The sequence below is a fragment of the Botrytis sinoallii genome (assembly GCF_014898435.1).
Source record: "Botrytis sinoallii strain Bc 23 chromosome Unknown BSIN_040, whole genome shotgun sequence".
Taxonomy (NCBI): Eukaryota; Fungi; Ascomycota; class Leotiomycetes; order Helotiales; family Sclerotiniaceae; genus Botrytis; species Botrytis sinoallii.
The window spans coordinates 28129-100217 of record NW_024066067.1 but is presented as its reverse complement, the minus strand read 5'-3'; the positions used below and the strand labels follow the sequence as shown (position 1 = coordinate 100217).

At 37.4% G+C, this 72089-nt stretch overlaps 9 protein-coding genes across 9 annotated transcripts; 5 read left to right on the top strand and 4 right to left on the bottom strand.

Annotated features, from left to right (window-relative positions):
* Window positions 1-4150: 4150 nt before the first annotated feature.
* On the top strand, window positions 4151-6863 carry EAF02_012099 (uncharacterized protein). The gene is made up of 2 exons (XM_038908147.1): window positions 4151-4561; window positions 4655-6863. The coding sequence occupies exons 1-2, from the start codon at window positions 4414-4416 to the stop codon at window positions 5071-5073; spliced, it is 567 nt and encodes a 188-aa protein (XP_038752048.1). The 5' UTR covers window positions 4151-4413; the 3' UTR covers window positions 5074-6863.
* Window positions 6864-12365: 5502 nt separating this feature from the next.
* EAF02_012098 (uncharacterized protein) lies at window positions 12366-13508 on the top strand (the record flags this gene model as incomplete). The annotated part of the gene is made up of 1 exon (XM_038908146.1): window positions 12366-13508. The coding sequence occupies one exon, from the start codon at window positions 12366-12368 to the stop codon at window positions 13506-13508; it is 1143 nt and encodes a 380-aa protein (XP_038752047.1).
* Window positions 13509-14561: 1053 nt separating this feature from the next.
* On the top strand, window positions 14562-17547 carry EAF02_012097 (uncharacterized protein; the record flags this gene model as incomplete). The annotated part of the gene is made up of 8 exons (XM_038908145.1): window positions 14562-14579; window positions 14627-14837; window positions 14892-14923; window positions 14972-15147; window positions 15255-15823; window positions 15870-16285; window positions 16332-16495; window positions 16542-17547. 8 exons carry the CDS (start codon window positions 14562-14564, stop codon window positions 17545-17547), a joined length of 2592 nt encoding a protein of 863 aa, XP_038752046.1.
* A 1441-nt stretch (window positions 17548-18988) lies between these two features.
* On the bottom strand, window positions 18989-21061 carry EAF02_012096 (uncharacterized protein; the record flags this gene model as incomplete). The annotated part of the gene is made up of 7 exons (XM_038908144.1): window positions 18989-19293; window positions 19356-19726; window positions 19790-20164; window positions 20217-20423; window positions 20486-20609; window positions 20667-20800; window positions 20862-21061. The coding sequence occupies 7 exons, from the start codon at window positions 21059-21061 to the stop codon at window positions 18989-18991; spliced, it is 1716 nt and encodes a 571-aa protein (XP_038752045.1).
* Window positions 21062-22259: 1198 nt separating this feature from the next.
* EAF02_012095 (uncharacterized protein) lies at window positions 22260-23324 on the bottom strand (the record flags this gene model as incomplete). The annotated part of the gene is made up of 2 exons (XM_038908143.1): window positions 22260-22846; window positions 22904-23324. 2 exons carry the CDS (start codon window positions 23322-23324, stop codon window positions 22260-22262), a joined length of 1008 nt encoding a protein of 335 aa, XP_038752044.1.
* Window positions 23325-30046: 6722 nt separating this feature from the next.
* EAF02_012094 (uncharacterized protein) lies at window positions 30047-30910 on the top strand. The gene is made up of 2 exons (XM_038908142.1): window positions 30047-30429; window positions 30544-30910. Exons 1-2 carry the CDS (start codon window positions 30231-30233, stop codon window positions 30720-30722), a joined length of 378 nt encoding a protein of 125 aa, XP_038752043.1. The 5' UTR covers window positions 30047-30230; the 3' UTR covers window positions 30723-30910.
* Window positions 30911-39803: 8893 nt separating this feature from the next.
* Window positions 39804-41857, top strand: EAF02_012093 (uncharacterized protein). The gene is made up of 4 exons (XM_038908141.1): window positions 39804-40020; window positions 40075-41258; window positions 41309-41404; window positions 41452-41857. The coding sequence occupies exons 2-4, from the start codon at window positions 40397-40399 to the stop codon at window positions 41565-41567; spliced, it is 1074 nt and encodes a 357-aa protein (XP_038752042.1). The 5' UTR covers window positions 39804-40020; window positions 40075-40396; the 3' UTR covers window positions 41568-41857.
* Window positions 41858-42071: 214 nt separating this feature from the next.
* EAF02_012092 (uncharacterized protein) lies at window positions 42072-44749 on the bottom strand. The gene is made up of 6 exons (XM_038908140.1): window positions 44366-44749; window positions 44087-44318; window positions 43820-44036; window positions 43502-43769; window positions 42931-43400; window positions 42072-42879 (listed from the first exon to the last, which is right to left on the bottom strand). The coding sequence occupies exons 1-6, from the start codon at window positions 44568-44570 to the stop codon at window positions 42649-42651; spliced, it is 1623 nt and encodes a 540-aa protein (XP_038752041.1). The 5' UTR covers window positions 44571-44749; the 3' UTR covers window positions 42072-42648.
* Window positions 44750-46105: 1356 nt separating this feature from the next.
* EAF02_012091 (uncharacterized protein) lies at window positions 46106-46990 on the bottom strand (the record flags this gene model as incomplete). The annotated part of the gene is made up of 2 exons (XM_038908139.1): window positions 46106-46764; window positions 46822-46990. 2 exons carry the CDS (start codon window positions 46988-46990, stop codon window positions 46106-46108), a joined length of 828 nt encoding a protein of 275 aa, XP_038752040.1.
* Window positions 46991-72089: the final 25099 nt, after the last annotated feature.

Sequence of the window (72089 nt, the reverse complement as noted above, 5' to 3'; positions counted from 1 at the left end):
CAAACCAAAACCTTACTGTTTAATAGCAAGTCATAAAGTATAGTTGTAAAGAGTTTATTACATATATTTAAGGCCTTTTATACTTATATAGAATTATATAATCTGCAAATCTCTATCATAGCTTTAGAGATTGCGGCAGTATATTATTGAATAATAGATATTGGAGGGCTAATATCAACCATACAGGGAAAAGTATCAAAAACAAGTAAAGTAGGTATTAAACCATTAGGTCCGGTAATATCATTAATTGCCTTTATAGCCATCTGAAATATAACTGCCTTACAAATATTGAGTTTATAAATCTCTTTATAAATAATTTTGTAAGATTTTTATAATAATATATAAAATCTCTTAACAATATCAATTGAATAATACACCTCTACAGGGACTATCTTTGTCTGAATAGATATTGATATAGTATATTATTGAAACTCTTTTTTAATAAAGTTGGTATTAGCATTATGAGTAATATACTCCAATGGACTAATATATATATCGATCTAGTACTCACGGAGTTTATTCTATATATACTTTACAGATATATTACTTAGCTATTAAGCAGTTTGAAAATATATAGCTTTATTGATAATATATAGAATTAGATTATTATTGATATAAAGCATATCAATAAGTATAATATGATTAAATTCAAAAATCCTTATTAAATAAAGAGAATTTAAATCTGCTAAATGATTTACTATAGATTTAATAATAATAATAAAAACTTGATAAGCTATTTAATCACTTTAAAGTCTTTATCATGCCCAAAACGTTTAAACACTTATAGAATTTGTATATAGATGAATAACCGAACCAACAATAAATTTGTTATAATTTCGATTTTGATAAGATAATAATTATTACTATTAATGAAATAGTTAATTAGTCCCTTGATATTGATATTTATAATAAAAATATATAGCTGAATTGTTGATATACAAAATAGATACCTTTAGATATAATAGCAATATTATCAAGATTGTTATACTTAAACCTAAGTCTATTTATATCGACTAAAGAAAGCAAGAATGGAAAATCGACTTCCATCACATTCCATTCTATTTTTCCAAATAGAAGCTTGATATAAAACAAATTAATGAAAGTCGTTGCTTTAATATTATATTAAACTATCACTTATTCAGCAATAGTTTTATTATACTTAATATCCTCAATCTTTTTCCATGCTAAATACTAATTGTATCCAACAAATAATCTTTTAGCTGTATCTGTATTAATTATAATATCAAAGAACATATCAGCATTATATCGCTTGCCACTTATAATGAATACTTTAGCTGTTAATTTATAAGTGTTTGCAGTGTTATTGAAATTAATTGTTATTAAAAAACTATTACAAGTATCTATTGAAATAAAGAATATTCTAGAGACCCCTCCAAAACCACTTGTATTAATAAAATATTAATTAATGAGATAATCATTATTATTATTATTATCATTATTTCGATTATTTTTTTATCCAATATCAATAACAAATTGATTATATCATTTCATAAAGCTTTTATTATCGAGATTACTATATTTAATACAGTAATTCGTTTTAAGTCAGTTTTTCTCTTTTTATGTATACTTGTAGTATCTATAGCCCTTCTTTTTGCAATTAGGGAAGTAATAATTGTCCTTGCCCTTATCAACTGGTGTAGAGAAGGATTGTCAACCGGTATATTTATTATAAGGTTTTCAAAAGAAAAAGCCCGAAAATATATTATTATAGAAACATCGATTTATAAGAAATATCTTAGATAAAGAATATAATTTCGGAAATGCTTTTTGATAAGAGTCGATAGTTTATTTAATCTAATTAATAAGTTCTATAACAATTGGATAAGGATTGTATATCACAAAATAACACTTTGGAATACTATTATATACAAACAAAATCTTAATATAATATAATTGAGGATCGTGTATTGTTCTGGGAATAGTATACTAAAAAAAGCGTAAATCTATAATCATTATATTAAATATTTCCTGAGGTTCTGTAGATAGATTTTTCTTAATATAATCCTTAAAAGTAATATTATTCCACTTGAAAAGCATATTCTATTAATATTCAGATCCTTCGAAATTATTGATCATTATATTGTACAAATCTTGATACAAATCAGGAAGACTGCTAAGATTTGCTTGATAATAGTTTCTAATTATGCCTACAAGCATAATCAGAAAGGCTATCATAATTATCTTCACTAATACAAATACTCTGTAACAATGCTTTCTGAATATAAAGATCTTTAAATCAAAAAAGTTATTAATACTCTTATATCTATTATTATCCCTATAGATTTTCAAAAGATTAACAAGATAATGGCTCTGATTACATTGATTATTATCCTTGCGATTAGAACAATCAAAATGATCCCTATCCCTATCACCTCTATTACCACCTTTATTGTTATTACTATTGTTTTTATTATTATTATTACTTTGATCATCACCTTAATTGTTATTATTATTCGGATTATCACCATCACTAGGTGATTCTGCAAAAGCATCAGCCGGTGGAATTCTAAAGCCTAGTTCTGGTACTAATAAAGATGTATATGGGATTTGTATATCCCTAGATTAAATGGAACTAGTCCTCTATATATATTAAAAGGAATAATCGAATTACTTGTAATTTTGTCAGGTTTTGGCAAAGTTAAATAATCAGCTAAAACATTATTCTGAAATTCAATAAAAGGTTTGGCTTGTGGTCTCGAATCGAGTCTGATAGGAAAGTAGGCTTATTTTGTAGATACAGATGGTTATACCTTATTAATCTGGTATTCCAAAAGCTGATTTGTAATTCAATTATGATATTCTTTATAAAGAAATGCTTCTATTAAAGTATTATCGAGATTTGTATTTATATTGATATAAACTCTATAATGTTGTAAGACCTTGCAAAAGTCATATAATATCAACTTATCAATACTTTTGAGTAGGGCTTGTCGAATAAGCTCGAAATCGAATATAACTATATTCTGAAGAAATGCGTTGGTAATTCTTGTATTCAAGTATACAGCCATTCGAAAAAGAAAGTATTTGTTAATCTAGTGCTCTATCCCCATCTTGAATATATATCTTTTATAGAATTATCTAGCTTTATTGAGATCTTTTAAAAAAAAATAGTTCTAAGATTCTTCTTTAAACTTCAAATTCTTAGTAGTTTCCTGAGTTTTTTTTTTTTAGTTATTGTTTTGTTAGGAATATAGAGATTGAAAGAAACAAAAGGATGAGGAGAAGTATTGATTATATCTTTATAAAGAGAAGTCTTGAACTTCTATTACAGAGAATCGATATTGTCAATTGTTGTATCGATAAATCCTTCTATACTGGTGGATTGATTAAATAGAATAGATTTCTTGTTAGTATTAGATTTCTTGCCAGCTTGCTTAAAGCTAGTGCTAGTGCTTCCCCGGATGTTATAGTATTGATAATAGAAAATAAAAGAAGTAAAAATGAAAAGGTATTACAAATAAGTAAATTAAATAATTTGTAATATTACTAATTAGTATTGATTTAATAATAAGATTAGGAATACAGGAGATATGATTCCCATTATTATTAATAGGCCTCTAAATGTCTGTATTGTATTCTGTTTAAAGAGCTAGTTAATAAGAGGAAGTAGTAGGCCTTATATAGGCACTATTGAAAGAGCTAGTCTCCTTCGCATTCGCCTAAATACCTTTGATATAGTAGTCATTATATTGAAGTCATTCTTTTGAAGTGAATTCCCTTGTTCACACACTTGATAACAAGAAAGATTCGGACTTCTTAATTAATTGATTTTATAATTATTGATTAATAAATTGTGTATAGAAGTTGAAGGTGTGAATCGAGGGAAAAGTGGCCTACTCGATAATATAGCCCACTCGATGATAAACCACGTTAATCGTAATCAAGAAATAAATGATAAAGCTACGCCTATCCCTTCGTATAAGCTTTGAAGTTCTCCAGTGTAGTAGTTGTTAACGTGTTTGGCAATCATTGATAGGTAATGGGAACAGGTCTTAGTATTACAGTGCCAAAGGGTACCCCAAACCTTTATATCGAAAATACATTTATTCACAATATTTTGACTGTTTTGAGAATGAAATGATTGCCACGTGAATTATGTGAACAACAAGATGTATAATGCAAAACGAAATATAATCAGATCAATTTATATCCCAATTTGATGTAATGCGTTCAATTCTGGCAGCACATTCTTTATCTACAACACCGCCAAACTGCGTTCTCTTAACTTCACCCTTACCCCTCATTTCCATTGACAATTAATTATTTAACCACCAGATCAACCAACACCCAAGTTCTATTTGACTTCATACCCAACTGCTTTGATTCAAACTCATAATCGTACCCCTACCTTTATTCCACCAATCTCGCAGACAATATTCAGGGTAATCTCCTATGCGCAGAATGTCTACTATCACAATTGGAAACCTACCCCGTTTGTCCTCAAAAGCTCTCTCTGATATCCTTCTTTCTCACGCCCCGTCGAACCTGGATACCCCTTCCAAGCCACAGGACTTAGCTATTATTGATGTCCGCGATGATGGTATGTCTGTTTTGGGCACTGTTGTCTGTCTATGAAGATTACTGCTATTCTTTTCAGTCATTTCAAATCACTGACTTCAATCCACTTTCACAGATCACATAGGCGGCCATATCAAACATTCTACCCACGTCCCATCCTCCACTCTCGACTACAAGATCCCCGAATTGGTTCGGAAACTTAAGGATAAAGATACAGTTGTATTTCACTGTGCTTTGAGTCAGCAGAGAGGTCCCAGTGCCGCATTGAGATATATACGCGAAAGGGAGAGGATTATGGGCGTGGGTGCCGGCATGAGCGCTGGATCTGTTGGAGAAGCTATGAAGAAGAATAAGGAGGCAGTTGAGAAGAAAGCTGATGACGGGGAATGGGAGGATGTTGAAGAGGAATCCGAGAAGAAAGAGCAAAAGGTCTACGTTCTGGATCAAGGGTTCGTAGGATGGCAGGAGATATATGGCGAAGATTCGCGCTTGACAGAAGGATATCGGAAAGAGATCTGGGAAAATGGTTATTGAGATGAAACTGGGAATTTCACCAACCAATTCCCTGCAATAAAACAATTTTAAGCACACATACACGAGTCTTCATGGTATAATACGCCTACTCTTTATACATAGGAACGGAAATTCTTTTTTTTTTGAGGGGAGGGGGCTTGTCCGCTGTGTGTAGCTCGCGGCATTCATCAAAATTATATTCCACTCGAATTCGACAACAGAGGTTGCAAGATAGAAGCCCAACCTCTACCTCATTTACTGCTTTGTTCCCTCTACATCTCTCACCAAGTCTATCACCTTCCGAATTGTTTCCTGTTCTAGGACGGAAAGCTCCCGCCTCAGAAATTTCAGTCCGTACCGGCTAGAGATCATTTACTACGTCAACATCTGGCTCATATAGTTGGCGGAGGTACATGGCTTGTAGTTGAGCGATCGAGATTGTTGACAATCCTTTGGCAACACTTTGATTCGTACAGAAAATTGGTCATCCGATTATCTTGTGGACTGCGCATGCCTATGGCCTTAAGCAAGTCACCAAAAGAGACAATGAGATGGGTGCACTTTATGTCATCCGCAAGCTATGTAGCTGATCCCATTGGTTGGTGCCATGACGCTTGAAGACTTGGTTTGTAAGTTGTGACAACCAACTCTTTCCTCGAGTTCTTGACTACTTTTCTTCTAAAAAGATCCAAGAGCATAACGAATCCATTGGACGTCTTACCAGCTTCAAAAGTCTTCCCAAGGTGATACTGTAGGTCCTCGGAAGGTTTCACATAATGTAGTCCAGGCTGTGCAACAAGCACCCATAAAACTTGTTAGGTAAATGCTCTCTTGAAAAATATCTCCCCAGTATAGTATGAGAATGCAATATCATTGATCAAAGACGCTACCTTCGGATGACCAAGATCTGGCCATAATGAAAAGGCGGTATTGCCATTCGTCAATTTGTGAAACATATCAACTGCAGACTTTACAATTGGGGCGAGGGTGTTGACGGCAAGCAGATGAGGAAACGGACTGGGTGAAACTAGGATTGAATGGATTTCTCCATAGAATGTATCAAAGTTATCTTGGGTTTCTCATCGCTTGCAAAATATGAAGGTGTGTACGTGTTTCCTGGAGCATCTTCATTTAGCTTTACCACCATATCATTTCTCGAAATGATAGATTCCTCTTTGAAGACGGGGGTATCGTCAAGTTGCGTTGCCGCCTTGATCAATGTTAAATTCTACCTGGCTGAATTGTGTACCTTCCTCCAATCTCCTTCAGAAATCGGTCGAGGGAGCCTATATCTACATTTGATGCCTTGCAACGAGCGACGGACGCGATGTGTCAAAAAATCTTCTGGGATACTGAATCAAACTCAAACCAGAGCCGTATTACATTTTGCCATCACGATTTTGTTCAACTTCCATACTCAGCCTAGTCATTTCGTAGTTCTCTCTTGAGAACATCCGTCACAATTCTCGTGTGCGAATCAGGTCTTATTATAGCCAGGCATCGATGTTTTTTTTTCGTGGTCTTGCAGTGGCTAAGAGGGAGCAATAGCAGAGTTGATCTCAAGGAAGTGGATAATTCGCGTTGCCCAGATCTCGGAACTCGTGTAAAGAGGCCCAAAAGATTCAAAGCCAGGATGAGACAAACGTGATGGAGATTCTCGTCATGAATTTTTAGAGAGGTATTGAATATGGTTTCGCTTGTAGTTCTGCGATATTGAGAACGAGACAACGAGGTAGTGTTCCAGTCATGACAAGATAGACATAATATTCTGTAGTTAAGAACTCTCAAAGAGATTAGATGCAAAATTGTTTTTGAACATTTTTAGGTACAGCCACATAAAATAAGATCCGTGGAAATGTTGCAACTGTCATGTCGACCTTTGCCAGTATGAATTGAACGAACGTGTTGACTTTGACAGAAGATAGGCCTCGAGAATCCAGGGCTACCCTATTCAATCAGGTGAAGATGAGATTTTCAATTATATCAACGGTTGAGTGCTTGAGAATTCAAGAACCCCCAGCAAATAAATATGAAGGAATATAAATCGTGGGACGGTGTCTTCAATGTTCCAGTAACATTAACATATGGTCAAAATCTAATTTACATCTATGTTAAATTTATTCTAAGCCTTCCACTTGCAACCGTGTCAGGGCCTTGGAATCCTGCGAGTCAAAATTTACGAGTCTTGTTTTGTAAGTCATAGCCACTAGCTTTACTCTCTTCATGCCATCGGTGCTTGTTGTTGAATGCCCCCAGCTAATTCAGATGTTATCCCTCACTAATTCGAATTTTGGTGGCGATGATGAGATTAACAGTGCTGTTGTTACTCTGAGATGTACTCTACGTCGGCTTGAAGAAGAAACTGAAAGTCACTGTGCAAATCAAGACTACTTTACCTGTACCAAGTCTGAGTGGTGGATATGAGGGTTCATTGAAGACCGTATTTGATGCAGTGAGTTCTAGAGCTTGCGGGATTCTTCAATCTGATATGTAAATAGTCATGCCGCGTTAAAATGTGAGTCTTTCCTTCCATCCAACAATGTGGGTTCTTTCGGCGTGTCTTTAATTCTATGGCAGAAGGACATTTTCTGTCATAGTCTATAGAATTCCTTGGAAAACCAAAGCATTTCGATCTCCCCCCTTCATTTAGCGAGTTCCGTCACCAAGATACACGACTACAAATTGAATTGGGTCAAACGCCATGTAGAACAGAAGAACGGGAGTCCAAGAAAGTTTCCATGTCAAAGGTAGAAAAGGTTTGAGACGTTCATGAAACCAGTGTAGTGATATTCCGTTGAAGTTGATGATCGAGGATCAAGGGAGACGACCAAAGACATTCTTTGTAAAATAAGAACATTCACAAATTTGATACTCAACATAATCGATTGTTAAAGCACACAGAAAATGAAATTCTTGTATGAATATCAAAAGAGAAAATGTTTTTTTAACGTTCAAACTTATGTAAATAACACCCAAAATAATTTCAAATGCATTGGGACAATGACTTGTTCGGTTTTTGATATGCTTTGTGTTTACTATCTAGAACAGTAAAATAAGAGAAGGAAGGATCGCCCAGGTTTCTCAGCTTTGGTGTTGATTACAGATATATAAAAGCATGTGGCATGTGTGACATGTGATTGAAGTTTGGGGTCTGGAAACGAACGGGTCTGTCAATTGTTGACTGCACTTATGTAATTTCAACAATCGAAACACTGTATTAACACTGGATGTTGTGTTTTTTTCCATCCGCATAGAATAGAAATTGAGAACTCTGAGCTAAGAGCTGATATCTAGTCTACTAGTCTGAAAGCTGGTATGTAGGTCGACACCCTTTACCTTAAATGATCTGGGTGTGAAATGAAGAATGAATGAACGGATTGATAAATAGTGGAATTAAATCAATTGCCCTAGAGGACATGTGTTATGAACTGAGATACATGATTCTCCTAGCAGAAACACTCCCGAGGTTTCGTTGTCAATCATGTGTTTGCAGGTGACAATCACAATGTATGATCCAGTCCTGTCATGTCGGTGGTCAAAAACCTTGTGGATCCACTATCGTGGGAATTCAAAATTTCCGCATTGGACCATAAATTAGGAAGGAGAGAGATTGACACGTGTTAGACATCACAATACCGAGTACGATGTAGATTGGGATCCATCGGAGAAACTCGGATTGCATGATCAAAGTAATCAATGACAATTCCAAGACGCAGACCTCTCCACATTGACTGTCAACCCCATGGGCAAGAATGGGGCGGTCCGCGTTATCTCTCTTGGTGTAAGAACTAAGTACGGAAGAGAGAATTAGGTATCGCGAGATTTCCCTCATGTACGCTGCCTCGTGAGTAATCTTGGGGAGAAATCTCACTTGAGAATTGTGATTCAATATTTCATGAGGCATATCTTGATACAACAGCGACGGGCCGTGAATTCCTAACCCATGCACACGTGCGAGATAAATGTTGAAGGGTATGAGAGAATTAGGATAGTTGCATTAGCTGTGAGGCAAAAAAAAAAGAGTTGAGGCAAGAACGGCAAAATGGAGATTTGGAAGACGCAACACCTCTAGGCTCTAGCACTCTAACACTATGTATCACGACCGAAGGAGGGATTAATGCTTTAGCGCGTGGTCACCACAAGCTGGTCGCTGGGAGATGGCGCGAGACGCTGAAGAGGGGAGGCTATGTTGAAAGGTCCGATGCAATGCGTGTACGAAGGAGAAATGATATACGGTAGGTATTTAGTAATTGCCATGTTACATTCAACGTTTCTTGTATTACACATGAGGATGAGTTCCTCATGTGTATGGGCATGAGCATGTGCATACATGTGAGCCAAGGCACAAAAATGCGACAATTGACACAATTGGCATATGAAGAAGGCGGCTATTGCGTTTACATGTATGTGAAAATGTTGAGGATATTTTAATGTTTGGGAGTTACTCAATGACAATGATGAAGTGATGATTGTGAATAGCATTGCCCAGTAGTATTCGGCAAATTGATTTGCAGGTTTCCATTCGGGTCCGGGAGAATGTGAAGATAGGATAGTGATTTCCTCAACATGAGTTGATTTTCGATTCTTCCCTTGCCGCCATCAACTACAATGTCTATCTTTTCCAACCGTTGACCATCCATGTACGACGTATTCTTTCGTCATTGTAAGTTCAACGTTGTGTATAAGTGGACCTAGGAGTATTTAACGAAAAAAGGACCGAAAAGGAGAGAACGGCTTCCTGGATAAGTCCATTCGGGTAAAGGGCCATGGTTGGAGAATGGTATGATTTTTCCGGATAACATCATACATCATACATGATACATGATTGGAATCGAGATGGTAATTATTGAGTGATTGATTACCTTAGCATGTGGGAAAATGAAGACATCGTGAGAATTTTGGTGGGGCTGGTTATCGTCACAATCGCATCGCCTGCAGAGTACGAAAAGGTGGATCCGATTACTGGGCAGGGAGGGTAGGGAGATGAGGATAGGATACTCTATCATGTACACCTGTACGAGGAGCGAGAGTCGAGAGATTCACAATCGATCAAGGACCACGGTCATTGCAACTGCAGTACTAGGTAGTTTGTCAGTCGCAAAGACCATGATGAAATCTTTTTACTCCGTGCTGTCCGATTCCGATGCCGTTTCATCCACCCATCAATCAATTGCCTCATGATAATTCATTATCACCACAAATCGACGAACATTACTCGGACGTTGGAAGGGAAACTCCACCATGAAATTGACCTCGTGATTTGTACTTTGTTGGTTTGAGTGATCATATACATACTACCTAGTACATCCAAGACACTCACACTCACACTCACACTCACACTCACTCACACCCTCACTCTGGAAACCTCGTGATTTCCGTGAGATGTGCTGGTGGGGTTTGTTTCTCATGTTGGAATAGGGAGTACATACTAGGTACTTGTACAGTGTGTACCGGTATCTGGTATCAAAGTATTAGAGTAAGTATTAGAGTTGAGAGATGCATCTACGGGCGGAGCAAGTACGAAGGATGCAATGAATACAAACAAAGAAAGTTTAAATAATGTAAATCCTTATTATTGCATGATACACGATATGCTCCGGACCATGTACAATCTCCATACGACATATTCATTTACCAGATTTCGATTCACCACCTACCAGGTACATACTGCTGACTGGCTATGCTTGATCATTCATTCCCTCCTGGACATCGCAGATGGAGGTTTCATGTGTTCTTTTGGAGAATCACCTCCCATATGGCCATCAGTCCGTCGGTGGCAGATACGGAGTACTTTGTACATTTATCCGATTTGCCCGGTCTGGACTCTGGACCATGGACCAGATAATGCAATCAATGCACGTTCCCAAACTTTGGCTTGATCACTGCCCATTGCACTTGGCTCTTTATCCCACATTGAGTAATTATATTTGTAACTCACCTTAGTCAATGCCATCTTTCATCCTCAGCCATCATCCATCATCCATAATCCACAATCCACAATCCATCATCCATCATCCATATTCCATATTCCACCTGCATCATTCATTGGTGCCAGCCCAATCCAAGTTATCCATCCCCTCCCCGCCCTCGATCCCCTCGATCCCACCCTGACCGTCCTCTCCATTTCTTCCCCACTGCTCAATGTACCCAATCAAAATATCCCCAGCTTTGATGTTGAAACCACCAAACTGCGTCATACTCTCTCTCGCCCTATCAACATTCTTCGTATCAGATCGAAAATACGTTGCTTCGTGCCGGTACGTCGTCGCAACTTGATTGAATCCACTTTCATCATTTTCCACACCTTACCGCATCCGTCTCAAAGCTGGAGTCAAGGCATCTGCATGTTGTCTGCAATGATTTAATGATTAATGGATCATCCACGGTATCTATGGCATCTATGGCATCTATGGCATCTCTAGCCTCTCTCTCTTCTCAATGATTGGTCGCAACCAGGTAACCTTGCCAGGAGGTCATTAGCAACGGCCCTCTCCCTCCTCTTGGTTCCATCCATGTTGTTGGTGTACCTACCTACCTACAGAGCCCTGCAAGCCTGCGCAGAGCACCGCTTTGGAAATCCCTCGTTTCTTTTTAATTCCTCCAAAGCACAGAAAGATCTGGATGTCTTATTGGTTGATCTTTTTCAGGTACATCGCAATACATCCAATAACATTACTTCCCCGCCATTAGTCTAGACATTCGTGCAGATATTCTTCCCTCCTCCAATCCGAGATACATCCTACGTAGTATAAGCCAAGATAGTGGTTACAAAACTGGTGACCTTGCTTTTTGGGTTGACTGTGCAATGCTATCGATCCCCCCCTGCGCCCATTTTGGCCAATATACACTGCGTATTTCAAATATATAAACACCAACTGCTTCCTCGATTTCTCCTTCCCTTGATCATAATCTTTCATCCATTCTAATAACCTTTCGTGTGTTACCACATTCTATCTTTACAACACCTTTCGACACAGTCATCAATTTGACTCACAATCCATCCTACACACCTCCATCATACCCCGCCATATACCTACTCAAACCCACGCTTCACCTTTGCAAACAACATCGCATCAATCTCACCTAAATTTCCTATAAAAGAACACACCTGGATATTTTTAGAACTCATCATTCATCATCTATCTTAGGGTTTAAAAGCAGTTTCATTTCGGTGCCGGCAACATCGGTAGAGGGTTCGTCGCTGAATTTGTGAGTCCATGTTCATTTTAATCTTCGAGTTCCAAATATTTGAGACCTATGTCTCACGCCAGTCTTTCGAAACTTTTCAACTGCACTGAATAATTTACCATGGCATGCATAATACGGAAATATTTACTAACATTACTCTTAGCTTCACAAATCTGGTTATGAAGTCGTCTTCTGCGATGTCATGGACAGCATCATCACAAAATTACAAACCACCCCTTCATATAAAGTTATTCAAGTTGCGCCGAGGTACAAGCGAAGATACCATCACCAATTACCGTGCGATAAATTCGAAAACACATGAAGCCGATGTTATTGAGGAGATTCGTACAGCCGATGTAGTAACATGCTCGGTTGGCCCGAATATTCTCAAGTTCATTGCACCAGTCATTGCCAAGGGTATTGATGGCCGAGCCAATGATGCAACCCCCATTGCAGTCATTGCTTGCGAAAATGCCATTGGTGCCACTGATACCCTCGCCAATCACATCAAGGGTGACCACACTCCAGAAGATCGTCTAGAGGACCACCACGAGCGCGCACGATATGCAAACTCTGCCATCGATCGTATTGTTCCCGCTCAAGACCCAAATGCAGGTCTTGATGTCAAGCTTGAGAAATTTTACGAGTGGGTGGTGGATCGCTCACCTTTCCATGATCACGAACCTCCGGCGATCAAGGGAATCAAATGGGTGGATGATTTAATACCATACATTGAGCGTAAACTCTTCACCGTCAACACTGGACACGCAGCTGCTGCATACCACGGATATTACCACCAGAAGACTACAGTCTACGATGCACTACAAGACCCTAAGATCCTCAAGGAAGTCCACATGGCATTGGAGGAGACAAGTAGACTGATCGTCGGCAAGCATGGTATCGAGGCACAAGAGCAAAAGGATTATGTCGACAAGATCATTACCAGAATAGGAAACCCACATCTGGAGGATGCAGTAGAACGAGTTGGTCGTGCACCCTTACGAAAACTGAGCAGGAAAGAAAGATTTATTGCCCCTGCAGCCGAACTTGCGGAGGAAGGAAAGGAATTTGGTGCATTGTTAGACGCTGCCGAGATGGCTTTCCGTTTCCAGAACGTTGAGGGTGATGATGAATCCAAGGAGTTGGCCAAGATCATGTCGGAAAACTCACCAGAACAAGTCGTGGAAAAGGTCTGCGGGTTGCAATCGGATCATCCATTGTTCCCTCATGTGGTAGCCGTCGTTGAGAAGGTTCAAGCCGATGAGTAGAGTGGTGATAGTAATACTTTTTCCTTTTTTTTTGAGGGATTTTAGGATGGCGAATGGATAGGCATGATAGGGATGGATTGGATAGTGAGCGATACTTCTGGCGTGTTATGGATACGCAGTACGCTTTTGATGACTTGGAACAATGTAGTTACCCACGGATGATAGTATGAATGAAATGAACGGAATACCAAGTTCGAGATATTTACCACTTGGTCGTTAATTTGAAGAATTGAAAATTGGTTGCAAATGAAATGCTAGAGAGGTGTAGAATATCCTCTCAAAAAAACAAAAGAGTGTAAAACATAGGAATTCGTAAAGACTTCTCGATACTCAACATGATTGAGAGAGGTATTGATGCATTAATTCGTGTTCTGATCTTGTTGAAAGAACCATATACTTTGTTGAGAAGTACGATCAGATGTAATGTCAAACATTTGAGAGCTCATCACCACGGTTTACTTTATAGCAAAATAGCAATTCACCTCTCTTTCGCAGTGATTGGTACCAGATGATGGTGTTGGAGATCGAGGGTACGAGATAACAAGACAGTAAGGACAAGACCTTTATATAGTGATAGGATCAATTCGATTTGGAGGACTAGCCAGAAAGAAAATTGTGATTGATGTGAATTTGAAGAGCGAAATTTCGGTACTCTGTTGAAATTTATATTGATATCAACTACTTTTTCTCAAATATCGAAGTCTTCACTACCATTGTATTTCTTTGTATTCTGGGGATGTGAAATAAGGTTATTACACTAAACCTAATCAGCGCTAGTCAGTATCATTCAAGCTGCCACATCTCGACTCCAAAGGAACATTGAAATATATCGAGGGACAACTTTGAATTCCTGTTATTTCTTCCCTCAACCAATTCTTCTTCTAATACAACTCCGAGAGGTTCAAAAGCAAGCTCATAAATCGCCTGACTTCTGCGATTGAATTCACACCAGAAAACCTCGCAGAGGAACCATTTGCGAACCCATTCAATACGTGCGCTGAAAGCCACAGTATTGCTTTTTCTACCCCCCTTACTTTTCAAACATAATTCAAAATGAGGTTGGACGTAAAGGTAAGAAGAATTCCCTCTTCTGCTAGTAATCTGCGATATATGTACAGCTGTCGAAAGCTATGATTGCTTTAGCTGTGCCCGCGAAGCTGGATAGCATCAACAATCTCAAATTGAGGGAGACGATTGTAGTTGGGAATATGGCAGCAGTTACTAATTCGATTTACAAAACTCAGAGGCAGTTATTTGCTCGATCGGAAAGAGTCAAGGGAATTGATTTCCATCCAGTCGAGCCATGGATTTTAACAACCCTTTACAGCGGTATGTTGGCTGGCGCATGAATTGATTTGAGGATGGAGTATTGATTGCTCGCAGGTCATGTTTACATTTGGTCTTACGAAACTCAGGTTAGTAACATCAATATATGAATGCCCTCTCATGCTGACAATCTTCAGGCTATTGTCAAGACATTTGAGTTGACAGATGTTCCTGTCCGAGCTGGTAGATTCATTGCTCGAAAGAATTGGATTGTTTGCGGTTCCGATGATTTTCAATTACGAGTTTACAATTATAATACTTCAGAAAAGATCACCACTTTCGAAGCCCATCCAGATTATATTCGCGAATCGTCGTTCATCCTACGCAACCTTTCGTTTTGACCGCCTCTGATGATATGACAATTAAGCTGTGGGATTGGGATAAGGGTTGGAAATGTGTGCAGGTATTTGAAGGACATAGTCATTATGTTATGGGACTAGCTATCAATCCAAAGGATACGAATACCTTTGCATCGGCATGTTTGGATAGGACCGTAAAGATCTGGAGTTTGGGATCATCCACAGCAAACTTCACACTAGAAGCCCACGAAACGAAAGGTGTCAACCATGTGGATTACTACCCTCAATCCGACAAACCGTATCTCCTCACTACTTCAGACGACAGGACAGTCAAGATTTGGGATTATACTACGAAGTCTTTGATCGCAACTTTAGAAGGACATACAAGCAATGTTTCGTTCGCATGCTACCACCCCGAATTACCTGTCATCATCTCTGGTTCCGAGGATGGCACAGTCAAAATATGGCATGCAAATACATACAGATTAGAGCAATCCCTGAACTACGGATTAGAGAGAGCTTGGTGTGTTAGTTACCAAAAGGGTAAACAGGGCGTTGCTGTCGGTTTCGATGAAGGTGCGGTGGTTGTAAAGATGGGTCGAGAAGAGCCTGCAGTATCTATGGATAATTCTGGAAAATTGATTTGGGCTCGACATAGTGAAGTTGTCTCGTCTATTATCAAGGGTGGAGGTTAGTATTCCCAAGTGATTATAGGGTCATTACTATTCATTCGTAGATGCTTCAGTAAAGGACAATGAACCAATCTCCTTACCCACGAAAGATCTCGGTACCTGCGAAGTATATCCACAAACTCTTCTCCACTCTCCAAACGGCCGCTTTGTATCCGTATGCGGTGATGGCGAATTCATCATTTATACAGCTCTTGCATGGAGAAATAAGGCTTTTGGCTCGGCTTTGGATTTTGTTTGGGGTTCGAAAGATAACAGTAATGATTACGCGATTCGGGAATCGGGAACCAGTGTAAAGATCTTCAAAAACTTTGTGGAGAAAAGTGGTGGTCTTGATGTTGGCTTCCAAGCTGAAGGTCTGACAGGCGGAGTCCTTCTCGGTGTTAAGGGCCAAGGTGGTATCGGTTTCTATGACTGGCAAAGCGGTGGATTTGTTAGGAGAATTGAGGTTGAGCCAACAGAAGTACGTATGTCTGATGTGAAAATGTAACAAAAGCTGATTGATGTAGGTATACTGGTCTGAAAATGGAGAATTGGTCGCTATTGCATGTGAAGATACCTTCTACGTCCTCAGATTCTCCCGAGATAATTACATTGCGGCTTTGAATGCCGGAGAAGTCGATGACGATGGAGTTGAGGCTGCGTTTGAAGTTGTGACGGATATCAATGAAACGTATGTCAAGGCAAGACCAACGCAATCGAATGCTAACATAAATTAGTGTACGAACTGGTGAATGGGTAGGTGATTGCTTCATCTATACCAACAGCACCAACAGACTCAATTACCTCGTTGGTGATCAAACCTATACCATCTCTCATTTTGATCAACCTATGTATTTGCTCGGATACATCCAGCGCGACTCTCGTATTTATCTCGCTGACAAAGATGTCAACGTCACTTCTTTCGCCCTTTCTCTTGCAGTCGTCGAATACCAAACTTTGGTCTTGAGAGATGATATGGATACAGCTGCAGAAGTACTCAGCACGATACCAGGAGACCAACTTAACAAAATTGCTCGTTTCCTCGAGGGCCAAGGTCACAAAGAATTGGCATTGGAGGTTGCAACTGACAGCGAACATAAATTTGAGCTGGCCCTCGCATTAGGCCATCTTCCAATAGCTCTTGAACTTGCCCGTGAAGCAGATGTCGAACATAAGTGGAAGATAGTAGGTGATGCAGCACTTGCTGGTTGGGATGTTGCACTTGCAGCTGAATGTTTCAAGAATGCAAGGGATCTTGGTTCGTTGTTGTTACTTCACTCAAGTACGGGTGATAGAGAGGGACTCAAAGCATTGAGTGCACAGGCAAGCGATGCTGGTGCACACAATGTTGCATTTACTTGTCTTTGGCAATTGGGAGATGTTGATGGATGTATTGAGCTGTTGGTCAAAACTGGCAGAGCAGCAGAAGCGGTGCTATTCTCACAAACATATAAGCCAAGCATTACCGTCAAGACTGTGCACGCATGGAAAGCTCAGTTAGAAAATGACAAAAAGGGCAGGGTCGCCAAGACCGTTGGTGTACCCGGTGAAGATGAGGAGCTTTTCCCTGAATGGGAAGAATATTTAAGGTTAGAGCAGGAAGGTAATGAGAACCTCATTGATGTTAATGGGGATGGACATGATAAGGTTAATGGCGATGGACCTGACCCTGATGCTGAAGCTGTGGAGGAGGGTTCACTGGAGACAAAAGAAGAAGACGATGAGGAAGAATCAGAGGAGTAGTTGAGTGGTCCACAAATAAATTGGGGACGAATTGATTTTTGGGAAATTTCTGGAAGGTGGCTATAAAAGCAGCTGTGGAGTAAATGTCGCATTTGATAGAGAATTAAAGATTTATTATTTCTAGGCCCAATAGTCATAGGGGAGGGGTGATTGATTTTGCTATCTGATAATGAATGATGAGTGGAGAGCTGGAATAAGAGGAACGGGATTGGGAAAGACGAGTAAAATGAAGGGGCATTCTAGTGAGAAAAAATCTCTTCAGCTCGTTCTTTCTGCAGTGTTGATTGATCCTTATGTGGTGAGTTTGGTACCCAGTGGTAAAAATCCTTCTTGAGGAAAACCCCAAAGATACTTCGTTCTTAGTGCATTGAAACTTTCACACTTGTCAAAACGCAAAACTGTTTTCCCAATGACCATCCTTAAACGTGATCATCCACTGTCTCGATTCTTCGCAGTACTCTTTGACTCCGTTGCAATCACATCTGTCCAAGGGCTCAACTCGTGTCTAGGGTGTACACGTGAAGGAAATATCCGTGTACCTTACAGCTCAAAATGGAAATGCTGGATGTGCTAAGATGAATGACTGTCTGGGAATTTTGAAATGATTAAGTGCAGAATTGCTGGATCCTATATCTGCTGTCAGGCACGTTGAAATGTAACCAAGTGGAAAGTTTGGAGCGAGCCGGAAGATCCATGGTCAAGTGAAAAGATTCCTCTAAGCATAGCTTATTGCTTGATGCTGAAAGCAAGGCAGAAGTAATAGGTTTGCACCCATCAACGAAGTCATCAACAAGGACTTTCTCCCAATTAAAGACTTGAGACTAATAAGCTTCGAGGACTTCGTTGACCGGCACAAAGTTAAAAACAAAAACAAAACATCAGGTCGGAGCAACATTTCATTTATTCAGTGGAAGATTTGCAGATCTACAATGATCCCGACTCACAGTACCACGAAAGAGTTTGGCAAGATTGAGAAGTCAATCTAATAAATATAAACCATTGTCAGGGCTACCAGGGGCTGAAATTCAAAGCGTTAGGGTGACAAGCTGATTGTGGAATTGGAGAGTTATTTCTATGATTGTTGAAGTAGATCAATGACTACAATCTAGATCTGGTTGATTCAGCATGTTGGTTATACTCGTGGGATTTGAAGACTTAGTCTTCCCTATAATTCTGCTAATCACATCTTGTAAAGTGGACGAGCGGAAAAGCTTTCATACGAGTTTGGCTCAATTTATAACTCAAATTTGCAGATCACCGATCCAATGACTTTGAAATTCAGTCTGCGAGAACTGGTTGTTATCTGTCAAAACTTGTTATTGCTATAAATACAGTGCATTATCATTGCCGCCTATCAGTACTCTTCAAAGTTCTTGATAATCGACTCAGCTTTTCCCTTGGAATCTGATCTCGGAAACGAAATTCAATGACTCAGAAAAGTTCAGACTACGATTTGTTTTTCCTGCCACATCATTAATGATGACGGGATTTGTGCGGCAGCAAATGCAACCAAAATTCGAAATTGTATATTGTAACCTTCAGCGAAGACTCCACGAATTTGCATCTGGACCTTTGGATCGAATGTCTTAATCATTGAAGTTGATTCCAGAATGAGTGATCTTTGCTCTTTAGTCAATATCCTGTCAAGATTTGATAAAATGTTGCTCTTGTATGCGGCAGTGGCAATTGCAATACCAAGAACACCACCTAGTATTCGAAACTGTGTTATGGAACTAACAGCAACGGCTGTGAAGCAGGACCTCAAAGTCAGTCAAATATTTCTGACGGGGGATATAAATATAAAATACCTTTATCAGCAGGCTCAGATATGGAATACGGTGTGATCAAGAGCAAAGTCGAGAGATTAATGCCCACACCAAAACCTGCGATTACTTGAAACCCATATTGTGATACTGGTGTTACCTCTGAAACGGTTAGAGTGGAAAGTAGCGCAAAGCCGACTATCTGTAAACCGGAACCTATCATGATTAAAAAGATAGGTGGAACTTTAGCTTTTCCAGCTACCACAGTGGATACTATTGACCCAACAGGGCATAATAGCGTGAATGGAATGAGTCTGAAAGCTGCATTGAGAGCCGTGGTGTTTTCAACCACTTGAAATCGTTGAGGAAGTTGGAAGATAGTAACAAAATATGGACTACCCAAGAAAACTGCATTACTGGGAGAAGAAGGGTCGCATGTTAGTTTCAATTGTCGATCAAATAATGATGATTAGGCTTACAGTATCATTCCAATCCAAATTCGGCTAGTCATAAGCCTCCAGGGGAACACTGGCTCGGCGGTTTGTGATTCTAAGCTCACCAGTCGCTCCCAAAAAACAAAACCAACCCAAAAAATACAGGATACCGTTAGAAGAGCGATTACAAATGCCGATTTCCAATCGTATAACTGTCCGGCTTCTTCGAGTGCTGTGACTAAGAGAGCGGTAGCAATCAGTAGTATTATGGCACCGAGGAGATCAACTCGTTTGAAGACGTTTGTTGAAAACAGCGATTTGAATCCAAAACCTTTAGACGTTTCGTCGCGTTCGTGATTGGGGAATTTGGCAGGGAGATAAAGAACAATTGCAAGAGCGGAAAGAGCTCCAGCTGGCACACTACGAATCTTTTAGTCTTTGAGAAAGTGATTTGATCGAGGATCAGACTCACTTTAATAAAAATACCCATCTCCAAGTTTTGGAATGATTGAGTGCCCCGCCTAAAACAGGCCCAAGTGAAAATGAAATTGAGTAGACGATTGATATAAAGCTTGTATATCTCGTGTATAACTTCTTAGGCACCAGCTCAAAAATTATTATGTTACCAAGCGCAAAATTACCTCCCGAGCCAATCCCTTGAAATGCTCGAAAGATTATACTTTACCGTCGATTAGTACACTACATCTTTACCACCTATTGGATTAAATGTTGGTAACTTACAGCTGTGTCATAGATTGAGAACTCCCACAAGCTCCTGCAAATATGGTAAATAAACTGATAGAAGTAATTGTGCATAGCTTTCTGCCAAATATGTCACTGAGTTTGCCCCAAATCATAAGCATGCCTATGGAAAGTTATCAGTATGTGCTATTAGCGCTTCGTTTGGGAATGTTTAACTTACTAACTTCACCCAGCATGTAGGCAGATGCAATCCAATTGACTTGATTGAAGGAGTTCAAGTCGTCTGTAATTGAAACTAAAGAGGTTGTAACAATCGGGATTTCGAGATTGGTGATAAAAAGAGATAAAAAGATTCTGAGACAAATCAGTACTTCTTGCTTGTCCTTTTGAAGAATAAAAGAATAGAGTTTCGAACGCAGCTGTTATCATGTGAAGTCTTGCTCCCTTTAGGTAAATTGTAGGGGATTGACTGGATACTACTTCGAGAGAAATGTCATCGGCTTGCGACGTATCGCTCATGGATGGATCAGATTGAGATACGCTTGACACTTGTGCCTGTAAGTTATGGGCTCTCTTCTCTCCATCCAAACCAAGAGTTTCAATTTGTTCACTCATGCTAGGAACTTGATATATTTTGCAAGGAGTAAAGCTCGTCTCAAAAAATAAAATAGACTGTTATTTCAGGATCTGAGCAAGGTTTTGATGATTCGGCGATTGTAGAAAAAACGAGAAATTGCAGCTTGAAAACGACACCAACAAGTAAGAAATTCGAAATGCTGAAGAAAGATTTCATCAAGACTTCATCAAGACTTCCTAAAGGTAACCTGCATATATTGATGTTGGTGGCTATATCTGACCAATCCCACCCCCAAAATTATCCCATAAGTATATTCAGCAGACCTATAGTAACAGCACCGCCAAAAAAACTTTCATCACCAACAGTTATCGCTGTTGGTGTGATCTACGTTCTTCAAATGATGATTTATTTTCTGAGTAAGACTGTAGTACGAACCAGACCAACGGTGCCCAATTATCTTGTGTAGACGTAAGATCCCCACGTAATCCTGGCTCATGATCTTATGAAATAAGACGAATACGCATGAGCAGATATTTCCTACAGCGACTATTGCTCAAAACATAGCTTGTCCTACAATATCAACTGTAATTAGAATAGTAATAAACTAAAGTTTTATAGTTATAATAATGCTTTTCCTAACATATAAAGCTTCAAATACTGAAAAATGTCTGGATTTTATATATGCTTATAATAAGTCGAGTAATTTTTATATAATCGAAGAATGAATTACTACGATATAAGCGTTTATACGGGATATTATAAATATGTTTAATGAGATGTAGAAGTCAGCAGATTTTCTATATACTACTTTTTAATTCCAACAACAACGTATTGTATAATATTACTTACTTAATATAAAACTATCTTTTCTAGAAATGCTCACTGGATATCGATCTACTGCTCACAGCTTATATTGATAGCAAAATTAACAACTGTAAAAGATATATCTATAATAACCGAGAAAGTTACTCATGCTCAAGTAAATACTAATAAAATACCATACCGCTATTCAATCGGTACTATCTACTTTGAAGACATCATAATCAAATATTTACTGCTCTTTGATGTCAGAGATATTAAGTCGCCATTATCACAAAATGCACAGACTCAGATGACTTCCCAAATTGACAATATTCAAAGCCTAATTATATTGGGAAAATCAATTCTAATGTATAAACTAACAAATAACAAGTTGAATTCATCAACAATTGGTATTTGACTCTTTAGCCATGTTCCTCACGAAGAATTTTGTTTAAGAAATGACAATTGCTGGTCCATGACTTCTTTGATGATTTTCTCTGGCTTGGCCCATTGAAGACCAAGTTCTCTCTCTGCCTTCGAAGTATCGGTTTTTGCCACCTTGGGATTTGTGCTCGATACGACCTTGTAAGGCACAGCAGAATAATCCTTTTGCAGAACTTCAACAACATCTTTCCAAGTCATTGGCTGTCCGGAGACTAAATAACTTGAGCTAGAATCGAGAGCCGGGTTCAGAGCTTTCACATGCGCATCTGCCACATCTCCGACATACACAGACAGAAGGACACCATCCGATTGTGCACCATTCATAATACTGCCAAACAAGAGACCATTAGTGCTCCCCTGGATCTCCTCAGCCGACTTTTGGACCAAATTATGCCCATACACCAGAGAGGGGTGAGTAGTGATGAGCACGAAGCCGGGACTTTCTTTCTCAAAGAACTCCCAACTTGCTTGATTGGCCAGAAGTTTTGAGGCGTGATATATCTTGAAAGCAGTCAAATAGTAATTGCCCTCGTTGTAGTCTCGATTTATATCTACTGATAAGTCCAGGGATGTATCCTCTGTAGATAAAATTTAAGTCAGTTGTGGAATGCGATGTAAAGCCTCGAAGAACTAACCTTTCAACACAAGTCCACCTGTAGGGCCTTCGAGCGGCGTCAAAGCAGCGATTGAGGATGCGATGACGACTTTTTTAATGCTTGCGACCTTGGCTGCGTCTCTCATAATGTTCAGGGTTCCTTCTATTGCTGGTCGATATATCTTATCCTTGTCGACAGATTCAGCTAGCGGAGAAGCCAAATGCAAGACATACTCAACATTGTCTAGAACTCTAGAGAATGCGGCAGGTACTGTGATATCTGGAATGATGACAAACTCTAAACTATTTGTATGATCGGAGAAGATGTTCTTGAGGCTTTCGATTTGTGACTCCTTGCGAACAGAGATGCGGAGACGGTAACCGGCTTTGAGTGTAGCTAAAGCAGTTGAAGCTCCAATAAAGCCAGTTGCTCCAGTGATAAAAACTAGACTAGAAGACATGGCGGTAATTTTAAGGTGAACGGGGGGTGATGTAGGATTCGAGAGTGAGCGAAGATGTGTGGTTTATGGATGTGAGTGGTGTAAATGATAATTTGAAAGCGGCTGCTTCCTTAAATACAAAAATCATTGAAATGCCCGTCAAAGTGGCTACCACAACGGAGAATGTCCGAAGAAGAGCTTCCATTCATTTTGCACCGAAATCATTATCAATCAATCTCAGATATGAGCCTAAGGTAAACTTTTATTTGTAAGGAGTTTTCGTTAAGCTCCGCTTAACGTATTTTCCGGATGAAATCTTGGGCCATGTCCGAACCCTGCTCCTTAGTTACACTTCGCTTAACTGTTCGAGTGTGGCCCGTATCCTCGAAACATACACAGACGAGAAATTAAAAACGTTTCGGGCATTTTAAAATTCATTTACTTACCTAGGTACTTAATTTTATGCACGGATCACATGATCTGAAGTACCCTGTTCTCCTTTCGACTAGTCAACGTCGACGCCTTGTATTAAGACCTTTTGTTTATATCGAGCCGTAGGATCACCCAGCCTGAAAATCACTCATCATAGAAGCAATGAAACCTTTCCGTCGGGTGTTCTTCAAGTTGCGTGGTCTCAGGGCCACTGCCTCTAAGTTCATCATAAATCCTGTCCTTACCGTCCTGGTACTTTCCACAGATTGTGCCTGAAAACCACTTGATCTTTGTGATGTCGTTATTGACAACCGCCGGACATTTGACCCTCCCGAAAATTGATTGCTAATCGGTAACGATCATGGAGGCTTGGCGCGCTAAGATAATCAACTCCTTGATTAGTGAACATTAAATTGATTGATTGATTGATTGATTTCATTTACGTCCATCTTCAGTCTAAGACTATATAGGACGGCTAGGCCTCTAGAGGCTCTAGCGGATAACTTTTTATTCTACAAAAATGGATATATACGATTTAGGGAAGTAAAAACAAATGCTGGGGAACAGTGCCCGCTCATTATACACATTGTATATAATAAGAAAATTGTGAAAATTAAGAAATTGTAAGGAAATCAAAGCCCTCTCTTATTTCTCTAATTACTTTTTCTTCATTCTCTTCTCCTCTCTCCTCTTCTACTACTATTCCTTCCTCTATCTCGTCTTGTATGAGAGCCCTGGCCAGGTGCCATGCTCTTGTAGCGATTTTGGTGATATTGATGAATTTAATGGCTAATTCAATACCTACTTTTGTATGGAGTAGGAACTGTATAGTGATCTTAGATAGTGGTATATTCTTGAATATTTCTTTTCTCTCTGCTTTGTATATGGGACAACTAATAAGGAGGTGTTGTGGAGCCTCAATATTACCACATATACATTTGTTATCAGAGAGTTTGAATCGATGTAAATAAGATTTGATATATCCATGACCTAATTTGAGTTGAAAATATGCGCTAGCAGTGTTTCGCTTGGTTTCGCTTGGTAGCTTGATTTTCGATCCTATCTTCCATGGAAATAGCTTTGAATAGGTCAAAGGGGATTGATTTGATCTGAGTTTGTATTGATTGAGAGTAGAAAGCCATTGATCTGAATCGTATTCTTTGATCATCATACCTAGAAGTCCAAAACTTGTTTCGTTTGAGATAGAACATATTGTGGTTGCTTCCTTTGCTAGTTTATCTGCTAGCTCATTTCCTTCTACTAAAGTATGTCCTGGAACCCAATTTAGAGATACTTCAGCTCCTTTTGCTTTGATGATTTCCGCTGCTTTGATTGCTCGAATCTGATAGGCCTGTCCAGGGTGGTCTGATGGTGTTTTTAAGCGATATAGACCAGCTTGGTTGTCCGAATATATCTTGAATTTGTTGCCAATACAGGCAATTGTGCTAGCATATTCAATAGCTCTAGTAACCCCGTAAAGCTCTCCATTATACACTAGTTGATTGCTACCAATATTCAATTGTTGTTGATATGAAATTCGATTGTTTGGTTGTATTGCGATTATACCTACACCTATACCTATTCCTTTTTCAGTAGAAGAGGCATCAGTATAAATGTAGGTAGTATCCTTATCTCTGTGATTGAAAACGATATTGTGAAGAATAGCAGTATCTTCTTTTGATGAATTGCTAATATTAACTCTGAAGGGAATTTCCTTTTTCCATGGGGGGAAGTTGAAGTGAATAATCTTTTCAAGTGAAATAGGATTGAGATCCTGATTTATTGATCCTCTAATTCTATCAAGTTGGATTGATTTATATCGTTTTCTTTGAGGAGTAGGGATTACTTCCAAATCGGTTTGATATTGAGCTGATATTTCTTTTTCGATATTGATTGGATGGTTTGGCGAGAGTTTAGCTAGACGAAACGCGTATTGCCTAACATTTGAATCTAATCGAATTTTTGGGGGCTTTAGGCCTGCTTCTACTTCCATTGGAAGGATTGGGGCTGTTTTGAAGACTCCTAATATCTTTCGAAGAGCTAGGTTTTGAAGCGATTGCATTATATTCTTGAAATGAGTTTGACCTCTCCACCAAATCACTGATCCGTAATCAGCTATACTGGTTACACATGCTATATATAATTGTCTAAGGGCTTTAGGATTAAGGCCCTTTTCGGTGTTAGCTAATCGAGCCATTCGATGGAAGGCACCTTTCGCTTGTGTGATTCGAATATTAACATGTTGATCGAATTTGAGGTTCGGGTCGAACCATATTCCCAGCCATCTAATGAGAGATTGGGGTACAATTATTTCCGAATTGGGTAGCGTGATTGGATATTTTTTCGTCAATTTGGATGATGAAAAGTGCATTAGCTCTGTTTTTGCCAAATCGAATTGGATTGCATTTCTAGAACTGAGTTCATAGATTTGTTTTGTAACTCTCTCTAGGGTTTTGATATTCTTTTTCCATGTAGATGAATGTGTGATTAAAGCAATATCATCTATATAGGAAAGAAACTTGATCGAATTGGGTAAAAAGAGCTCCCTGATATATATAAGGAAGAGAATTGGAGAAATCGGGCTGCCTTGTGGTATTCCGGTCGAAATTGGCTTGAAAGATTCGATTTGATTATTAAAAGATAGTTTCAATTGTCTTTGTTGAAGAAATGAGGCTATCCAGGCTATCAGATTTGTGGGCAGTTTTAGCTTCTTACAAATATCTAATAGTCGATTTCTCGAAACGTGATCGAATGCTCCCTTTATATCCATAAATAATATTGAGGTCTTTTTACTGGCTTGCTTGTTTCTTTCAATTTCTGTAGTCAGTAAAAGTGCAGCATCGATTGCTGATTTCTTTTGGCGTCCTCCCATTTGACTCTTGTGAAGGAGATGGGTTGTTTCCGCTAAATATCCTAATCGTTGAGCTAGAATCCTTTCGCTTATTTTACCCAGGCAATTTAAGAGTGCAATTACTCTATATGCTTTTGGAAGGGAATAATCTGGTTTGGAAGCTTTCTTCAGAATAGCTCCTGTGGCTTGTTTCCAACATTTCGGGTGATATCCTAGATTAATAAGTTTACTAAAGAGAGTAAAAAAGGTTTGTGGGATTGCTTTGTAAGCCTTTATAATGATCTCTTGAGTGATTCCATCTGGGCCAGGGGTTTTTCCTTGGATTTTGACTGAACAGGCATTGCTTAATTCGATTTGAGTAAGATTAGGCCATTCCCATTGCTTGGATTGTTTATACCCTTCCCATTGTGGTTTTGGGGTAATAGGAGGGGGTGGGAACAGAGTTGATCTGAAAGCAGAGCATTTTCCTTCGAAAGAGCTTTCTGTTGCAATATCCGGTATCCTTTGATCTTGAAAGTCTTTAGTATAGGCCATTGCTTTGAAAATTGTCTTTGTGTCCTCCTTTTCTAGAAACTTATTCCAATGATCCTTCTTTGCTGTTTTAATAGCTTGAAAGTACTTGTTTCTAGCGATTCGATATCCTTCCTTAGAGCTATGATTCTCCAGATCTGATTCAATTCTTTGCTTTGCTTCTCTTAGCTCTTTTCGGAGATCTTTCAATTCAGGTGTCCACCATGGTTTGGCCCTTTTGATTGAAACAATTTTAGGTATACACCTTTCTATTGCTTTTTGAATGATCCTAGTAAGTTCGCTTGCTGCTTGATCTAGAGTTAGATAGTGATTGTCTTTGTTTTTCAAAAGGTTTAAGGAATCCTCTTTGGTTGGAAGGATTAATTCTAAATTCGACAGAATAGGGGAATATAAGGATTCCGATTTGAGTATTGATTCGAACTTTTCCCAATTCGCTAGCTTAGTATTGTATCTAGCTATCGATCCAGTATTAGAAGTACTTAGATCTTCTTTTCCTTTTAATTCGAATAGTATTCCTGCATGATCGGATCCTGTATCTGAAAGCGTTTGCCAATTGTGAATTTGAGGAGAGATTCCCTCTGATGCTAGCGTTAGATCAAGAACACTTGGATTAAGGAGATTAGTTCGATAGAAAGTGCTGATTCCGGGCTCGTTTAAAAGAATGAGATTCTGATCTTCAAACCATTCAGCTAATTGATCAGCGTTTCCGCTTTTCTTCGAAAAAGGATCCCACCATGGGTGATGGGCATTGAAGTCGCCTAAAAGGATGGTTTCTTGTGTGATAGATATATTATACAAGCACCTTTCGATTGTGAAACCTTTCTCTTTAGCTTGATCAGCTTCGTTGTATATATTGATGATTTGAAAGGTTTTGTTTCCATTTTGACAATTGAAAATCTGTATATCAGAATCTATTGGAGAATCGGAAGCTAGATTGATTGTAGCTTGAAGAGTTTTTGATGTGTATAGTAGTGTACGTGGCCGGTAATTAGGATTGAGTCTTGGTAATGTTTGTGTGAAATTGGAGTGTATAATAGATCTTGAATTTGAGTAATCGATTCCGTTTTTAATAATCCAAGGTTCTTGAATCATAATGAGGTCGATGTTAAGTTCTATTGCAAGCTGTAGAACGTTCTCTGTAGCTTGTGAACTCCGATTGAGATTTATTTGAAGGATTCGAATATTAGTGTGACTCATTAATGAGTAGTATTCGATTTTTGTTGAATAGCCTGATAGGTTTCGCATGTTTTCGAATTTGCTGCATGATTCCCTTGGCAATTCGAGCATTTTACTTCTAAGTGTTGACAGAACTTTCCTCTGATATTACATACCATACACAAGTGTACTGATGTAATGTGCTTGCCTCCACATAATCCACAGGAAGGGTTCCTTCTACAATAGGCATCCTGATGCCCAAATCCTTGACATTTCTGACATTGTGTAGTTGGTTTTGATTCGTAGAATTGTTCTACTCTTATACTACTTCCAGCAATATATAATCGCTTTCGAATAGCTAATTCTGCTTCTGATTTTGTAGCAAAAGCAATAACGATAGCACCCTCTCGTTGATGGGCTCTTCTGGGGGCGGGTGTAAGCCAAAAGGGGGTTCCTATAGGCTTGAAGTCTGGATTGAAGGTTTTGATTTCGTCGAGTATAAGATCCATTCCTTTTGTGCCTGAGAATTCTTTAATTGGGATTTTGTGAATAATGACTTTGTGCCATTCTTGATCCTTTTGGATTCTTTCGAATTTGATAATATTACTCCAAATCGCTTTCTTCTCCAATAAGAATTGTGATGTAAAGGGATCATTTGTTGTGATAATGATATTATTATTGAAGGATATAGTTGCTGCTGCAATGACTGGCCCTTTGATTCCGATCTTTTGAAAGGCTTCATTTATTTTGTTTCGGATAATTAGAGGGGAAAAGGAGGTAGGGTTTGGAAAATCTGGCTTGATTAAGATAATTCGTTTTTGGATGAGGTTAGATTTCTTTTCTATATTAGTAGATGTAATGTTTTTCCCTTTGGGGACTAAATTCCATTCTCCTTTTTTTGAAATATCAGCGTATGTTGGTTTCAATGTAGTGGTAGTAGCAGTAGTGGGCGGAAGAGGTTTAGCTAATGCTTTCGCTTGTGATTCGATTTTGCGTGTAGCGGTTTCCAAATGGGTGATTTGAGAGGTGATGATATTCGAAGCTGTAGTAAGCTTCCCCTTTTCAGTATATTCTCTAAAGATCTCTAGGAGATCTAAGAGCTTGGATTGTTCTTCGCGTGATTGGGAGAGAGAGGAAGCTAGCACTATAAGGTCTCTAGCTTTCAAAATAGCTTCCTTGGGTGTGTTTGGGTTGTTTTGGATTCTAGGTTGTTTGTTCTGATTGCTAAGGGGTATTGTAGGGCCCCGTTTCTTATTCTGATTGAATATATAGGTAGTATTGGTTGTATCTTGAGTAATAAAGGGGTCACTAAGTAGATTGAATTCTTCAAATCTTCTTCCAGAACTGGCTGGCTGGTTGGTTGATAGGATAGGGCTAGAGATTTCGAATTGAGGGTTTTCAGAAGGCGGGGGAGGGCTTGAAGATATTGGGGTACCTAGGACAACAGTAGGATAAGTGTTTGGTATAATGGAGGCTTCAGAAGGAGCCTCCATCATGGCCGTATCCCTAAATGTTGATGGATTGTTAAGAGAGCTCATATTGAGGATCTAGTTCTTATTCTGGTAGTTCGGAGTGAGAAAATTTTACGCGAATTTTCGTGTATGTTTCGTGTTCGGAGCGCCGACGACAGTAGCACAACAACTACTGGTCAGAATCACTGGGGGGCAATTGCAATCAATTTGGTTTAATAACTATGATCTAAATCGATCGCGAACGGGTCGTATTTCGAAGAAAAAGTTTCCTTCGAAATTTGTTGTGTGTGTAGTGAACATTAAAGTACCTAGGCACTTTCAACAAATGCGGGCAATCCTGCTCTCAAAATCTACTTTCGCGTCCACTTAAAGGTTTCGACTCACCTTCATATTCAAAACCTAAACTCCGCTTCTTTTCTGCCATCCTCTTCCAACAACATTCTTCCTCAAGGTCGTTTCAAAATAAGTGAAATCAAACAACACACAATGCTGTCAGATGATAATTCCAGACATCTTCTGTATGTTTGCGCAGGCCTCAGTACGTTCACAGCCTACAAGCACACATCTCTAGGCTTCAGTGATCTTTTCCCCAAAATTGATCGCGGACTCGGCTCTTCAGAGCTTCTGACGGCCTTCTCCGCAAAAAGCAATTTCCTGCAGGTTGGCGCTTCTTGGGCTCTCATCGGTATGTTAATCTTTTCCCACCCCACTTCAATTCAAGATTTGCTTCAGAGAGCTGCCCAAATTTTACACAAGGATTTGATTATAGAACATCGGCATATAACTGAGGCTTAAATAGGAATCCTCCAGCTCAAATGGGCCAAGTATGGTTTGAATACTGGCTATGATAAGGCAATTCTTGGATGGTATGGAGCTTATTCTTTCGCGTTTGGATTGGGTAGCTTCTTGAAAGGCGTGTATGTACCTCTGGTTCCTGTTTGGCTTATCCCCGCACTCACTGTGCTAAGCCAATTCTGAAATGGGCGATAATGTTAGAAGTAAAGTTTTTCAGGAAGTAGTTAGAATCTGAAACTTACGAAAGCTACGCGCGTTACTAAGCGGTTTATGAATTTGAAGTTTTCTATTACTATAAAACTCTATAATAAGAAAACTAAATTACTATAATAATTAGTACATCGAATATAAAAGTAAAACGAATAGTATTTTCAATATTCTTCTAATCGTTCACTTTATTAAACATTTATTCAGCAACTATTAGTAGAAGATTATTTGAGATAAATATAAATTGTTCTAACTTTTACGATTATATAATCATTTAGAGAAGCTGGTAATTTCAATAACTTGAATTTATTCTAGTATAATTTGATCTATATTACTTATCGAGATTAAAGATCAACGTAATATAATGAAAAAGTTATTAAAAAGTTATAAGATGATTAAATTAGAAGAGATACTTATTTAGTATATCTCTAATATAAATAATAAAGAGTTTTATATAAATATAGATAAGTAATCTTTGTCACGGGATCACTTCTGGGAGTATTCAGAAGCTTTACCGCTGAGCTAAACGCCCAAAAGACTAGGAGGTAGAACTGGAAGTTCTATCTTACTCTTACATATATAGCAGGACAGGACAGGAAGGGCTTAGTGTCACCCCGTGACAATCTTATGTTATTAGACTACTATGATTTTCTAAGCTGAAGGACTAGTCTTTTTTATATATAAATTATATCTCTCTATATATTTTATTTATTTATTTATTTATATTAATTAACATCTGTTTTGAATCTCTCTAGGGGTATTTAGATATACTAAGATAAGGAACTATTTGAGCAGCGTGATCGTTGTGATTGAATTTAGCAATTTAATTTTAATATTAGGGGCTATTCGCTTCTCTGCAAATACGATCCGCTTTTGTTTCTAGAAGAATATATTTGATTCGAGTTATTATTAAAATGAAGCTTGGTTTCTAGATGGGTAGACTCGTTATAGGCTTTAATTTTTATAATGGAGGAGAAGAAGTAAGAATGGATTGCTATTTGTTTAGTCGAGTAATAAGACTTTTATATTATATCTTGAGTTTATGATTTTTAGAAATAAAATGAATTTGAATAATTAGTTAAATAATAGGTTTATAAAAGAAGAGGGAGGATAATGGGTTTTATTGAAAAGATGATTTCTTCCTAAGGATCCTTTAATAATTAGAACAAATCTGTATATAAAACTCTAAATCGATAATTAGCTAAATAAGCTTATTAGATATATATAAAAGTTTCTTACAAGTCGACTAGTAGAAGAACTAATATATAGAGTATTAATAGTCATTATAGATAGTATAAATAATATCTTTCAACGACACACAATATACTCCTTATTTATTTCCCCTGCCCCGGCAGGCTTAATCCTATCAAACCTTATACTCACAGAAGGCTCTCATTATACTGATAGCGATATACGCCTTTAGTGTACCGAGCGATTTCTTAATCTAAGAGGTGCTCCCTCTCTAAGCAATTATTAATATCTTAGGGGTTGATATATAGCCCTTATTAATTATAAGATTGCTTATAGGCTTTATTCTTAATATAATCAAGAAATAATTTGAAAGGATTAATAAGATAAAAGGGAAGAGATAGAAAATGATTAAGGTATTTGTAGTACTAATAGATAAACTTGTATAAGGATTCCAAGGCTAATAATGTAAACTCACTGTGAAGTTTAAGAATATGATTATTTCTATTCTATTAGAAGTAACAGAGACTATTCTTAATTAAGGAAGAAAGCTTGTAACAAAGTAATTATAGTCAGAAAGCAATATATAGAAAACCTATATTGATGTACTGAAAACTCAGATAAGGCTTGAGGCAGCAAGCCCTATCATAGACTCTACTAATATAATACACTTTGCTTCTAATGGAAGTACGAATACTAAATGCTTGGGAGTATGTAAACTTAAAAAGAAGAATGATTGAATCGAGAAAACGATTCTTATAATAGCTGGTGGGGAAGCTCTGCTTTTAGAGACTAGCCCCTTTCTGTTAAGACTTAGAATAAAAGAGATAGTTACTGGGATCATACTAATAGAGATTCCTTTTTTTTAAAGGAACAATATAGGCTGGATATTAAGGTACAGCTTTAATACTAATTGAAAAAAGATTATGAAAACAGAAAATGTTGAGTGGATATTTAAAACCCTTTATGTAATAAGTATATATAGATTAGAAAAATGATTTATATATATAGTCCTATAAGTATCATACAATTTCTATTATATCAAAAATGCTTTTACTCCTATATCTACTAAGCTTATCAAGAAGAAGATTATAGCTCAAATTAGCAAACAGTTAATCAACTACAGATTAATATATAACAAGGTCAACCCGATTACTAAAAGAGCCATTTAGATCATTAACTTTAATATTATAATATCGCGATTCCGATTGTTTAATAATAGTTTCTACTCAATTCTTCTAAACAAACCCTAGGAAATTCAATTTTACAATACTAGTTGCCTAGAGTACTATAACCCCTTTATCTGTAATAAAGCCTCAAAATGCTCGATATGCGGTAAACTAAATATTGAGTATAAAGGTATATTTGTATATTAATAATACATTAAAGTAGCTTAATATACTAATTGTTATGGGCCCTTCCACACTGGTTATTTCAATTACCTAGTTGCTTTTAGAATCTATACTAAATAATAGATTGTTCTAATTATAAAGGAATTGGCTGTAATCAGAGCTATTAGCAGAAAAGACTATGAAATACTGTATAGAGTAAATACAAACAAAGCAAATCATACTTCTAAATTACTTTTGCCTTCTAGAGTAATAATCGTAGAAACCCTGATTACTCCAAGAGCAAGGATTATAGTGTATAAAAATAAACACCTTAGCAAATATCCATATAGGCTTAGTATAAGTCTGTCAATCATACCAATCATATTTATTTATTTATTTATTTATTTATAGTGATTAACATCTATTATCTGACCTCCCAAGGGGTATTCTAGATGTACTAAGGAGCGGGCCTACGGGCCGCTAGTGTTCCAGCCGCTCATAGTAGTGTAATGTTAGTTAATCAGGGGCTTGTTGCTTTTAGTATTCCCTTGTTTAGTATTGCTTATGGCGATCCTGTGGCTGTTCTGTCTAAGGGTTTGTGGTTTTGTTTCAGAGAGTCTTGTTTTATATACTATCAATAATTAATGGGGTTCAAATAATCGTTTGTCAAAAACGTTTATATACAGAATCTATCTGGTGGGAAAAGATGAATTCCTTTCTCTCTGCTGATTATAAGGAGTGGTCTCCTAGATATAGTATAAAGAAGCTAAAGAAACTAATTCTATTAAGAGTAGTTTTATATCGACTAATAGTTATAAAAATAGATCACAACGATTACACCACTTATCATTAGCGATTTGGTTATCAAAATAATAAGTTAAACTGCTCATACAGCAATGCTAAGGAACTATATCATTTCTTTAAATACACTATAAACAACCTAAAGTGTTCAGACTAACCCCTTGTTCTTATAGAAATACAATCTAATAAGCAGATGATTATATATATCAAGAAACTCTTACATATACCTAACAAGCTTACTCAGCTGATCACCGACTCAGAGTTCTATACTCAGATTTGTTTTAATTACTAAAGAATCCTTAGAAAGCGATAATCTTTTCAATAAAGCTTGTTACCCACTCCTTATAAACTTATCACTCAATTGATCACTCGAATATACTACACCTCTAAAAACTGCAAACCCAATATATAACACAAGAGCCCTGTTGCTCGGTTAAATAAATAGTAATCCATTTTCATTTCTTTTTTTTATCATAAGGATCGAAGTCTATAACAAGTCTATTCATTCGGAAACTAAGCTCTACCTCAACAATAATCTGGATCAAATATTCCCTTCTAGAAACAGAAGCGGATTGTACCCGCAGAAAAGCGAATAACCCCTGGCATTGAAGTTAAATTACTAAATTCGGTTGCAACGATCACACTGTTCAAATAGTTTCTTATCTTAGCATGTCTAAATACCCTTAGGGAGGTCCAAAACAGACGTTAATTAATATAAATAAATAAATAAAAAATATTATAGGTATTTTGTATATCCATTATTACTAGTATAATCACTTTGCTAACTGCTAAAGCAAGCTCGATATTATGAGTGAAGATAGCTGTAAGATCAATACCAGCTCTTTTTAATAATACTCTATAATACTAAAGGCTGATAACATTATATCTCATAGCCATTCATATAATTTGATTAGTGATATACCTTTCTAATCCTTTTCCAATACATAATATTAATATAATCGGTCTTTATAATCTCAAGGACATTCTATCCTTCTTATCAATCTTGGGTAGTATAATTATTTCAATGAGTTTTTACTTATTAGAATAATAGCTAAGTCTAAAACAAACTACAAAAATCTTATATATTATACTCTTTATACTAAATCAATATATCTTAAGAAAGCAAATAGTTATCCAATCAATTCTAGGTAATATACTCCTGACTTCTATTATATATTTTTTCATTTCCTTTATAATAATTATTCTTTTCCATAATAAGATTATCTAGCAACCCTATTCCTATAGAAGATCGTACTATAGATTATCCAATACTTTGAAGTGATTGAATATCATTATAAAGAGTACTTTAGCTTTTTTTCTAATATTAATGATCTTCTGGTTATTGATCACTAGAGAAGAGGCCTTAAGGCTTACTTCTGGGGTTAGCTTGTACTAATTCATGATTTTGTATAATTCCTAATTATTCTATACATTATCCAAGCGTTTAGTCCAATAAGCTCATTTCGATACTTATACAATTTTTTGTAAATCCTATTGAATAGTTGTCATTTTATCAGCAATTCTAGTTCTCCTGACTTGTATATATATTCGGTATGCCTTCTTACACTTATCAATCTATTATGGAAATAATCAATAAAGTTTACAGCCTTTCTGCCCTATAATTACTACAAAGATGTTTAGTATACTTATAAGTCTAGCAATCAGTCTATTAATATCATAGATAAACCAAAGATTTGAATTCTAAAGGTTTACTAAGCGATTAGCTATTATACCTATTAAACAGGGTAAATCTGAATTGTATATTCGAATGTATATTTATTTGTATTTAGAGATTCCTTTATTCGAGATAGTAGTGACTTGAATAGTGTGATTGAAGCTACTGTGTAGATTGTTATCGATTATTGTTATAGTGATAGCTAGGTTGAAAAAGGTTAGGTTTAGAATATATCCCTTTGTATATATAGGGGCACCAGGAGTCCCGATATACTCTATTCTCTATTCAACAGTTTATTGTATAAGTATATCACCTTGATTAGCAATTGCTATTTCAGGTTCCCATAGATTATATTTAGCATTAAAGTTACCTCCAATAACCATACCAATCCCTAAAGCGATTTCTAGTTTAAGTATATATTCTATTATTAGCAAATCAAACAGGATACAATAAGTATTAAGAATTGAATACCTGTTAATATTGATTTAAAGTAGATTTCTATTTCCAATTTGCCTTATTTATCTAATCTTCAAATTGCCTTCTTTTCGTATATAGATAATCATTTATAGTCTATGCTTAGAACTATCAATTGCCCCCTAGATATCAATTGATTAATATCAATTATATACAATATGATTTTGGATTGCTAAGTTATTATATAGTCAGAGTTCTTGGATATAGATAATATCTATATCAGCTTTTCCAGCAACCTATAGAAGAATAATATGATTAAAGTATTCGCACCTTATATTCGTTTATACGATTGTAAGCCCCCTTCTCCCTATTGAGTTCGCACTAGTTATACAACTTATACAAAAGTGATAACAGCTTTATCAACATTTGACTCACTCCCTTTACTTATTTTAGGATCGGGAGATGAAAAGGCTTTTTCAGTTATAACTATTATATTATAGTTTATCCCTTTATTAGCATAACATAAAGGGTTATAATTTGGGATGTAAATCGAATTATTGAAGGGGCCTTTCCCTAATCGGATCTGTTTGAATAATCAGTTTACCAATTGCTATTCGTTTTTATAAACAGTAATACAAACTCTTGGTGCAGGAGGTCTGAGGATAATCATTTAAGACTATTTATTTAGTATTATAATAGACACTTTTCTCTTGTATATTTTCTAGGTTTCTTTTCAGCTAGTGATTCTGATTTCCTTTATTTATCGGTGTATAAGCCTAATCAGTTTTCTATTAACTAATTACAGTACCACTAAGCAGTTGTTATATACAAATCGGAAGGGTTCAAGGTATCTTGTATATTGAATATTATTTTGACATTCCTTATGGATCTTTTTGTTGATGTATTTAGCAATCAGTTTGCTATATTTAGAATAGTGTATCGGGCAATAGTATATATACAGATTGCAATATAGCTAGCACCCGTTAGAGTGCTATTGTAATTAGGAGTATTACGATTTATCAAAAGGCTTCAAGTATTCGCTAACATTAAATAATCGGAATGGTTTTATTGGCTTCCTAAAACTAATAATCCAATTGGTTTTTTCTGTAAAAGAATTCATCCTATACTTAGAGATTCTATATTGAATCAGATTCTCTTTTATTTGTATTTTGATTTCTTTTCGAATAATTATATTAAGAAATATTATAAGTATGTTTAATATATTATAAAAGATCTAAGATACAATATAGTTGTATTAGGTTTTCACAGTTTGAATGTTATTTATATTGAGTATAGTAATCAGCTTTATGCAATTATTGTTTTACAAAAGGTTTTTGTAATCCTTTAATATCTTATATTCCAGGGTTTACTCTATTTTATTATAATGAAGTGAAGGGATTAGTTCAAGTCTTAGCCTAGGAATTGCTTCTTTTATTTTCAATCATAATTTGAAAGGGTTATTAACAATCATTTATTATCTATTTCCTATTTTTATAAGGATTATATAATTGTTTCGCTTCTGTTATTCATACTCTTATAATATCTCTATTATCTTAAACACACTCACCTTAATACCCTTCGATACCTAAAGCGCTTTTCTAGCCTTGAATATATTAGTATAGGATTTAGTAGATCTCTCTGTAATTGCTCTTGTGATTGATGCAAAAGCCTTCTATGAAGATCCGGCTTGTTCTGTAGTTTTGATTATATTATCGATATATATAGATCTTAGTTTGTTAGCATAGCTCAATTCTATTTTGTTTAAGGTTTTAATATATATATCAATTACACTCGCGATTTTTAAGATTACTTATTACTTTTCATTCTCTTTATAGAATTGATCGGTTATTATTTTGTAAATAGATTATATATCATCATCTCCCCCCAGATTAGTTATTATTATGATCGTTATTATTGTTGTAGGAACAATCGGGTCGCGACCCGGCACACTCGGCGGCGCGACAGGACACTCATAACCACACATTAACGGTATCATGATAGGCCCCTTGGGCTATTTCTAGAATATATTATAATAAAGTGAATTGTGATAGATTGTCTTGTTATCAATCAATTGGTTCTGATTGAGTAGAAAGAGAAAAGTTTATGAGTGTTTTAAATTTGTATATAATTATTATACAAATTAAACAATCGATATTTTGAACCTTTAGCTCTCAATCCAGAATAGTTCTAAATATCTAAGAATTTCAGAATAAGCTTAAAACAATTTAAATTATCTATATATAAATTTTTATTAAATTATATTATATATTAATAGAGATATTAATAGGCCTAAAAAGTGATTTTTGGTGTGAAAGGGTGGCCCAAAACAGGGGTGGCCCGAAAGTAGAGTGCCCGACTTATTTTTTATAAATAGAACTCTTCTTATATTAGAATTTTTTTCTCAATAAGATTCTTTTTATTCTAATCATACTTTTTATATTAACATAATCTTTTTATATTAACATAATCTTTTTATAGTAAACTAATTCTTTTAAAAATTAATCTTATATCATTTTTATTAAAAAATTTATAACTTTTATTTCTTTTTATATTTTTTAATAAAGCTTATAAAGTATTTTAATGAAAAGTATTTATCTATATTTTATTTAATAAAATAATGAAACAAAATTAATCTAATAAATTAAAATATAATTTTATAATGTTCTGATTAGAAAAGTTAATAACTTTAAGTTTTTTTTACTTTTTTCTAATAAAAATTACAAAGCTTTTTTAATAAAGTATATGCAGCATGACCTAGGTCTGAATGAGAGATAAATTTATTAATAGTATTTAATCAAGCACTCAAACGTCTCTTATGATATTAATTAGAAAGTGGGGTACTTGACTTATTCAATTATAATACGATTTTGAAACCGTGATATAATAGCCGGCCTTTCCTGGAGCCAACTTTTATCTGGGAATCCTTATGTTGAATACAACTCGTAGTGCGTATAATAGACTCGAAAAAGCACGCTACGAACATTACAACGACATGATAACTTCATATACCTCTACTGTGCCTGTCCCCTGGCTGTGTAAAAAGTGTTAAATCTAGTATTGAAAACACAGTGAAAGTTATGTAATTCTAAAATTAGGGTGATGTTGCTCAATTATAGACCTGCGTTAATGGACCTCCCTCCTCTCATGCTGCGCCTGAGGTACGCCGGGTGTTGTGTCCGACACTCGAGAAAGCGATATCTAGGGTCCGAATTATTGAGTCTAGAAATGTTTTCCCGACCATTAGAATATAGATATCAGAGATGTTTGATCTTTACCCTCGTCCGGTTACAACTGTTCAGCTCCATTATGATATGTGGCGAGAGGGCCAGGCTCTTCATGGAAGTCCACAATTCACCACTTGCATATGCCAAGTTCCTTAATTAAGGTTAAATGCATGTTTCATCGAGCCGTAGTGGGCTTTGTGAGTTATCATAGTTGTTTAGTTGTACAAACATTTTATATACTGAGGTCTGGTGTCGATAGACCAATGCTTAATCTGACTGCCAAGACATTTCATTCGTCTTTTTGACAATTCATTCGGAACATGATTTCCTTGGCTATACTATGACCACTTTTTAAGACTACAAACTCACGCGCACCCCCAAGTTTACTATCTTTCGCCTTATCCCGACTCCAAGGCAAATTCGATTCCTCAAGAGCCAAAAAATCAAATTTTACGAAGCATTTGTGATCATGTTGATAAATACTACCCAGAAACTGTGGGAAGGGAACATTTAACCAACCTACAATGACTTGAAATTGGCCTCAGAGGAAAGTTTCGTCTGATTGGTCGAGTGTTGGCCTTGAATAGAAGAATGTTACGTCGGGGACAAATTTTCCGCTTCAGGTCCTATACGATAAAATGGTAAGCTGAAACCCCACTTATAATCACTCCTGCTTGAGAGCTGACGAGCCTTAGATTTTCGTAGAATCCGCTCGTAGTGCTCGAACTCCCACTACTGGTAGTTATTACCCCTGCTGTTCGATTTTATCTGTTCGTATGACAGTTACAACGTTGGATTCCAGCCAGATGAATAGTCGCTGCTACTCAATCGGGCCCCGCGGGGCTTTCTGGGCTGGGTTTGTACACTTCATGTCTTCTACATGGCAAAATATCTATAAATACGAGCCCAGCGATATTCTAACCTACTTCTCGGTATCTACTTCTCGGTATCTACTTCCATTCCTCAAAGATCGTCCTGGCGGTGTATAGTCAACCTGTGCTTTGAAGGGCCATAAATATGAAAGCTACTATCTACACAGGCGACAGGAAGGTGTCAGTCGAAGACCGTCCAAAACCAGTCATTTTGGAACCCACCGACGCTATCGTGAAGGTCTTACATACCACAATATGCGGGACAGACCTCCACATTCTCCAAGGTCACGTCCCGTCATGCACCCCAGGCCGCATTCTCGGTCATGAAGGAGTCGGAATTATTGAATCCCTCGGTGTCGCTGTTAGGAACTTCACCGTTGGCCAGAAGGTTCTCATTTCATGCATCACATCTTGCGGGACTTGTCATTACTGCCGTAGGAAGATGCCGTCTCAATGTGAATCCGGCGGTTGGATTCTTGGAAATACAATTGATGGCACACAGGCTGAGTATGTCCGCATTCCTCATGCCTTGTTCTCGCTACATGAGCTGCCAGAGAGCATCGACTTGAAAGTCGCTGTTACTCTATCAGATACTGTACCAACTTCTTATGAATGTGGTGTCCTGAATGGTGATATTCAACCTGGGTCGACTGTCGCGATCATAGGAACTGGCCCGATTGGATTGATGACCCTCCAAATGACGAGAAATCTGTTCGGTCCATCGATGACGGTAATGGTGGGAAGGGGTAATCCGAGGCTTGAGATGGCCAAGTCCATGGGCGCGGACCATACACTCAGTGTTCTTGACGGACAGGATGATGTGATTGCTTCTGCTCTAGCGGTGACCAAGGACCGAGGGTTCGATGTGGTTATCGAAGCCGTGGGTACCGTCGAATCTTTCGAGATTGCGCAAGCTCTGATAGGCGCTGGTGGGACTATCGCCAGCCTGGGTGTCTTTGGTGAATCGTGCGAGCTTCACCTGGAAAAGCTGTGGAATCGCAATATCTGTATTCTTATCTACCTCTCCTACCTTTATTACTACTGACTCTCTTGATAGGTTTAAGAACTCGACTCATTGATGCTGTTAGTACACCCGATTTGCTCAAGATGGTGGAGTTGGGTAGCATTGATCCTCATTTTCTGGTCTCACACAGTGCGTGTTATACTCTATTAATCCGGGTCCCACTAATTATTGTCCAGATTTCGCATTTGATGAAATCCACGACGCCTACAAGGCGTTTGAGTTATCTTCCAAATGTGGCGCCTTGAAGGTGATAATCACCATGCCCAGGCTTCTTACGAATGGTTCTTCATAGTTTCCTTTTTGATGCTCATTATCTTATTGTAAGAATGAACTCAATTACTTGCATGTTCCAGAATATCCATTAAGTAAATTACACTTCTCCCAGTCTAATGCATAAATACGAGTGTCAAAAATCATACGGAAAATTATTATAATGACCTAAACTTGGAAGATAATTTACTCTCATAGATTTTAGATTATATAATAGATTCTATATCAGAATCTATACTGAACGGAGGGTAGATTCTATAGGAAGGATGTACATTCTATCGGAAGACTGTAGATTCCAGTTATTTTAGAGTTGATTCTATAGGAAGAAGATAGGTTCTATAACATGAGAATAGATTCTAGTTATTTCAGATTAGATTCTATAAATATATTATTTCTTTTTCTTTAAAAATAAAGTTCATTTTCTTTTAGTAAATAGATTCTGTTATAGAATCTATAGGGCATGAGAGTAAGCCAAGTGTGATTTTTAGAGTATGAGAGTAATTTACTTTATATTGTGTGATTTTGAAATTTGAAAATTAATCTAAATTTAAATGTATAGAGGTGATGAGAAAATAAAGACTTTCTATAAAATTATTATTAATGCCGACTACGAGCAAAATCCCCTGAACAGTAGTTAGGGTTAATAATATGACTTTCTGAGTATTCAATTGTATTGTCTGTGTTTTACATCAAGTCCAAGCCTGGGGCTCCTTTCGATGTGTTTACGATCAGATCCCACGAAGACTCGTTCATGATCGTGCATAGGTAAGAGTGGCATGGGCTGCGTGTGAACAAAGTGATTTTGAACTATTGCTTGAGCCAGGTATGGAGTCCGAGATTGTTACGGTTGACCTAATTGAGAGGGTATTTTGAGCAGTAGATGTTTTCTGTATGCTAATTTTGGAAGTTATGGTTGAAAGTGTACGAGTCGAAAAATACAGTGGGTTCTTTATGAACAAATCCAACATAAACTCAAGGGCTTAAAATCTTTGGTCTGACATGATCTGGTTTGTCAAAGTCTGTTGAGGGATCGAAAGCTGACGGGAATCTGATGGCGAATTATCCACCGAGGATATCGGGTCGTTCGAGTTGAACCTAGGAAATTATGCGTAAATGAGGCCTTCTCCAAATGTACCCAGTCCTGCGGCAATTATATCTCGTCGACTTTGTCTGTAAAAGAAATCTGTAATCTTGTGTCGGTGGCCGATTTTTTGCATTGCTGACAGTAAATAGTTCAAATTTCTGAGACCTTGACCGAAAATTTGATCAGACTGCTGATCCTTGATCAAGACACTAGCTGCGACGTAGAGACAAAATCCTGTCCAGGAGTTCAGCTATCATCCAATTAGCGCTATCTAATGGCATAAAAATCAGGTTGATCTTACCAGATCTACATCCACGTTATCTATTTGACGCATAATATTAGTGATTTCCTCTGCAGCTGTAAGAGCGCGAACTTGGCTGTGTCGAACAATGTCTGAACTGATACCATGCTTCATTGCAGCAGCAACAGCCCCCTGATGTAACTTTATTGAAGAAGCGTGAATACTCATGTGAATAAAAACCGTGTTCATATCACCTGACCCGTGCGGAAGTCGTAAACTATCTGGTAGATAGAGAAATGTGTTCAACAAAGCGTTGTCGAGTCGTCGATGGCGCTTCCAAAATTCGCCGTTGTCGATGTCCTCGACGCACTCATTTGGGCTATTGATGTTTAGATGCTCACGATTGTGCTCATATAACTTGCTAGTCAACAAAAGTGCTGAAAATGGCGAGATTTGTCCAAGTCCACTGGGACTAAACGCCTGGGTGAATGGCTTAGTCTCTTCTGCTAGCCCGAACTCAAACGATAATTCTGACACAGGAAGATTTGTTGATATCTGAAGAGAAAGTTAGTTGGTTAATGCGATAAAATCATAATTCATACCTCATTCTCATTAATAGTAGTAGGCTAACCTGTCAGGACACTAGCCCATCGATCCCCATAAAACGCCGTCCAGAAAGTCCTTCGGCGTTCTTCAAGCTCTGTCCAATCTTGCGCTGGAGGCAACACTTGTTTAGCGTCTCCGCGTTCCACGTCGAGAGCATAAAGACCCAGCATTTGCACTAAACGCACAGCTCTTCCGACACTCATCCATGATTGAGAAAAACGCGCGTTCTTTGCCTCGAGCATTGCAATCAAGCACCAAGTTTGGGCATAATATACATTCACAAAGCCCTCGCCCTAGAAATTAATCAATACTACATCAGCATGCTCCACTATTGGTAACTAACCTTCATCTCTGATGCGTCTAGGTATCTTCGTGCACGTTTATAAAGGAGATCTTCGAAGCTCTTATACTTCTCTGACAATAATGCGGCACTCGCCCATATCGCGTACCTCAAACAGATTGGTGGCCGCGCAAGCGGTGCTCGAGTTAATGATCTATAATACCGATATTCATGAATCATAGGCATAGAAGGGTAGAATTTGGTGAAGAAGATATGATGTCTGTAAAGCTGTTAGCTACACGCAGGTCTACAAGACAATTAGGACCAAACAGTTCATCAATGAGCTCTTGTGGGGGCAAAGCTTCCTGCAAGCCTAGCTCGATCAATTCTTGCCCGGCAGAGCTCCCGAGCGGTGTCGAAGCTTCTTGTGATGAGAGCACTGTTACGTCTAGGTTGAATTCGAAAGACGAGTCTAGGCCAAGATCACCCGAGCCCGTCACCGTAGCAGGTACTGTCGGCGTATTTTCGTGCTCATCTGAAATGGCACCAGCCACAACACTTACTGCAGCTTGTCAATGAATTGCCTCTTGATGTGAACAATTAACGTACCCGGTCTTGGATCTTTCTCCCTCGTAGATTGACTCTTCCGCGCTATAGGTTTTTTGCGTTCTGGGTACTCGCATCTGTGTTGAAGCCTAGTGCAAGTATCACATTTTGGCTTTGCGCGATTGCATTTCAATTTACGTTGTCGACAAGATTGGCATGCAATTTCAGAAATCTCTAGGCTACCACCTGCAGCTGAAAAGGTTATCATATCTTTGTCTAGAGGAAAGTCTGACTTTCTAAATCTACTTTACGCGGCTGTTGTTGTCGAGAGGCCAACTAAGAGACGGAGGAACAATTGAATCAGATTTCGAGGGTGAATATCAATAAGTGATTAGGTCTGTAGTCAACACAATACTGGCCAGGAATTATGGTGTGCTGGGAATGAATTGCGTAGAAAAATTCAAACAATCTTTCTCGCGAGATCCAAGTGAACGTAAGGTTCATAGATCAAGGTCGGCTTATAAATGATTAGCAGAATTACAAATCTTTCAGGCGGTTTATAACGTGACTGATCATTTAACCTTATTGGGCCACTTGGTTTGACATGCAAGAAAATCGCTGTGCGCTAACCTTACATCTCCAAAACGGAAGATCTTGTATTATAGCTTCTTGGGCTGCATCTCAACCTTTGCCCTGTACAATGTATATGCTTTTTTTTAATTGAATTTTGTTATGCCGAGGTCTACCCGTTCTCCCCGTGATACCAAGTCATGATGTGAGTCAAAATCACTCCCTTGTTGTTATTTTTTTCCTTTTATGCGGTCACTTAAAACACAATCGATCAAGAATTACTCACTCCTAGTGAATTTCGAGGAAACATCGTTTATTAACGGATCGTAAGATTCGCACAATGTACCTTGACGATTAGTTCGCTCAGCCACACACGTGACTCACATTCTGCGCAGTGGAGTCGGGACCTCGAGTCATTATCTCTCCTCAGCCTCAGCTCAAAATTTTAAGGACAACCTTGGAACGTGGCCACGCTTCACTCGATGCTGCATACTTTCTGGCCGCCCGAGTACTAGTATTAACAAAGATGTCTGCGGAGGCTAGAAATACTGGCAAATGATTTTAACGGGCCCGAATTATAACAATGGAACTTTTTTTGGGCTGGCATTTCTCTTATTCAAGCCAAAAAAAAAAAATACCTTGTTCTTCAATAGCTAAGAAATTCGAGGCTCATCGTGAGGTGCTTTTAGATATTTCTCTTTTCCCACGAAGTCAGCCAAGATATGTGATGAAGGTGTGTCGAGAGGGGACCCTTTTACTGCTTTTTATGTGTGGGCAAAGCTTGTAACTTCTTTCGACAGGACTTATAGCCCAAGGTAGGAATTTAGGGCTCCAGAAGTAGAGTGTAGAAGATGTTATGGAAAGGATTCTTAAAATTAACTATGTGTAGCTCCGAGGCTGTCGAGGTTATTTACTAAATCTATGGAAACATTTGCCCATACTCTATCTTTATAACTCCTCTCTACAAGTTTTCTAAATCCCTTAAAGACTGAGAAAGTTGCAATTTGGCAGATTGAAGCGGCGACATCAGTAGCCAGTAGCGGCAGAGATAAATGGTAGGCAGATCGAAAACATAATTTTATTATTTTCTAATTATGGTTGTGAAGTAGCAATGGGCAAAGAAAACTACTATGACGATTCGGGAAACTCGCTGATAAAAAGTGACCTGACTCTAGATTGAGATATCTGTCTTGTCAAGGGGTGATACGATCCTGTGGCAGACTGAGAACAGAATTATGCTGATAGGGTGGAAAGCCAAGATTGGTAGTGGTCTCGAACGACGCTTTCTACCGGGCGATATACGAGGCCCAATTCTCGGACGCTTTTCTGGTTATTGACCTTGTACCCAATGCCAATGTTCGCGCATACCCATTTCCATGAGAGTCCCATGAAGGGACCGACAGCATACAGCATAACCTTGGGAAGATTCTTCTTGGGAAGTAAGCTAGGTTGTTTGTGTATCGGCCTAACTAGGTTTGCCTTGTCTAAGATGCTCAAGCTGTGATCACCAGCAATTATATATCTTCCGTTCGCATTGGGAGTCTCCCCTGCCTTCACGTGTGCCTCTGCAACATCTCGTACATCCGCAATGGGATATTGAAGCTCAGGTGCACCCATCTTGTTCTCACCACGGTATATATTCTCGATCATGAATAAGGATCCAGACGCTGACTCGGGTGATAGAGACGGTCCAAGGACGAGTCCAGGGTTTATAACGACCATGTCCCAGCGGTTTTGCGCTTTCTGCATCTTCCAGGCCTCACGCTCGGCAATCATTTTCGAGTAACTGTATGGATTCTCGGCGGCGGTGCTTGTGACATTCCAGTATGTTTCAGCAAGGGTCGAGTCTTTCATCTCTAGCACATCTGCACTATCACCGTAGATTGCTGCAACTTCGAGGAGTCAAATGTCAGCTAAAACACGGTTTCGAGCAGGGAGAAAATCCTTACTGGATGATGTGAGAACGACACGCTTGACAGTTTGGGTCTCATTGACGGACTGAAGGACGTTCTTGGTGCCTTGCAGAGCAGGTTCGATGCAGTCTTTCATCCCGTCCTTGATTAGCTGTGGGACGAGGAACGGCAAAGCTATGTGGTATACTATATCGCAGCCTGTCATGGCGTCCTTAAAAGAGCCATTTGTCAGAAGATCGGCTTCGAACAAAACTAGTTGTCCCGGATACTTGTTTTGCAAATCTAAAAGCGGCTTTAGCTTTTGACTGTTCTTCAGGCTGCGGACAGTAGTATGAACCAAATGGCCACGCTCAAGAAGTATCTTGATGGTATAGAGACTAATGAAGCCCGTCTCACTAGTAAGTCGGTTACTCTACTTTCGGGCCACCCCTGTTTTGAGCCACTTTTCGATTACTTTTTATATCAAAAATGAAATTTCTAACTTTCTTATTTATAAATAGAATTCATTGAAATTTATATATATATATAACTCAGATTGTTTTGAACTTATTCTGAAATTTTTATATTTTTAGGATTTTTTTATATTGAGATCTAGAACTTTAAAATATCGATTTTTTAATTTATATAGGAATTATATACAAATTTAAAAGTATTATAAAATCTTTAATAACTTTTTAATAAAAATTACTAAAAATAAATTATAAAATTTTATTATAAATTTATAATATATTTTATCTAAAAAATTTAGAAAAAAAAGAAAATTTCTTATAAATAAATATTTAAAGGAATATCTTTAAAATAATAGAGATTATTTACATTATTTTAAACTCATTATATACTATATCTCTATATCTATTAATTTTTTTGAATTTTTTTTTGAATTTTTATATAAATTTGAATTGAAAACTTTCAAAAAGATATATAATTTTCTTTTAATAATTATTGTTAAAAAGTTATTAAAGATTTTATAAAATTTCTAAATTTGTATATAATTATCATACTGTCAAGGTACGGGTAAAGACTTATATTGTACCATAAGGGTAGAAGAGCTATAGAAGGGTAAGGCCCTACTTATAGGAAGTAGAGCATACTAATAGTCTATGCCTGAGGCACGAAGGCAACATAGTTGTCATCGTGACAGTACCCCTCTCTTAGGGCTTGCTTGTTCCAAGCAAGCTAAAATACGATCCGGTTAGTTTTGCCAACTTTCGGCAAAGTTGTAATAGGGAATTAATCTATCAGGCTAGTTTATTATTATGTTTAAATTAAATAGATAGCGAATTTGATCGAATAAGAATCTAGTTTCTTTTAAAAAGAGTTCAAAATCTTTCGAGGTAATACTAGAAAACTCTGATTTCTATTATAAGATTAAAATAAACTTTTTTAAAACCTATAATCAACTAATAATCCTTTCTTGATCTACTCTATTCTTATTTTGGAATTATATTTAGTGCAGAATTATTTGAGGTAATAGGCCTTTTGAACTCTATTTATACAAACAGATTGTCACGGTGTGAGATCACGTGACATATTAGTCCCCTCGAAGGGGACCGAATTGGGCGCTCGCACCAGAACACAAATAAGCTAGGGCCCGATCGGGCTAGTTTGCTTAGCAAAATTCTGTATATCTTTAATTTAAAAGATTCTGTATTATAGCTTTTTAAGCTACATCTTAATCCTCAATCTGAACCTATTATCCAAATCAGTATAACCTTATCAGATTAGAACAAAGTTATTAGAACTCTATTCTGTCCGCCTGCCCCGTAATACTACATAGCTCCTATTCATTAAAATATTGCTTTTGCAATAACTGCTCCGCACCTGCCTGGCTGGTTTGGGGACTCCTTAGAATTTGGTGTTTCTGTATTGGAGGACCCCCAGGTTTAGTATTAATACCTCCAATCGGTATTTGTGTATTATGCTGAGTTGGAAAAGATTAATAAATTGTTTGAATACGAAATTTCCGAATTCCTAGTCCGCAAATATATTCAAGCTACTCTATACAAGCAGGTTACTATTCAAAATGCTTGTTTATTCAATCGCCTTACCGAATCCACACCTACTATATCTACTCGTTTGGAAACCATATCCCTTGAAACTCTTGCTAACTTTATCCTTGAACTTATTGTATCTATTCCAACCATTCGATTGAATGAGTGTATCCCCGATCTGAAAGAGTTTGATAGTATTTGCTCCGATCTGTATAAATTTGTTTAATAAATATACAGAAAATTGAATGCAAATAATAATAAATTCCTAATAACTTCTGTTTGTTTGATTTATATTGTTAAAAACTTATTGGAAAGGTATATAAGCTTATATTATCTAAGATCTCCCATGGAATTTCTCAGTTCATTGACTATACCGTATTCCTCGAATATCTCGAAAACGTTTTTGGGGATTCTGATTGAATATAAAACGTACAGAACAAACTATATATATTAAAGTAAATTGATTGATTGATTTAATTAACGTCCACCTTCAGTCTATGACTATCTAGAACGGCTAGACTATAGTGGTCTAGCAGGTAAATTTTAAAGTACAATAATTGGAATAGTGTACTAGGGGAAATGAAAACAAAGGTTGGGGTCTTATACCCACTATTATATGTAGTTCATATAGTAGGTTTTTTTGAAAGGAATAATCTCCCTTTTCATTCTTCTCTCTCCTCTCTTTTTTCTTTTATCTTTTTTTCCTTTAATTTACGAATTACTCTTTCTCCCTTACTAATCGTTTCCTCCTTTTTTATTGTTTTGTTTTGGATATTGGCTCTAGCTAAATGCTAGGTTCGAGTTGTGATTTTAATTGTATTGATGAATTTGATTACTAGTTTAATCCCTATTGTTGTATGTAATAGAAATTGATGGTTTAGATTGATAATGGGAAGGTCCTCAAAGATCTCTTTTTTTCTTTTGAATATATTGGGTATCTAAAGAGAAGGTGTGGAATTGTTTCAATAGCGTTGTAAATACACTTATTATTCGAAAGTTTGAAACGGTATAGATATGATTTGAGATACCTATAGTTTAATTTGAGTTGGAAGAATGTACTAACGATATTACAAATTGTGCCTTTTAGAAATTTGATCTTGTTTCCTAATTTCTATGAGTATAATTTGGAATAAGTATTATTGGATTGTTCTGGTCGATAATTGTATTAATCGAGGAATTCTCTTCATTGATTTATATTATATTTCTTGATAATTATATCAAGTAAACCAAAGCTAGTATTATTTGTAAAAGGCTATATTATTATAGCTTCCTTAACTAGTTTATTTGCTAGCTTATTTCCCTATATAGTTGTATAGCCTGGAACCCAATTTAGTGAGACTTCAGCATCTGCAGCTTTAATTGCTTCAGTAGCTTTTATAGCTTATATCTAATATATCTATCCTGGATAATCTGAGGGAGTCTTTAGACAATAGAGTCTAGCTTAATTGTTAGAATATATTTTGTATTTTTGGTCTTCATATACTAATATACTAGCATATTCTATTGTCTTTATTACTTTATATAATTCTCCATTATATACTAATTAATTAAAAACCAATATTGATACACTCGAAACATAGAATCCGGTTATCTAATAAAATTGCAATAAAACTTACTCCTATATCTATATCTTTCTCAGTCAAGAAGGTATTTGTATATATATAAATTGTATTTTTATCTTTATACTTAAAAATAATATTATATAATATAGCTATATCCTCCTTCAAGACTTTACTGATATTGACTTTATAAGGAATATCTCTTTTCCAAGGTAGGAAGTGGAAATAAGAGATTTCTTCAAGTAATAAGTGATTTAGATCTTATTGTATTGATTTTTTTATTCTATTTAATTGAATTAACTTATATTATTTCCTTTTTAGAGTTTATATTGCTTAATGATTATTGTAATATTAGAGTAAAGCTTCCTTTTTCTTATTAATTAAATAATTAGGTAAGATTTTGACTAAACAAAAGATATATTTCCTAATATTTGAGTCTAGTTGGATAAGAATGGGTTTGAGATCTGCTTTTGCTTTTATTGGTTAGATTGAGATTATTTTAAAAACTCTTAATATCTTTTGAAGAGCTAGATTCTGAAATAATTAAAAAGTATTTTTGAATTAACTTATTATTTTTATTAGATTATTGAACTATAATCTGCTATACTGATTATACAAGCGATATAGAGCTGTCTCATAGCTTTAGAACTAAAGCCTCTTTCTATATTTGCAAGTTATGCCATACATTGAAAGACTCCTTTTGCTTGTGCTGTTCTAATATTGATATATTGATCAAATTTAAGATTCGGATCGAATTATATATCAAGCTATCTAAACTAGAGCTTATAATTCTATAACTTCTTAATTGAATAATATAATAGGATATTGAGTTGTTAGTTCTGATAAGGAGAAGTATATTAATTTTGTTTTGGCTAGATCAAATTGAATTGTATTCTTTAAGCTAAGTTTATATAATTGTTTTGTAGCTCTTTCTAATAAATTGATATTCTTTTTCCAAAAGATAGAATTGAATATAAGTGTAATATCGTTAATATAGGATAAAAACTTAATTGAATTGTATTGAAAAAGGTTTTGAATATATATTAAGAAAAGGATTAGCGAGATTAGGTTTCCTTGGAGTATTTCTATAGATATTGGCTTGAAGGTTTCTATTTGATTATTGAAGGATAGTTTTAATTATCTGTGACGATTCAGTCCCTTTCAGGTTCCTTTCTCAGTCACTTAGCTTCTAGGACCTTAGCCTAGCACGTGACTCATTGGTGTATATAGTCCGGAGCCCTTACAGTTCTCTTCTTATTCTTTTCTTCCTTCTTTAGTTTTAGATTCTAAGGTAGAATTGAATCCTTTTATGATAGTCCTTTACATTATCTAAAACTCACCTATACAAGCCTCTGCCGGTGACGGCATACCAAATAATATCTCACCTTTTCCTAGGCCACCTAAGTATCGATATTGCGTGGATTAGAAGAACCTATATTAGAAGACAAGGAAATGTTTCTGAAGGATGGTTAATCAACAACAATCCTCTAATCCTTATATCAATTCTTCAAGAAGATCGAAAAGAGTTGTAAAGAAGTGTATCCAAGCTTTTCCTTACGATTTCGAAGAATCCAGTATGATCATAATCTTTCAAAGCAAAGGATTATTGCGTACTCCTCCTCCTCAAATAGAAACTAGCCTTTTCATTTCAATCTCAAATCAATTTGCTGCCCTCAACGATAACGAAGAAGATTCGGATTTCCCTACTTCTAGAATGATCATGCCACAAAAAGGCAAAGAACTAGATAAAGAAGAGCCTTTTGTCTGAGCTAATAATCTTTTCAATCTTATCACTCAGCAAAATGCTACTATTATTGAATTGAGATTGGAAATCAACAATATTCATATCTCTCATTCTTCTAAGAATAACCCTCAGAATCGATCCCCTGCTTTCCGGGAAACTTTATATCAGTTAGTTCTTGATATAATTGAATCTGTGGATTCTACGGAAGCTACTATACATTTTTTGTACAAAAAGGATACTCATCTTGTTCCTGATTCGATCTCTCCTCGATAACTCATATTTGATAAGCAAGGCATAACTTTCTCCACTCCCTATAGAATAGAGAAGATCCCTCACCTTACGGAAAAGCTTTTGGATGGCAAAGCCTTGAAGCCCAAACTATGGAAATATCTGATTGAATGTAACCTGGAATAATATGCATATGCTTTTACTAGCGAAAGGCAACGCAGGATTTACATTGTCGCTAATACCGAAGGCATAGCTCGTGATCACTTGCAGCCCCTGCTCCTTGATCCATCTTCCGAATATGACGCACAAGGATTAATTGAAGTCGTTGTACAAGTTACTACTAATCCGGCCGAGCAACGAGTGGTATTAGATTAATATGAAATATTGAGACAAGACGCAAATCAGCCATTTTGGGAATTCTATCAAAAATTTCGACAATTAGCTAATACTACTACCGGAATTCAAGATAGCTCTACTCTTCTCAATAGCCTTCGAAACCGAATTAATACTAGATTAGTATATACTTGCGTTACAGAGTTCGCTAGTTTTCGAAGTGTTAATGATTATACAGCTCTCCTTCAAATTCATAATGTAAATTACCAATCTATTAAAGCTAGGGAATATGCAACCGCGTTGGCCACCCGATCGAACCCTGCTAGCAACCGTACGACTGCTTCACAACAGTCACGCTCTACGCCTAAGACTAGTCAAGAGATCCCACAACATTCCGCGAATACCGTTCCACCCCGCTTACCATCGAATCACCGATCCAATACAGTTTCCATCTCGAATAATCCTTATCATAATTCCCAATCTTGGAAATCTAATAGTCCAGCGAGAAATTCGATTCCAGCTCAATCCGATTCCCGAATTCAAGAGATTATCGGCGCTGATAAACTTTTTGGCGAATCTACCGGTAACCCTTCCGATACCCAACAGTTAGTGGATTTCGCCCAGGAAGAAGAAGTAATAAATACAAAGCCTCCAAAAGACAAACTCTAGGAAAAGTCTCCCTTTTAGAGTATCTGAGAGATATAAGATATCTTGATTTACGAAAGCTAATGGGAGGTCCTCATATAACTATTCCTTGTACGATTTCGAAGCAAGGAACTGCTTTTCAAGTTCAAGCCCTTATTGACTCCGGAGCTAATGGCTATGCATTTATTAACGAAGCCCTTCTACGACAAATCTCCTCGGTATTCATTATCTTTGTTGTTAAACTACCCATTCCAATACTTGTCAAAGGGTATAATGGCACTACAGGTAAACAAATTACTCATTACACTCGTTTTACACTTACGATTGATAAACGTATTCAATCATACACTCCTTTTCTGATTACTACTCTTCAGAACAATAATGTTATTCTAGAACGACAATAGCTAGCTGAGCATTCCCTCCTTCTTGATTGCAAAAAGCAAAAACTGCTTTGGCCCCGTTCTTATCCTCCAACTCTTTCTTTCGCTTCCAATCGTATTCTCTCTTAGGAAGACCTCAAACCTAAGCCTCTAGATTCAGCGATGCAATTAGACGCTGAGCGAAGAGATCGAAAGTTAGATCAATATTGGAAAAGACGAAAGTCCCCTATTCTTAATAATATACATTATTCTTCGAACCTAATTTCACAAGTTAATTCTGATTATGAAATCACCCTTTCGGACAATTCAACAGAATCCAATATATCCCCTGATATCCAAGTATTAGAAGTTCCTCCTCAAGAAAACTCTAAAGTCTTAAAACCTTTAAAAGAGAACTTCGAAAAGACCTTAAAGGAGATATTCTTGATTCTGACTATTATTGGCAATACTTTCAAGAAATCAATAATCAAAAGCATCAAGCGAATAAACAAAATTCTGAAGAATCTATTATACGAAGTCTTAAAGAATAATTCACCTATACCTACACCTCGTAAAAGGCGCTTTTCTACCCCGCATTCCTCAGATAGCTCCAAAGTGCCTAATCGAATTGCTCTCATTACAGGCCCTGCATTCCATTTGACCTGTATACGCCGACAAAACGATGAATTATTTATTAGCTCTTTTCACGAAATTAGCGAATTAATCGATCAATGCTCTGAAGAGAAAAAATCAACCAAATTAGTTGATACTGCATTGCAAGACCTTTGTTCTAGCCTATTGCAATACCGTATAGCTGCACACTCGTTACTAGCCTCATTATCTGCGCTGGACGCAGAACCTTTCATTCCACCAGAATATGAAGACTATGCCGACGTGTTCTCGAAAGCCGAATCGGATATACTACCACCACATCGATTATACGATCATAAGATTACCCTTGAAGGTGATAGTGAAAAAGCTCTCAAATACAGCCCTCTTTATAAGATGTCTCTTGAAAAGCTTGAAACAATCAAGAAGTATATCACTGATAACCTTCATAAAGGCTTTATTGAACCTAATCAAGCTCTGTTTGCAGCCCTTATCCTTTTTATGAGAAAAGCAGATGGAAGTCTTCGACTCTATATCGATTTTCGTGTACTAAACACTCTTACCCGAAAGGATCGATACCCTCTCCCTTTGATTGACGAAATCCTTGGCTGCCTTACTGACGCTAAGATTTTCACCAAACTCGATATCCGTCAAGCATTTCATCGAATTAGAATGAACCCTCAATCCGAAGAATATACAACTTTCCGTACACGCTATGAAGCCTACAAGTGCCGTATTCTTCCTTTTGGCCTAATCAATGGTCCTGCTACCTATCAACGTTATATAAATGACATTCTCTTCGATTACCTCGATAACTTCTGTACAGCCTATTTGAACGATATCTTGATTTACTCTTCAAATCCTTTGGAACATCAGATCCATGTGAAAAAGGTCTTACAACGCTTAAGAGACGCTGGTCTTCAAGCCGATCTAAAGAAGAGCGAATTTAGTATCACTCGTACTAAATACCTTGGCTTTATAATCTCCACAGAAGGAGTTGAAGTAGATCCTGAGAAAGTTGCTGTTATACGCAATTGGGCGTATCCGACTACAGTTAAAGGAATCCAGTCCTTTTTAGGATTTTGTAATTTCTACCGCCGATTCATATGCAACTTTGGTATATTAGCCAAACCTTTGATCAATCTGACCAAAAATAACGTCCCCTTCCGATTCGATGACGACTGTATACGCGCTTTTGATACTCTTAAAGACTTTCTTACCTCCTCTCCTGTTCTACAGCACTATCGACAAAACCTTGAATGTATACTGGAAACAGATGCTTCAGATGGAGTAGTGGCGAGTGTTCTCTCGCAAAAGCATGGCGAAGACTGGCTACCCGTAGGATTCTATTCGAAAACTATGGCTCCTGCTGAACTTAATTACGAAGTCCACGATAAAGAGATGCTCTCTATTGTGAAGTCCTTTGGATATTGGCGTACTGAACTCACTAGTACACCACACCAGATTCGTGTCTATACCGACCACAAAGCACTAGTCTATTTTATGACTACGAAAGCCTTAAACTCCCGGCAAGCACGATGGGCCGAACTCCTGGCCGACTACAATTTTGTAATATGCTATCGTCCAGAAAAAGACAATCCATTAGCCGACGCTCTTACCCGCCGCACCGACGAACTCGATGACCAAAATCAAAAGAAAAAGTTGCAATGCCGCCAGCAACTCCTGAAAGACGATCAAATCGATCCTCTTATCCTGGCTCGCAAGCTTCGACCAGATCCTGCCGAAGAAGCTCTTATCCGAACCCTAGACCTAGCTCCGATTTTCCCAGCTCTACGGATTATCGATCGTATTCTACTCGCTAATCGCTATACTCCTTCTTTGGAAGCCTTGCGGAAACAAGCGCAGAAAGACAATAATCACTTTAGCCTCGAAGATGGACTGCTATTATATAAAGACAAACTAGTGGTTCCTGATACAGATAACCTTCGCACCCTCTTAATCCGAGAAGCCCACAATAATATCTCTACCGCACATCCAGGCATCCGAAAAACCCTGAAGTTATTAACCGATCGCTATTACTGGCAAGGAATCTCTCAAACAATAGCTCAATACTATCGAAATTGCAATACTTGTTGCAGAATAAATGTCCCCCGAAACAAAACCCCTAGCTTGCTACACCCATTGCCAATACCAAGCCAACCCTGGGAACATATTACTATAGACTATTGTAGCTTCAACAAAGACAAATATGGATATGACAATGTATTTGTTATTATCGATCGATTTAGCAAACAAGCTATCTCCATCCCTTGCAAAAAGACGATCGAGTCAATTACAACAGCCAAATTATATATTTATCATATTTATCGCTATTTCGATCCTCCTCTTTCCATAATATCCGATCGTGGATCCCAATTCATATCAAGTTTTTGGAAAGAATTTCAAAAGATTCTAGATACTAATACTAGCTATTCAACTACGGATCACCTTCAAACTGATGGACAAACTGAGATCTATAATCAATACCTTCAAAAGAGACTCCGACCCTTCGTTTCCTATTATCAAGATAATTGGTCAGAACTCTTACCGATGATGGATTACACACAGCTCATCTTACCTCACGATTCTCTTGGTGGTATTTCTCCATTTGAAGTCGTACACGGCTATCCCCCACGAACCTCTTGGGATTGGAAGTTCCATAACACCGAAACCAAGGACAAGCTCAGTGTAGACGAAGCCCGCATTGTAGCTCAACGACACCACGACGCGTGGAAACTCGCCACAAAACACCTTACAGACGCTCAAGAAAGAGCCCAGCTCAAGACTAACGCACATCGACGACCTGTCGATTTCAAAATAGGCGATTTTGTATAGCTTGATATGCGATACTACCGAACCGAGCGCCCTTCAAGAAAGCTAGATTTTCCAATAAACGGCAAGTTCCTTATTGTCGAAAAGGTAGAGCATTCCTTCAAGCTAGCGCTACCAGATACAATGAAAATTTTCGATACATTCCTAGCTGAAAAGCTACGAAAAGCTGCGAATAACCCTCTTCCTGGTCAAGTGAACGATCCTGACCTTCCAATCAATATTACTGGTGAAGAAGAATGGGAAATCGAACAAATCATAGTTTCGAAGAGCACTCGTAATAGTATTTACTACCAAGTACAATGACGTAATTACGATATTGATCTTACCTGGTACGCTGCTGATAACTTCAAATACTCTCTTCACAAACTCAAAGAGTATCACCTGGCCAATCAAAACCTTCCTGGCTTGCCTAAGGCACTACCTCAATAACTGAAACACTACGAAGATAGTAATAATGAGTATAATGATGTTGTTGGAGATAAGAAGATGGATAAGCGCTCGAGGGCGAGCTTTTTTCAGATGGGGGGGTAATATAACAATTCAGTCCCTTTCAGGTTCCTTTCTCAGTTACTTAGCTTCTAGGATCTTAGCTTAGCACGTGACTCATTGGTGTATATAGTCCGGAGCCCTTACAATTCTCTTCTTATTCTTTTCTTCCTTCTTTAGTTTTAGATTCTAAGGTAGAATTGAATCCTTTTATGACAGTCCTTCACATTATCTATATTGAAGAAATAAGACTATCCAAACAATAAGACTAATAAGCAATTAAAGTCTTTTACAGATTTCTAAAAATCAATTCTTTAATATATAATTGAATACTCCTTTTATATTTATAAATAAAACTAAGATTTTGAGTTTTTCTTGTTTATTGCTTTCGATTTCTATATTCAAAAAAAGAATTATATCGATTACTAATTTCTTTTGTTGCCCTCCCATTTAACTATTATATAATAGATAAATAGTTTCTATAAGATACCCTAATTATTGAACTAATATCCTTTTATTAATTTTGTCTAGACAATTAAAGAAAATTATAATTCGATATACTTTAAGTATTGAATAATTCGATTTGGAAGCTTTTTTTAGAATCGCTTTAATAGCTTATTTTCAATATTATAAATAATATTTGATATTAAGAAGTTTATTATATAAAATATAAAAGGTTTATGAGATAATTTTATATATTCTTATAATAATCTCTTATGAGATTCTATTTGGACTAAGGGTTTGCCTTATATTTTGACTAAGCAAATATTCTTCAATTCGATTTGAATAAGTTTAGGCTACTTCTATATATCCGATTGTTGATATTCTTTCTATATTGGTTTTAGGGTTATTAGGGGTTAAAGAAAGAGAATAGATCTAAAGGCTTTATATTTCTTTTCGAAGAAGGTTTCTATTACAATATCAGGGATTCTCTGATTTTGATAATTCTTTATATAGATCATTACTTTGAAAATTGATTGAATATCCTCTTTTTCTAAAAAATTATTTTAATAATCTTTTTGTTAGAAAAGGTACTCATACCGCATATCACACTATACTATATCGGGATTAGCCCACATGTAACACTGTTGAGTCCATATATATATATCGTATCGTTATATAGAACTTAATAATAAGAAGGCTTTTCCATTAACTTATATATAATTTTCTAATAGGTTATGAGCCCGAATTCGCATAGCACTAGGATTAGTTTTTTGGAGTCATTTGATTAAAGCTATGATAGATAGTAGCTACTCTATCAAATCCGGAGACTGTTGTCTTCATAAATATAATTCAATTCTAAAGATATCCAGATGGTATCTGGTCCAATACGATTGAGCAATTGGAGGAGCGCGGCTCCGCTCGGCGAATGAATCTGGTTTTGATGCCATCATAAGATTCCGGTATCCTGTATGATGTTGTAAAGCATATGGCGTTATCACAATGGAGATTGTAATGAATACTCAGGTGTGTAACACCAAAGCAATCCAGCCTGTGAGGTTGAAGATAGTAGAGATTGTAATGAATACTCAAATGCGCAGCACCACAGTGATTCAATCTACAGGGTTGAAGACGATAGAAACCATACGAAATACTCAGATACGCAGCACCACAACAATCCAACCTACAGGATTGAAGACAGTGGAGACCGTACGAAATACTCAGATACACGGCACTACAGTAATCCAACCTATAGAGTTGAAGAAAGCAATAAAGCTCTGGCAAACGACTGCCATCCACTCTTATCTTCTTTCGACAATTCGAGAATCTCAGTTACAGCATAATTCCCTCGATCCATTTTTGATTCTTCTCTTTTCGATCCCCGTAAGCCCTACATCGATAGCAACGATACGATATAAACAATCGGCAATGCTTTACGAATTGATCAAACTTTATACAATTAAAGGTTACCTATAGAAAACCTTGAAATTGAGAATACTTTGGATATAGTTTATGGGGGAGCTATGAAATCTATTTGATTTAATAAAGTTTTTTCTTCATCTCAGAAATTTTCCCACCACCCTCTTTCCATTTCTTCGATAGTTTTTTGATCATTTATACCTATAATCTGATGAATATAATGATTATTGAATTATTGTTTTTATTTAACACCAGTTTTTATAGGATTTAATTTGTTTCACTCACCAATTCCGCCATTTTATGATATTTCAATTCTCAATCTTATTTTCTTTCAACTTTGATATTTTTTTACTTACCCATAATTCGTGTAATATATCCTGTTCTGATAAATTAATGTATATTACTAAGTACAGATCGATTGTTTTTCTTTTCGATCATTGTTTTCATATGATTTCGACTTCGATTTTTTTTATCGATAATAACTGTTGAACCTTAATGCCTTGTATTTAAGGTTACTAGGAATGAGGGGTAATCAGGATCGACAGAGGCTTATAGAAGATTCTAGTCTTGTAGCGACGACGACATTGATTAGAAATACAAGAGATAAAACAGAAGGTTCTAGATAGTCCTGAAAGGCCTATATATACAGGTCCTCTATCATTGTAAATAAATAATTAAGTTGAAATCAATATTCAAGAAAGGACAATATTAAATCTGAGTCACCACTCGCGTATATATTATATATCACTTATATATATATATGATAAACCTCTGAACAAGAATAACTACACTAACAATCGAGAAAAAGGAAGAGTATATAGGGAGTCGGAGGGTCTATAAAGACCCGAAAGCATTGAGTGTAGAAAGCCGGAGATCCCAAAGAAAACCGAAGGCAATCCGAAACCATATATAAAGAAGAAGCAGATAACTACAGTAATAGGAGAACACATACTACTATACTTGGAGGAACACTCTGGTATTCCACTATGTAGGAGATAATAGGATCATCTCCTACACTCCTTATAATAGAGACCAGCAAGACCAAGGTGATTAAGGGTATCACCATCAATCTTGTATCCCCTCTTGGATATATTCAAAAAGGAGAAAAAGAATTATAGGATATACTCTATAGGGAAGCACCCTGACATTCCATTATATAGGAGAGGTGTATGATATTTTTTATACCCTTATAAAAAAGAGCAAGAATCAAGGGATCCTATATAATCAGGATAATCATGTAGAAAACTGTATCCCAGCTTCTCTACTAAAAGAGAAAAGTTATAAAGATACAAACTCTATAGATCAATAGGTATCGTACTACCAGTACAATCCCTACGCCCTTAGAGAAGCGTTTACACTAGGTATTGGGTAATCCTAGAGAAGAGGTTTTTCTTTAAAAAATTGATTAAAGATATTGATTCCTAAAAGAAATATTATTAGCAATCAAATACTCCCATAATCATATTACTTACTAATCCGAAAACACTTCCTAACAATATATAAGATTTGATCTATTGATTTTATAGCAGTTTTGATAGCTACAATCTCAAAGTGCTTTTTAGCATCCATTAGAATCAACTCGCTAGCTTCAAAACACTTATTAGCGATCCTCGAGATTCATTAAATAAAAGTAATTAAATACTGCACACATACCTATACAATACAAATCATATCGCTTAGCTTGATTAAGATCAACTATAGCCCCGACTTACAATATAACCCTCCATAGCTTTCGATAAGCTACATAGCTTCAGATATGCGATATCAGCATAGGGAAGTGTTAGAAAAGGTGCTCATACCGCATATCACACTATACTATATCGGGATTAGCCCGCATGTGACACTGTCGAGTCCATACATATATATCGTATCGTTATGTAGAACTTAATAATATTAAGGCTTTTCCACCAACTCATATATGATCTTCTAACACTTTTTTTGCTATTTTTATTATTTGAAAATAAATATTTCTGATTCTTTTGAAGATCTCTTTTGAAATATCATTTTCAAGATTGAGATTAGCTTTTTGTTTAGCCTTATTAAATTCTTTTCGAAAAGATTTTAGTTTAAGTGATTATTATAGTTTAGCTCTTTTATTGATTATAACTTTCAGAGTTAAGCCTTTTATTGCTTTTCTAATAATTCTAGTAAGTTTACTAACTACTTGATTCAACTTCAATCGATATATATTGTTTTCTATTAGGAAATCAAAGGAGGTTTTTTTAGTAATTAGAAATGTCTTCAATTTAGCTAGAATGGAAAAGCAATTAGTTTTGAATTGTAATATCGATTCGAAGATTTCCTAATTAATAAGTTTTGTATGATATTTGAATATTGATATCTCAAAAGGAGGATTTGGATAACTTTTTTCTTTCAATTCGAAAAGGATTCTTGAGTGATTGGAGCCTATATTATCGAGTGTTTGTCAATCTTGTATCCTTGAAACAATATTTTCGGAGATTAGTGTAAGATCTAGTATACTTGGATTTAGAAGATTCGTTCGAAAAAAAATACTCGTTCCAGGCTTGTTTAGAAAATTGAAATTTTGATTTTTGAACCATTCAGTTAATTAATCAGCATTTCCACTTTTATTAGTATATGGATCTCACCAGGGATGGTGGGTATTGAAGTTATCTAAAACAATAGTATATTGACTTAAAGGAATATTGTATAAGGATCTCTCAATAATAGATCCTTGTGCTTTTTCTTGATTTACTTTATTATATATATTGATAATTTGAAAGGATTCGCTTTTGTTTTGATAATCTATTATTTGTATATCCGGATCTATTGATAAGCTTGAAGAGAGATTGAGTATAGTGCAAAGGTTTTTAGCTATATAGAAAAGGGTTTGCAGGCAAAGTTTGGGATTGAATTTAAATAGGGTTTGAGTAAAATTGAAGTGTAGAATGGATTTATAATTGATAAAATCGGTTCCATTCTTTATAATTCATAATTCTTGAATAAGGATTATATCAATATTAAGCTCGAAGCTAGTTAAAGAGTATTCTTTATGACTTGAAAGCTTTTATTGAGGTTTATTTAAAGAAATTGTAGATTGGTATAGCTTATAAATTAGTTTTGTATAATTTTTGTTAAATCGATTTGAGAATTTTATAACTTTTAGAGCTAGTGATATAATTTCCTTGATAATTGGAATATTTGGTAAGTAGATGAGAGTAAAGTTTGCTTTTTATATTGTATACCATATAAAGATATATTGAGATAATATATTTATTTCCATATAATCCATAAAAGGATCTTTCTTGTAATGAGAATCTTGATATTCAAAGCCTTAACATTTTTGATATTGTATTATAGGTTTAGATTTATAAAATCTTTCTATTCTTATATTGTTTCCTGTAATATAGATACGCTTTCGTATTACTAGATTAGCTTTGGCTTTAGAAGAGAGAGCAATAATTATTGCTCCTTCTTTCTGATTTAATCACTTAGCGAAAGGGGTTAGTTAAAAGGGAGTTCCTATTGGTTTGAGTTCCGGATTGAAGGTTTTAATTTTATTCAAGATTAGCTCTATTCCTTTATTTCCTGAAAACTTTTTAATAGGGATATTATAAAGAATAATTTTATATCATTTTTAATCTTTTTGAATTCTTTCGATTTTGATAACTTGATTTCAGATAGCTTTCTTTTCTATAAGAAACTGAACTGTATATAGATCGTTGATAGTGAGGATTAAATTATTGTTGAGAGAAAGTATTGCTATAATTACAATTGGACCTTTAATTTTTATTTTCTGAAAGGCTTTATTAATATCATCCCTTATAATTAATAAGGAGAAGGTTTCCAAATTAGGGATATTGGATTTAATTAGAATTAATTGTTTTTGAGTAATATTGAATTTCTTTTCTTTGGGAATAGTTTTAGTACTTTTTTCTTTAAAAACTAGATTCCATACTTCTTCTTTAGTGATATTAGTATAAAAGGATTTGATTGTAAGAATAATATTATTTGGAATAGGTTTTTCTAGAGCTTTTGCTTGCATTTCGATCTTTCTAGTAACTGATTCGAGGTGGGTTATTTGTGATGTAATGATTTTGGAGGCTAAAGTTAAATTTCCTTTTTCAATATATTCACGAAAGATTTCAAAGAGATCCAATAGTTTGGATTATTCCTTATATGATTGGGTTAGGATTGAGGCTAGCAGGATTAGATCTCTGGCTTTCAATATAGCTTCTTTTGGTATAATAAGAGTACTTTGAGTTCGGGATAGTTTGTTATAATTGGAAAAAGGGTTTAATAGGCCTCTTTTCTTATTAGAAGTAAATAGCTGGGGTTGGGTTTGGCTTTGAGTGATAAAGGAGTTGTCTGATTGATTGAAATCTTCGATTCTGAATATAGAATCGAAGGATTTGAAAGAGCTAGATGGTATATTGATTGGGTTTTTTGGGAACAAAATAGAACTGGGTTGGATTGGAGTGTTTAAGCGAATTATAGAAATAGTAGGTAGTAATGGAGTTACTATAATAGTTGTCACGGCGCCAACTACATGATCTGTAGTTGCCTTCGTGTCTCAGGCACAGTATACTAGCGCGCCCTACTTCCTATAAGTAGGGCTTCACTCTTCCATAGCTCTTCTACCCTTATGGTACAATATAAGTCTTTACCCGTACCTTGACAGTTTGTACCATCTTCAAATAAGCTATCACAGCTTTATTTCTTATTTTATTTCCAAAGCCCCACCGACGTCTTGTCCCGATCGCGCCGATCGCACCCACCGTTGATCCATTGTACACCCTGCCGCCGATGTTTTGAGCCTCAAAAAGTGCCGAAGATGGGTGAACAAGCACCTGCACCAGAAGCGCCTGCATCTGGCTTACCTCCGCAGTTCCTTTTCTTGAACCACGTTCTCAACTCCGCCGAAGCCGATATCTCTCCCTTTACAGACCTATTCAATGATCCAAACGCTGCACACTTCGCTGCCGCTCAAGCCGTGTTTGAATCGATCGAATCGATCGCAGGCTCATTACAAGCCCAAGCTGCCGCTGCTCAGGCCCAAGCCACCGATGCTCAATCAAAGATTGTCGAATTGAAAGACACAATTGAGACATTGAAGATTGCTGTTCGCAATAATTCGCAAGCTTCACCTCGTCGCAAGTATCTCGCCGCCCCCGAAAAGTTCAGTGGTGATGAGCAAGATATCGCAAAGCGCCAAGATCAGTACACGACTTTTCGTAGCGCAGTCAATCGCTGCTTGACCGCGGATTACGAAAATGAATCAGAGTTTCAGAAAATCACATTTCTTGCTAGCCTACTTTCTGGCCCTGCTTATACGAACAATCAGATACACTTTGATACAATCACAGACAACGCGCATGATTCCGACCTTTGGCCCTCTGGATGGCGCACTGTAGCAGGCATCTGGCGTGAATTAAACAAGCAATACCAGACTCTAGATCTCTCACGCAAAGCTTCCATGGATTACGATAAATGTAAAATGAAGAAGACCCCATTTGGTAACTTTATTACCGAATTCAAGCAGCTCGCTATCAAATGCAAGAAGACTGCCGAACAACAAGTCGCTGATCTTAAACTCAAAGTCTCACAAGAACTAATCGATGCTTCAGTTAACCGCCCCAATAAACCTTCTGCCGCCGACATCGACGCGTGGGTAGTCTGGTGGCAAGGCATCTACGATGACTTAGAGGAGAAGATTCATCTTGACAATCAACGCAAGAACCAAGGCACCAACTTCAGCGATCAGAAAAAACCCAATGAAAAGAAGCCTGCTATCGCTGCTGTAATACCTACGCCTGATCCCTCTGGAGATCCTATGCAACTGGATGCTGCTCGCCAAGGCCAGCGACCCTTATTACGTTACAATAGAGAACAATGTCTAGATCTTGGCCTCTGTCTTTATTGCAAAAAGCCCGGTCATATCAAATTCAACTGCGAAGAAAAGCGACGCAACGATGCAAAATATAATACCAACTCAGGAACCATACAATACCCCGATCGTCCCCCTGCTACGAACCAACACGCTCCGAATGTCCACCGTTTTCCCGTTACCGATCACCATCACAACCCCGGACCCTATCGCAACGCTTATAGCCCTACTTACCAGAATACATTCCCGCCTGCTAATCGTTTCCCGACTGCCGCGGCACCATTTCGATACGCCTCTCCAGTCCCCACTGGCAGCAGAGATCTGGGCGGATTCGTTGAAGGCTCCGTACATTCGGATGATAGCGGAAATTCAATTCCCCAGCCAAGCATGTTAAAAGACTAACCTCGATTCATAGTCGCGAATCGAGGTTCGTTGTGGAAAGTTTGCCTTTGTGGATTAAGAGATCGGTTATGTCTAGGGATCCTTTGTATCTTAGAACAATGAATAGCAAATCTCTTAAAATCTCAACGGAAATTTTCCTTGCGCCTAACGTGATCATCCCACTCATTGGCTTAGTAGATAGTGGAGCCGCGGGATATGGGTTTATAGATAGAACCCTCATATCCAAGCTTGGTATCCCTACACGTCCCCTCCCTACTACCCGCAACCTGTTACTTGCAGACGGAAGGACTTCTGATATCCTATCTCAGTATGCACTGTTAGATCTACGGATTAACAATCATAAAGAAATTGGCTTATTCTATATTACCAATCTTTCCGACGCGGACCCTATGATCCTCGGTCTTCCATGGCTTCAGCGCCATAACCCTACCATTAATTGGGCAACAATGACTCTTAAGTTCACGTCCACGTACTGCTCCAGATATTGCTGCCCAGTTAACTCTGCTGCAACTGTCGTCCCCGATCGTAACGATGTGCCGACCCCAGCAGACACAGCGCTCAATCCAATACCACGTACACCCGTTAGGAAGTCTATTTTGAAGTCTACTTCGAAGAAATCTACCTCAACCCCATATCGTGCCTTTGCCGAAGAAGTCATCGACGAAAGTCTCCAGACTCCCTCCTTCTCACCCCAAGACCAGTCGATACTTTTGGAATACGATCCTCCGACTCCAGCTGTGGAGAAGAATACTGATAGAAACCTCTACAACATAGATCCTGCTGATCCAATGCCACCCGACTCAAACCGCCGCTACACTCACCGAATCAACGGAAAAAACAGAGACCCGCGCCAAGATGATACCAAACCGGCCGATCCTGAAACCGGCCCCAGCGCGGATCATCGCAGGCTCTAGGATACACAAAAGACCGCCACGAAACCAAAACGTTTTACCCCCATTGAACCCCCTATCGCTACAGAAGCCCTCTGAGGAACCGACTGACGCCTTACGAAATATCCGACAGAAAATGAACGATATAAAGTTCCTCACAGCTAATAGCTTTGTTCAATTCTGTAAAGATCAGGAAGCTTATATCACAAAAGTAACCTGGGATGAATTAGATAGAGCTTGCGAGTTACACCGTATAATAACAAACGATCCTATTCAACTACGTCGCAGTATCATGGAAAGCGATATCAAGAAGTTCATGGAAAAGACCGACCGACCCGTACCATCTACAACAGAGATTCAGAGCAAGCTACCACCCTGGCTTCGCGATCTGTTCGCTGGGTTCTTACCCTCCCTCGCCAACGAGCTCCCGCCACGACGCTCTTGGGATCACAAGATCGAGATCATGCCAGGCAAAGAGCCCCCGTACAACAAAGGTCGCCCAATGTCCCCAGCCGAGCTCCAAGTCGTTCGCAAATGGCTCGATGATAACCTAAATAAAGGATTCATCCGCGAATCCCGCTCCCGATCGGCCGCCCCACTCCTCCTAGCTGCAAAGCCCGGGGGGGGCGTTCGAATTTGCCAGGACTACCGTGGACTGAACAATGTTACTATTAAGAACCGTTATCCGCTGCCACTGATCAAAGAAACCCTCGATGCCTTATGCTATGCTAAAGTTTATACCAAATTGGATATCATCGCCGCGTTCAATAAACTACGGATCGCGGAAGGTCACGAATGGAAGACCGCTTTTACAACTCGTTTCGGCTTATTCGAATCCCTGGTGATGCCTTTCGGCCTTTGCAATGCTCCTGCCTCGTTTCAGAACTATATCAATCATGTTCTTTTTGATCTCCTGGATAAGAATTGTACAGCGTACCTAGACGATATCTTGATCTACTCTGAGAATGTTACAGATCATCGAAAGCAAGTTCGCGAAGTCGTGCAGAGACTCATTGACGCTGGATTACAAATTGACATTGACAAATGCGAGTTCGAAACGAGGAGAACGAAGTACCTCGGCCTGATCATTACTCCTGGTGGTATCGAGATGGACCCCGACAAGGTTAAGACTATCCTCGAATGGAAGTCGTTAACTAAGCTAAAAGACCTCCAACGCTTTCTAGGGTTCGCCAACTTCTACCGACGCTTCATTCGCAACTTTTCTAAAATCACGGAACCTTTAAACCGCCTGCTGAAAAAAGAGAATATATGGAATTGGACTGCTGATCAAGAGAATGCCTTTGAAAACCTGAAGCATGCCTTTGCCTCCGCTCCAGTCCTTGCAATGTTTGATCACCACCGCCGCACAGTTGTCGAGACAGATGCTTCCGACTGGGCTGCGGGCGGAGTACTCTCTCAGTATGACGATGAGGGCCGACTACGCCCGGTTGCATACTTCTCCTCAAAACACAGCGCTGCCGAATGCAACTACGAGATCTATGATAAGGAACTACTAGCTATCATCAAGTCCTTAGAAGAATGGAGACCCGAACTATATGGAACTCAAGAGCCGTTCGAGATCATTACTGATCATAAGAATCTAGAGTACTTCACATCGACAAAGATGTTGAATCAAAGACAAGCTAGATGGGCTGAATTCCTGGCTGGTTTCAACTTTCGTATCATATACAGACCGGGTCTTAAAGCAGTTCGCCCCGATGCACTGAGTAGGAAAGCAGAAGATCGCCCTGTACACGCCGACCCTAATGACGACCGAATCAAGAATCGCTTACAAACAGTCCTCCCGAAAAGAGTATTCGACACCGCTGCATTCAAGATGTGAGGATTCATAATAAGTCCACTAAATCACTTATTAATATCTTACTAAATAAGGGATATCTTGATGACTAATACACATATAATATGATCTTATATTATAAAATCATATTATCATATAGTTGTATAATAGTATCTCTTATCAAATTGATTTATAATGGAATAGAATGAAATGGAACTAGATGGAAGTATACAGGAAATATCGCTAAATTGATTGGTTGTACTTTCTTTTTTATTATCTAAAATGATTCTATAAGATACGATTTAAATCGATCTTATTTATAAGCATAGAATATACTGGAATTTCATTATAAACTATATAAACCTAGAATATTCTTTAAAGAAAATCTAGGAAAAAGCAAGCAATTCATCTCAACTCAGCCTAGCTCTTCTAAATTGACTTCAATTCAACTCTTATTCTATATATTCGATTTATCCCTCAAGCTTAAACTGACTAGATCTTCCACTATCATTATAATAATACTATTCCTTATTATTATAAAAGCTAACCTCCAAGACAAGAACCTCATCCGACAAACAAATAACGACATCGACCTCACCGCGGCGCCTATGGGTATGATCATCCCCGATACTGAGAAGCCGATCGACGATCTTATCGATAAAGCATACGAATCATCCGAATTGGTCACTACCATGCGTAAAACACTTCAGAACCCAACTGCTCGCCATTGGCCGCTATCGATCCGAAAAGACCTCCGAATCGCTCTTCAAGACTGTAGATTAATCAATAATAAAATTTTCTATCGCGACCGCCTCTTTGTTCCCCCCTCCGCTGAGCTTCGCACCCAGATCATATACCGAACGCACTCCACTGGTCCGGCAGGACATCCCGGTCGAGTTAAAACTATTGATCTCGTCTCCCGCACATACTGGTGGCCCAATATGTCGAGGGAAATCGAAACTTACGTACAAGCCTGTCAACTCTGCTTCCGAACCAAAGCCTCCCGTCTTGCCGCACCCGGATTCCTAGAACCCCTGCCAGTACCATTCCGCCCCTGGTCCGATATCTCCATTGACTACATTACACCGCTACCAATCAGCGAACGCTATGGCAAAAAGCATCAACATATCGTCACAGTTGTCTGCCGCCTAACGAAAATGCGTCATTTCATCCCGGTTATAGGACTGTCCGCAGAGGAGCTCGCCGATCGGTTCGTCGAAAAAGTCTACTGCCTACACGGTGCACCTGACAATATAGTATCCGATAGAGGTTCACAATTTATATCAGAATTCTGGAAGCACTTATCCGAGCGTCTATCGATCACTTTGAAACGATCCTCCTCGTTCCACCCCGAGTCCGACGGACAAACAGAGAGGATCAATGCCATGGTAGAACAATATCTTCGGGCTTTTATGAACTTCCACCAAGATGACTGGTACGATTGGCTCCCACTCGCGGAGTTTGCGCTTAATAATACCACCTCAGAGACTACCGGCGTATCCCCATTCTTCGCTAACTACGGTTTTCACCCACGCCTCGGCGTTGAGCCCTCTTCACCTGTTCCCCCAAACCTATCATATCAACGCAAACGCGAGTTCCTAAAGGCCAACGAGATTGCGGACCGATTTGATATCATCCTAACAAAATTGAAAGCCCTAGCCGCTCAATCCATTCAGAGATATGAAGATTACGCTAACAAGACTCGCACCGACGCCCCTCTATACAAAGAAGGTAACAAAGTATGGGTTAGTACTAAGAATATGAAAACCAATCGCCCGATGAAGAAAGGTGATGACAAATGGGATGGCCCCTATAAGATTCTAAAAGTTTATAAACGAGCCTGTCTACTCCAGCTCCCTACTAGTTTTAAGATCTTTCCAGTATTCCACAACTCATTACTCCGACCACTCCACCGCTCACCTGGACTAGCCGGTCAAGAAGCGATCAACGAAGCCGAATCCCGTCGAAACCAAGGCCGTATCCTAGAAAGAGATGACGAAACGAACGAGGAAACTGAGCGGTGGGAATTCGATAAACTACTTGACTGCCATAACGAGGACGGATTTCACTACCAAGTCAAATGGAAACATCACCCAGCATCTTGGCAACCTGCCGAAGACCTTCGCGGCCAAGAAGACACGATCATCGCTTTCCATTTAGCAAATCCAGATAAGCCAGAACCGCCCGCTTGGGTAGGCTTCAAAAGATCTACTACTCCTGATCCCCTGCTAGTACTTACACCAAGCGCACCCCCGAATCGAGGCCGAGGCAGACCTAAAAAGCTCCGGCAATTGATTACTATTCCCAAGAAAGTTCATTTTAATCCAATAGTAGAAATTAGAGTATTTTAGTGTTATTTTGTTTTCTAAAAGGTCAATTGGTATTGCGATCGTGGACCGATCGCCTTGAGCGGGGGGTACTGTCACGGCGCCAACTACATGATCTGTAGTTGCCTTCGTGTCTCAGGCACAGTATACTAGCGCGCCCTACTTCCTATAAGTAGGGCTTCACTCTTCCATAGCTCTTCTACCCTTATGGTACAATATAAGTCTTTACCCGTACCTTGACAATAGTATCCTTTATTATATTCATATCACTGGATTCAATTGAGCTAGCGATATAGCTCATATTGAAGGTGTGATTGTTATTCTGAAATATTTCGAACAGAGTTTTTCATATGTTTTTTCGCATGCGTTTTGTATTTCGAAGCATCGACAACAGTATCACAACAACTACTGGTCAAAATCACTTGGGGGTAATTGCAATAAGATTTTATTGATAACTATGATCTAAAGCGATTATGAAAAGGTCGTATTTCGAAGAAAAAGTTTCCTTCGAAATTTGTTGTGTGTATATTAAAGTAAAGACATCTCGATTTTAGTACTTTCTTTGTGGAATTCTAAAGACTTACTCTAAAAGGAGAGATGCCTAATAATATTCTAATCCTATTTCTATTTTAGGGAATCTTTTGTGAATTATAAGATATGTTGTTGTATAATCCTGCTTCGACCTGTGAATTTCGTTAATATACTAATTACTTATAATAATTTGATAACCGATTTTGTTAATATTAATAACAAGTTTATTATATTTGTTCTATTACTTTCAAAACTTTATTCTGGAGAATAATCGCTATTCCGCTTTTACAACTTGCTAGCCCGAAGTCTATTTCTAGAGATTCAATGGATCTGAGCTTAGGAAAAAGGAATACATTGCTAGGAACCTGGGTTCGCAATGGGAATGTAGCGAATACTATTACTACGGCTTTGCTAGCCATTTGATATAAGACTGTCTGCACTCTGATACTTGTTCTATTCAATTCCGAGTTATTATTATTATAACCAGTTCTATAAGAATCAGCCCTGTATTGAATAATTCTTCGAGAGGCCAAGTCCCTATCTGTTCCCCACCTTGCTTTTCTCCTTGCTTGCTGACTAGTTCAATCAATTCGGAAAACGGGATATGCTTAATCTAAATTGCAATCAGAACGATTCTCCATATATTCTCTATTTATCTACTACTATTATTTATAGTTTTTCTTTGGAAAATGAATTAAACAATTATACGGATCTAATAATTCTACTTGTTACCCTACTCTTGGAAAAAGATATTCTCCTGATATATATTATAATTGATAGCAAATATGAAGGAATTGTTTTTGTAGATTGAAGTTGGGTATCTTCCCAGAAAATATCAATATATTAACTATCTACAGCATTC

Excerpts from the sequence above, each read along its gene's own strand:
- EAF02_012093 (XM_038908141.1), top strand. The coding sequence starts at position 40,397 with ATGAAAGCTACTATCTACACAGGCGACAGGAAGGTGTCAGTCGAAGAC. Across the intron at positions 41,259-41,308 it reads GCTGTGGAATCGCAATATCT|GTTTAAGAACTCGACTCATT; the intron begins GTATTCTTATCT and ends CTCTCTTGATAG. Across the intron at positions 41,405-41,451 it reads TCATTTTCTGGTCTCACACA|ATTTCGCATTTGATGAAATC; the intron begins GTGCGTGTTATA and ends ATTATTGTCCAG.
- EAF02_012094 (XM_038908142.1), top strand. The coding sequence starts at position 30,231 with ATGCTGTCAGATGATAATTCCAGACATCTTCTGTATGTTTGCGCAGGC. Across the intron at positions 30,430-30,543 it reads CGCTTCTTGGGCTCTCATCG|GAATCCTCCAGCTCAAATGG; the intron begins GTATGTTAATCT and ends AGGCTTAAATAG.
- EAF02_012092 (XM_038908140.1), bottom strand. The coding sequence starts at position 44,570 with ATGATAACCTTTTCAGCTGCAGGTGGTAGCCTAGAGATTTCTGAAATT. Across the intron at positions 44,319-44,365 it reads GGAGAAAGATCCAAGACCGG|TAAGTGTTGTGGCTGGTGCC; the intron begins GTACGTTAATTG and ends GACAAGCTGCAG. Across the intron at positions 44,037-44,086 it reads CAAGAGCTCATTGATGAACT|ACATCATATCTTCTTCACCA; the intron begins GTTTGGTCCTAA and ends ACAGCTTTACAG.
- EAF02_012099 (XM_038908147.1), top strand. The coding sequence starts at position 4,414 with ATGCGCAGAATGTCTACTATCACAATTGGAAACCTACCCCGTTTGTCC. Across the intron at positions 4,562-4,654 it reads TATTGATGTCCGCGATGATG|ATCACATAGGCGGCCATATC; the intron begins GTATGTCTGTTT and ends CCACTTTCACAG.